This window comes from Triticum aestivum, chromosome 1A (assembly GCF_018294505.1).
Source record: "Triticum aestivum cultivar Chinese Spring chromosome 1A, IWGSC CS RefSeq v2.1, whole genome shotgun sequence".
In the NCBI taxonomy this organism is placed as follows: Eukaryota; Viridiplantae; Streptophyta; class Magnoliopsida; order Poales; family Poaceae; genus Triticum; species Triticum aestivum.
The window spans coordinates 567,554,640-567,626,728 of record NC_057794.1 but is presented as its reverse complement, the minus strand read 5'-3'; the positions used below and the strand labels follow the sequence as shown (position 1 = coordinate 567,626,728).

General features: G+C 46.4%; 3 protein-coding genes across 3 annotated transcripts; all 3 read left to right on the top strand.

The window, feature by feature from the left end:
- Nucleotides 1–13,578: 13,578 nt before the first annotated feature.
- Nucleotides 13,579–15,904, top strand: LOC123068528 (putative receptor-like protein kinase At1g80870). The gene has a single exon (XM_044491118.1). The coding sequence runs from the start codon at nt 13,821–13,823 to the stop codon at nt 15,621–15,623; it is 1,803 nt and encodes a 600-aa protein (XP_044347053.1). The 5' UTR covers nt 13,579–13,820; the 3' UTR covers nt 15,624–15,904.
- A 17,593-nt stretch (nt 15,905–33,497) lies between these two features.
- LOC123181650 (uncharacterized) lies at nt 33,498–34,969 on the top strand. The gene has a single exon (XM_044593972.1). It carries the CDS (start codon nt 33,533–33,535, stop codon nt 34,916–34,918), a length of 1,386 nt encoding a protein of 461 aa, XP_044449907.1. The 5' UTR covers nt 33,498–33,532; the 3' UTR covers nt 34,919–34,969.
- A 4,527-nt stretch (nt 34,970–39,496) lies between these two features.
- Nucleotides 39,497–41,126, top strand: LOC123181641 (uncharacterized). The gene has a single exon (XM_044593961.1). The coding sequence runs from the start codon at nt 39,543–39,545 to the stop codon at nt 40,869–40,871; it is 1,329 nt and encodes a 442-aa protein (XP_044449896.1). The 5' UTR covers nt 39,497–39,542; the 3' UTR covers nt 40,872–41,126.
- The last annotated feature ends 30,963 nt before the right edge of the window (nt 41,127–72,089 follow it).

The following is a 72,089-nucleotide window of genomic DNA, read 5'->3' as shown; positions in this document are numbered from 1 at the left end:
TCACCAAACCCTAACCCACCCCACGATCCCCCACTCCCCCACTCCCCCGATCCCCTTCTGGATCGGGGTCGTCCCCGACGCCCCGGCTCGTCCCTGCCGCTCACCGTCACGAGCAGCCGCGGCCACCGGCCTCCATTCGCCGCACCACTATGCCCACCCGCTACTCCGACCTCCTCTTCATCGTCTTCGACCACAAGATCAAGCCCGGGACCCCTACCTCGCCGGATCGCCTCGTCGCCCCGCCCGTGGATATCGCCGGACTGCTTCCTCTCCGTCCCCGTCGTCTCCGGCCTCCTCCCCGCTCCCTCTGCCACCGTCCCTATGAATCCCGGTGAGGCCATGGCCTCGTCCTTCTCCTTCCCTACCACTGCTCGAGGTTGAACGCGCGTACGCGCACCACCGCGTCGGCCACGTCGTCGCCCCCCCCCCCCACCGGCCACCTCTTCCTTCGTGCGGCGTCGTCCACCGCCGGCCTGCGCCCTACCTCGCCCTCCCATGCGCGCCATGGAATGCCCCTGTCGCCGGAGCCATGCTCGCTTGCCGGCCCGACCGCACCGCCGTTCGCTGCCGGTTCCCCCTCGCTCCACCTACCGCGGCCGACGCCACGCTGGTCGTGCCCCGCTGCTTCCGCCACCGACCTTCGCCCCTCCTCGCCTCGTGCGGCCGCTGCTGCTTCCTGCGCATGCCCTTGCGCATGCGCGCGCGTCGCCCTACTCCCCTCGCCGCCTGCGCCGCGCACGCCGTCGCCCGGCATCGCCATTCGCGCCCGGGCCTGGCGACCCGGCGCCCATAGCCCCGCTCAGGTGCCCCAGCCAGGTCCTGGCACCCGAGAACCACGCCCGACCCGCTATGGGCCCCTGGCCCAATGACAGTCGGGGCCGACCCCCCAGAATGATTAATAATAAAAAAGATTTTAAATAAATAAAATAATAAAAATAAAAATAATTAATTAATTAATTAACTACATAATTAACTTAATTAATTCTGTTTAAATCAACTAATTACGACTAATTAACCTAATAACTAGTTAATCTAATTAACTACTATTAGTTAGTCAAACAGTCCATGACGTGTGGGGCCCACACTTCAGTTTGACCCAGTCAACACTGCTGACATCATGATGACACTATTCTGGATAATGTTGATTGTATTAATTAAATAAATCCTAAAAATGATTTAAATCTTTTAAAATTAATATAAAATAAACTGTAGCTCGGATGGAAAAACTTTGTACATGAAAGTTGCTCAGAACGACGAGGGCATATACTATATACTTCACACTGTTACATTACCTGTGGTACTGTTCGGAGTTGGGGGCTAAAGGGGCAGGTGGCTCCATCCCGGTAGAGGTGGGCCTGGGTTCCCAACGGCCCCCGACTGTTACTTTGTGGCGGAGCGACAGGGCAGGCTGAGACCACCTAGGAGAGAGGTGGGCCTGGCCCTGGTCGGCGTTCGCGGTTATTTCAAAATAACACGTTTAACGAGATCTGGGTATTTGATCTGAGTCTGGCTACTGGCCTATACGCACTAACCATCTACACGGGGACAGTTATGGGCACTCGATGTCGTGGCATCAACCGAAGCCTTCGTGACGTCAGCAACTGTGCGGCGCGCGCCGGATTGGACTGGAACGCCTGCTAGGCTAGGTCTGCTTCCGGCCGCCCATGCAACATGCAGGTGTGCTAAGGGCGATGGGCCCAGACCCCTGGGCGCTTAGATTTAGACCGGCGTGCTGACCTCTCTGTTGGTCTAGGTGGGGCTATGACATGTTGATCTTCCGAGGCCGGGCATGACCCAGAAAGTGTGTCCGGCCAAATGGGATCGAGCGTGTTGGGTTATGTGGTGCACCCCTGCAGGGAAGTTAATCTATTCGAATAGCCGTTATCTTCGGTAACAGGACGACTTGGAGTTGTACCTTGACCTTATGACAACTAGAACCGGATACTTAATAAAACACACCCTTCCAAGTGCCAGATACAACCGGTGATCGCTCTCTCACAGGGCAACGAGGGGAGGATCATCGGTTAGGATTATGCTATGCGATGCTACTTGGTGAACTTACCATCTACTCTCTTCTCCTGCTGCAAGATGGAGGTTACCAGAAGCGTAGTCTTCAAAAGGACTAGCTATCCCCCTCTTATTCCGACATTCTGCAGTTCAGTCCACATATGATAGCCTTATTCCAGTCGATACCAATGCATACATATGTAGTGTGGCTCCTTGCTTGCGAGTACTTTGGATGAGTACTCACGGTTGCTTTTCTTCCCCTTTCCCCTTTCCTATATCCGATTGCTGCAACCAGACGATGGAGCCCAGGAGCCAGATGCCACTGTCGATGACGACTACTACTACTCGGGAGGTGCCTATTACTACGTGCAGCCCGCTGACGGCGACCAGGAGTAGTTTAGGAGGATCCCAGGCAGGAGGCCTGCGCCTCTTTCGATCTGTATCCCAGTTTGTGCTAGCCTTCTTAAGGCAAACTTGTTTAACTTATGTCTGTACTCAGATATTGTTGCTTCCGTTGACTCGTCTATGATCGAGCTCTTGTATTCGAGCCCTCGAGGCCCCTGACTTGTAATATGATGCTTGTATGACTTATTTTATTTGTAGAGTTGTGTTGTGATACCTTCCCGTGAGTCCCTGATCTTGATCGTACACGTTTGCGTGTATGATTAGTGTACGATTAAATCGGGGGCGTCACAGAAGGAGTTCGGAGTTCCGGATGAGATCGGGGACATGACGAGGAGTCTCGAAATGGTCGAGACATAAATATCGATATATTGGACGACTATATTCAGACATCGGAAAGGTTCCAAGTGGTTCGGGTATTTTTCGGAGTACCGGGGAGTTACGGGAATACGGGGGAAGAAGTATATGGGCCTTATTGGGCTTTAGGGGAGAGGGAGAGGCAGGCCGCCCCCCCCCCTCCCCATTGACTAGTCCGAATTGGACTAGGGGGAGGGGCGGCGCCCCCTCCTTCCTTCTCTTCCCTCTTCCCCTTCCTTGTCTCCTACTCCTACTACTTGGAAGGACTCCTAGTTGGACTAGGAAAGGGGGAATCCTACTCTCGGTGGGAGTAGGACTCCCCTAGGGCGCGCCATAGAGAGGGTCAGCCCTCCCCTCCTCCACTCCTTTATATACGGGGGCAGGGGGCACCCCATAGACACACAAGTTGATTTTCGTGATCGTTCTCTTAGCCGTGTGCGGTGCCCCCTGTTGGGGAACGTAGCAGAAATTCAAAATTTTCCTACGTGTCACCAAGATCTATCTATGGAGAAACCAGCAACGAGGGGAAGGAGAGTGCATCTACATACCCTTGTAGATCGCTAAGCGGAAGCGTTCAAGTGAACGGGGTTGATGAAGTCGTACTCGTCGTGATTCAAATCACCGATGATCAAGTGCCGAACGCACGGCACCTCCGCGTTCAACACATGTACAGCCCGGTGACGTATCTCACGCCTTGATCCAGCAAGGAGAGAGGGAGAGGTTGAGGAAGACTCCATCCAGCAGCAGCACAACGGCGTGGTGGTGGTGGAGGAGCGTGGCAATCCTGCAGGGCTTCGCCAAGCACCACGGGAGAAGAGGAGTACTTGGGAGAGGGGGAGGGCTGCGCCAGAACTTCGTGTGCAGCTCCCATGCGCCTCCCCACTATATATAGGGGTGGAGGGGCTGGTTTCTTGCCCTCCAAGTCCATTGAGGCGTTGGCCAAGGTGGGAGGAAAGAAATCCCATCATTTCCTTCCCCACTGATTGTTATCCCCCCTTTTTAGGGATCTTGATCTTATCCCTTCGGGATATGATCTTATTCCTTCTAAGGGGGGATCTTGGTGCGCCTTGACCAGGGATGTGGGGCCTTGCCCCCACTACCCACGTCCATGTGGGTCCCCCCATGCAGGTGGGCCACACTCCGGAACCTTCTAGAACCTTCCCGGTACAATACCGAAAAATCCCGAACATTTTTCGGTGGCCAAAATAGGACTTCCCATATATAAATCTTTACCTCCGGACCATTCCGGAACTCCTGTGACGTCCGGGATCTCATCCGGGACTCCGAACAACATTCGGTAACCACATACAAACTTCCTTTATAACCCTAGCGTCATCGAACCTTAAGTGTGTAGACCCTACGGGTTCGGGAGACATGTAGACATGACCGAGACGTTCTTCGGTCAATAACCAACAGCGGGATCTGGATACCCATGATGGCTCCCACATGTTCCACGATGATCTCATCGGATGAACCACGATGTCAAGGACTTAATCAATCCCGTATTCAATTCCCTTTGTCTATCGGTATGTTACTTGCCCGAGATTCGATCGTCGGTATCCAATACCTTGTTCAATCTCGTTACCGGCAAGTCACTTTACTTGTTCCGTAACACATCATCCCGTGATCAACTCCTTGGTCACATTGCGCATATGATGATGTCCTACCGAGTGGGCCCAGAGATACCTCTCCGTTTACACGGAGTGATAAATCCCAGTCTCGATCCGCATAAAACAATAGATACTTTCGGAGATACCTGTAGTGCACCTTTATAGTCACCCAGTTACGTTGTGACGTTTGATACACCCAAAGAACTCCTACGGTATCCAGGAGTTACACGCTCTCATGGTCAAAGGAAGAGATACTTGACATTGGCAAAGCTCTAGCAAACGAACTACACGATCTTTGTGCTAGGCTTAGGATTGGGTCTTGTCCATCACATCATTCTCCTAATGATGTGATCCCGTTATCAACGACATCCAATGTTCATAGCCAGGAAACCATGACTATCTGTTGATCACAACGAGCTAGTCAACTAGAGGCTCACTAGGGACATATTGTGGTCTATGTATTCACACGTGTATTACGATTTCCGGATAATACAATTATAGCATGAATAAAAGACTATTATCATGAACAAAGAAATATAATAATAACACTTTTATTATTGCCTCTAGGGCATATTTCCAACAGTCTCCCACTTGCACTAGAGTCAATAATCCAGTTCACATCACCATGTGATTAACACTCACAGGTCACATCGCCATGTGACTAATACCCAAGAGTTTACTAGAGTCTGTAGTCTAGTTCACATCACTATGTGATTAACACTCAATGAGTTTTATGTTTGATCATGTTGCTTGTGAGAGAGGTTTTAGTCAACGGGTCTGAACCTTTCAGATCCGTGTGTGCTTTACAAATCTCTATGTCATCTCCTAGATGCAGCTACCACGCTCTATTTGGAGCTATTCCAAATAACTGTTCTACTTGGAGCTATTCTAAATTATTGCTCCATTATATGTATCCGGTCTCTCTACTCAGAGCTATCCGGATAGGTGTCAAGCATGCATCGACATAACCCTTTACGACGAACTCTTTTACCACCTCCATAATCGAGAAAATTCCTTAGTCCACTAGTTACTAAGGATAACTTTGACCGCTGTCCTGTGAGCCATTCTTGGATCACTCTTGTACCCCTTTTGACTCATGGCAAGGCACACTTCAGGTGCGGTACACAGCATAGCATACTATAGAGCCTATGTCTTAAGCATAGGGGACGACCTTCGTCCTTTCTCTCTTTTCTGCCGAGGTCGAGATTTAAGTCTTAACTTCGTACCTTACAACTCAGGCAAGAACTTCTTCTTTGACTGATCCATCTTGAACACCTTCAAGATCATGTCAAGGTATGTGCTCATTTGAAAGTATTATTAAGCATTTTGATCTATCCTTATAGATCTTGATGCTCAATGTTCAAGTAGCTTAATCCAGGTTTTCTATTGAAAAACACCTTTCAAATAACCCTATATGCTTTCTAGAAATTCTACATCATCTCTGATCATCAATATGTCAACAACATATACTCATCAGAAATTCTATAGTGCTCCCACTCACTTCTTTGGAAATACAAGTTTCTCATAAACTTTGTACAAACCCAAAATCTTTGATCATCATCAAAGCATACATTCCAACTCTGAGATGCTCACTCCAGTCCTTAGAAGGATTGCTGGAGCTTTGCATACTTATTAGCATCTTTCGGGATTGACAAAACCTTCCGGTTGTATCACATACAACCTTTCCTCAAGAAAATCGTCGAGGAAACAATGTTTTGACATCCTATCTGCAAGATTTCATAAATAATGCAGTAATCGCTAATATAATTCCAACAGACTCTTAGCATCGCTACGAGTGAGAAAATCTCATCATAGTCAACTCCTTGAACTTGTCGGAAAACATCTTAACGACAAGTCGAGCATTCTTAATGGTGACATTTACCATCATTGTCCGTCTTCCTTTTGAAATCCATCTGTACTCATTAGCCTTACGACCATCGAGCCATTCTGCCAAAGTCTATACTTTGTTTTCATACATGGATCCTCTCTCGGATTTTATGGCCTCAAGCCATTTATCGGAATCCGGGCCCACCATCGCTTCTCCATAGCTCGTAGGTTCATTGTTGTCTAGCAACATGACTTCCAAGACAGGATTACCGTACCACTGTGAAGTAGTACGTATCCTTGTCACCCTACGAGGTACGGCAGTGATTTGATCCGAAACTTCATCAATATCATAAGCTTCCACTTCAATTGGTGTAGGTGCCACGGGAACAACTTCATGTGCCCTGCTACACACTGGTTGAAGTGATGGTTCAATAACCTTATCAAGTCTCCACCATCCTCCCACTCAACTCTTTCGAGAGAAACCTTTCCTCGAGAAAGGACCCGATTCTAGGAACAATTCATATTGCTTTCGGATCTGAATTAGGAGGTATACCCAACTGTTTTGGGTGTCCTATGAAGATGTATTTTATCCGCTTTGGGTTCGAGCTTATCAATCCTGAAACTTTTTCACATAAGCGTCGCAGCCCCAAACCTTTAAGAAACGACAACTTAGGTTTCTCTAAACCATAATTCATACGGTGTCATCTCAATGGAATTACGTGGTGCCCTATTTAAAGTGAATGTGGTTGTCTTTAATGCCTAACCCATAAACTATCGTGGCAGTTCGATAAGAGACATCATGGTATGCATCATATCCAATAGGGTGCAACTATGATGTTCGGACACACCATCACACTATGGTGTTCCAGGCGGTATTAATTGCGAAACAATTTCCACAATGTCTTAATTGTGTGCCAAAACTCGTGACTCAGATATTCATCTCTATGATCATATCATAGACATTTTATCCTCTTGTCACAATGATTTTCAACTTCACTCTGAAATTACTTGAACCATTCAATAATTCAGACTTGTGTTTCATCAAGTAAATATACTCAACATTTACTCGAATCATCTGTGAAGTAAGAACATAACCATATTCACTGCATGCCTCAGCACTCATTGGACTGCACACATCAAAATGTGTTGCTTCCAACAAGTTGCTATCTTGTTCCATTTTACTGAAAACGAGGCTTTTCAGTCATCTTGCCCATGTGGTATTATTTGCATATCTCAAGTGATTCAAAATCAAGTGAGTCCAAACGATCCATCTGCATGGAGTTTCTTCATGCGTATACACCAATAGACATGGTTCGCATGTCTCAAACTTTTCAAAAACGAGTGAGTCCAAAGATCCATCAACATGGAGCTTCTTCATGCGTTTTATACCATTATGACTTACATGGCAGTGCCACAAGTAAGTGGTACTATTATTACTATCTTATATCTTTTGGCATGAAAATGTGTATCACTACGATCGAGATTCAATAAACCATTTATTTAGGTGCAAGACCATTGAAGGTATTATTCAAATAAATAGAGTAACCATTATTCTCCTTAAATGAATAACCGTATTGCGATAGACATAATCCAATCATGTCTAAGCTCAACGCAAACACCAATCTCGGTGGTAGAGGGAGCGTGCAATGCTTGATCACATCAACCTTGGAAACACTTCCAACACATATCGTCAGCTCACCTTTAGCTAGTCTCCTTTTATTTCGTAGCTTTTATTTCGAGTTACTAACACTTAGCAACCGAACCGGTATCCTGTACCCTGGTGCTACTAGGAGTACTAGTAAAGTACACATTAACATAATGTATATCCAATATACTTCTATCGACCTTGCCAGCCTTCTCATCTACCAAGTATCTAGGGTAATTCCGCTCTAGTGACTGTTCCCCTTATTACAGAAGCACTTAGTCTCGGGTTTGGGTTCAACCTTGGGTTTCTTCACTAGAGCAGCAGCTGATTTGCCGTTTCATGAAGTATCCCTTCTTGCCCTTGCCCTTCTTGAAACTAGTGGTTTCACCAACCATCAACAATTGATGCTCCTTCTTGATTTCTACTTTCGCGGTGTCAAACATCGCGAATACCTCAAAGGATCATCATATCTATCCCTGATATGTTATAGTTCATCACGAAGCTCTAGTAGCTTGGTGGCAATGTCTTTGGAGAAACATCACTATCTCATCTGGAAGATCAACTCCCACTCGATTCAAGTGATTGTTGTGCTCAGACAATCTGAGCACAAGCTCAACGATTGAGCTTTTCTACCTTAGTTTGCAGGCTAAGAAAATAGTCGGAGGTCTTATACCTCTTGACATGGGCACGAGCCTGAAATCCCAATTTCAGCCCTCGAAGCATCTCATATGTTTCGCGATGTTTCAAAAACGTCTTTCGTGCCTCAACTATAAACCGTTTAACTGAACTATCACGTAGTTATCAAGACGTGTATGTCCGATGTTCACAACATCCACAAACGACGTTTGGGGTTCAGCATACTGAGCGGTGCATTAAGGACATAAGCTTTCTACTGATCGCATAATCGCTACTATCAACTTTCAACTATAATTTTCTCTAGGAACATATCTAAACAGTAGAACTATAGCGCGAGCTACGACATAATTTGCAAAAGGTCTTTTGACTATGTTCAGGATAATTAAGTTCATCTTATGAACTCCCACTCAGATAGACATCCCTCTGGTCATCTAAGTGATTACATGATCCGAGTCAACTAGGCCGTGTCCGATCATCACGTGAGACGGACTAGTCATCATCGGTGAACATCTTCATGTTGATCGTATCTACTATACGACTCATGCTCGACCTTTCGATCTCCGTGTTCCGAGGCCATGTCTGCACATGCTAGGCTCCTCAAGTTAACCCTAAGTGTTTTCGCTGTGTAAAACTGTCTTACACCCGTTGTATGTGAACGTAAGAATCCATCACACCCGATCATCACGTGGTGCTTAGAAGCGACGAACTGTAGCAACGGTGCACAGTTAGGGGAGAACACTTCTTGAAATTTTGTAAGGGATCATCTTATTTACTACCGTCGTCCTAAGTAAACAAGATGCATAATCATAATAAACATCACATGCAATTATATAGTTGTGACATGATATGGCCAATATCATATAGCTCCATTGATCACCATCTTCGGGGCTCCATGATCATCTTGTCACCGGCTTGACACCATGATCTTCATCATCATGATCTCCATCATCGTGTCTTCATGAAGTTGTCACGCCAACGACTACTTCTACTTTTATGGCTAACGCGTTTAGCAATAAAGTAAAGTAAGTTACATGGCGTTCTTCAATGACACGCAGGTCATACAATAAATAAAGACAACTCCTATGGCTCCTGCCGGTTGTCATACTCATCGACATGCAAGTCGTGATTCCTATTACAAGAACATGATCAATCTCATACATCACATATATCATTCATCACATCCTTTTGGCCATATCACATCACATAGCATACCCTGCAAAAACAAGTTAGACGTCCTCTAATTGTTGTTTGCATGTTTTACGTGGCTGCTATGGGTTTCTAGCAAGAACGTTTCTTACCTACGCAAAACCACAACGTGGTATGCCAATTGCTATTTACCCTTCATAAGGACCCTTTTCATCGAATCCGTTCCGACTAAAGTGGGAGAGACTCGCACCCGCTAGCCACCTTATGCACCAAGTGCATGTCAATCGGTGGAACCTGTCTCACATAAGAGTACGTGTAAGGTCGGTCCGGGCCGCTTCATCCCACAATACCGTCGAAACAAGATTGGACTAGTAACGGTAAGCATATTGAACAACATCAACGCCCACAACTACTTTGCGTTCTACTCGTGCAAAGAATCTACGCAATAGACCTAGCTCATGATGCCACTATTGGGGAACGTAGCAGAAATTCAAAATTTTCCTACGTGTCACCAAGATCTATCTATGGAGAAACCAGCAACGAGGGGAAGGAGAGTGCATCTACATACCCTTGTAGATCGCTAAGCGGAAGCATTCAAGTGAACGGGGTTGATGTAGTCGTACTCGTCGTGATTCAAATCACCGATGATCAAGTGCCGAACGCACGGCACCTCCGCGTTCAACACACGTACAGCCCGGTGACGTATCCCACGCCTTGATCCAGCAAGGAGAGAGGGAGAGGTTGAGGAAGACTCCATCCAGCAGCAGCACAACGGCGTGGTGGTGGTGGAGGAGCGTGGCAATCCTGCAGGGCTTCGCCAAGCACCATGGGAGAAGAGGAGTACTTGGGAGAGGGGGAGGGCTGCGCCAGAACTTCGTGTGCAGCTCCCATGCGCCTCCCCACTATATATAGGGGTGGAGGGGCTGGTTTCTTGCCCTCCAAGTCCATTGGGGCGTTGGCCAAGGTGGGAGGAAAGAAATCCCATCATTTCCTTCCCCACCGATTGTTATCCCCCCTTTTTAGGGATCTTGATCTTATCCCTTCGGGATATGATCTTATTTCTTCTAAGGGGGGATCTTGGTGCGCCTTGACCAGGGGTGTGGGGCCTTGCCCCCACTACCCACGTCCATGTGGGTCCCCCATGCAGGTGGGCCACACTCCGGAACCTTCTAGAACCTTCCCGGTACAATACCGAAAAATCCCGAACATTTTCCGGTGGCCAAAATAGGACTTCCCATATATAAATCTTTACCTCCGGACCATTCCGGAACTCCTCGTGACGTCCGGGATCTCATCCGGGACTCCGAACAACATTCGGTAACCACATACAAACTTCCTTTATAACCCTAGCGTCATCGAACCTTAAGTGTGTAGACCCTACGGGTTCGGGAGACATGTAGACATGACCGAGACGTTCTCCGGTCAATAACCAACAGCGGGATCTGGATACCCATGATGGCTCCCACATGTTCCACGATGATCTCATCGGATGAACCACGATGTCAAGGACTTAATCAATCCCGTATTCAATTCCCTTTGTCTATCGGTATGTTACTTGCCCGAGATTCGATCGTCGGTATCCAATACCTTGTTCAATCTCGTTACCGGCAAGTCACTTTACTCGTTCCGTAACACATCATCCCGTGATCAACTCCTTGGTCACATTGCGCATATGATGATGTCCTACCGAGTGGGCCCAGAGATACCTCTCCGTTTACACGGAGTGACAAATCTCAGTCTCGATCCGCATAAAACAATAGATACTTTCGGAGATACCTGTAGTGCACCTTTATAGTCACCCAGTTACGTTGTGACGTTTGATACACCCAAAGCACTCCTACGGTATCCAGGAGTTACACGCTCTCATGGTCAAAGGAAGAGATACTTGACATTGGCAAAGCTCTAGCAAACGAACTACACGATCTTTGTGCTAGGCTTAGGATTAGGAGAATGATGTGATCCCGTTATCAACGACATCCAATGTTCATAGCCAGGAAACCATGACTATCTGTTGATCACAACGAGCTAGTCAACTAGAGGCTCACTAGGGACATATTGTGGTCTATGTATTCACACGTGTATTACGATTTCCGGATAATACAGTTATAGCATGAATAAAAGACTATTATCATGAACAAAGAAATATAATAATAACACTTTTATTATTGCCTCTAGGGCATATTTCCAACACCCCCCTCCCCCCCTCCACCATACTCCTCGATAATATTGTAGCGGTGCTTAGGCGAAGCCCTGCGATGGTAGAACATCAAGCTCGTCACCACGCCGTCGTGCTGACGGAACTCTTCCCCACACTTTGCTGGATTGGAGTCCGAGGATCGTCATCGAGCTGAATATGTGCCAGAACTCAGAGATGCCGTAGTTTCGGTGCTTGATCGGTCGGGTCGCGAAGACATACGATTACATCAACCGCGTTGTCATAACGCTTCCGCTTTCGGTCTACGAGGGTATGTGGACAACACTCTCCCCTTTCGTTGCTATGCATCACCATGATCTTATGTGTGCATAAGAATTTTTTGAAATTACTACGTTCTCTAACAGTTTAGTGGTTTAACGCTGTTGATCCATGTGAAAGGCAGGTGGCGTGGTACGCTGAAGCTTAGCGTGGTGGCCTGTAAAGCTGGAAGAACTGACCATTTGTCTGCTTTCGGTGCCGAATCGCATGCACGATGTGGATCTCGCAGAGATGGGCTGGGGGCCATAAGAATATGCATCGACACAGCCAGGCTCCCAGCTTTTGCAGACGGCATCTACAGGAGGGAACCAGACCACTCGAGATATGCCATGGCACTCAAGGTTGATTTGGAAGTGCAGGCGAGACTCTGGTCTTTTACCCGTCAGCGGTGCAGCTCACGCTCTTGCGAAACTCGGGTACAATTTTACCGCATTGAGGACCTTCCATGGGAGTAGAGTGTGCAGCAGCATATGCAAAATACTTCCTCTGTATGACTGTATCAATGTATATATATATATATTTGCATGCTAATACAAGTCACGTAAAGACATGATAAAAATAAAAAGATAGCAGAATATCTCTGAGCTTGACACCCACGCACGTCACCTGCCTCCGGCACCACCTCAATAGCCATCGAAGAAAAGAATGACGGATCACCTTGTCACCCAAGCTCGACGCGGCTCCATCGCTGATAAGCAGCTTTGTGGACCTCCAAGTTGACTCACCAAAAATGAAGTCCTTATCGTTGAATGAATCAAACCGGAGCACATACATCGGACACGCCATCGAACTCCAGATTTGGACCCCACCATGACTAAGACGCCGAAGGAGGAAACCATACCTGTCATTTCACGAACCACAAACCTAGCACACGTTCCGTCTTTCAGATGTGGTCGATGCACACCATAATCTGCATCCGCTCCTGGACTTCCTCCCAAGTTCCACGCCGACACTGGAACAAACGCCGTCGCAACGGCGGAGCCCGAGGACACAGGTCCACCATGAGGATGCCACCGCCGCCATGCCATCCTTACTTAAACAGACTGATTTTCCAAATCCATCTCCGATCATAGTACCGATGGCCTCGTCAGGCAAGGAGGATCCGAAAAATCTTTATTCAGTGTCGTCATCGTCGCAGCCGATGCCAAGACGATGAACAACCAAAAAACCTAGACTACGAGGAAGTAAAAACGATCCACACGCGTAGATCCGGCGGCCCCTCACCACCGACGACCGAGATTGTCGGCGGAGGACGGCTCCGAAAGATTGGCCTCTTTCGGCTGGGTTCCAGCTGCTAGGGACGAGAGGAAAACGATATACTGACTGTATTAAATATATTAGTGTCGAAAAACATCATATATTTTGATAGAGAGGTTGTACATCGTAGAATACGAGTATCAAAACTGGGGTTGACTGGAATGGTATACAACACCGGTCTCAAAAGCAGAGCAAAAGCAAAAGCAATGGGGAATGTTGGATTGTGTGCCGCCTCGTGCCCACCGTGCATGGTGGAAAACTCTCCCTCCATCCATCCATCCATCCATCCAAGAGGAAGAGGAAGAAGGAGAGAGGAAGGAGCAGAGCAAATAGAAAAATGGCGGACAACTCAAGCCAGCAACCACGGGCCCTCGCTGGCTGCCTGTCTGCCTACTAGACGTCCACCCGTGACCCGCCCCGCCCCGACACAAGTCGCCGCTTGCGCCGGCACAGCGCAGCCATGCCCTCCCGCCACCTCCAGGCCCAGCCACCAACCATCCCCCCTCCCCCTCCTGCCACCCTCCACGCCGCCAGCAACCACCGCCACCTCCTCCTCGCGGCCACCGCCGCGGCCGCCACAGCAGTAGTACTCCTCCTCCTCCTCTTATTCACCGTCCTCCTCGCGCTCCACCTCCGCCGCCGCCGCCGCCGCCCCACGCTGCCCTTCTCCCCGCCCGCGCGCCCGCTGCGCCGCTACTCCCGCCGCGCGCTGCGCCGCGCCACCGGCGGCTTCCACCCGTCCCGCCTCCTCGGCCGCGGCGCCGCCTCGCCGGTCTACCTCGCCACCTTCCCCGACGCCTCCCTCGCCGCCGTCAAGACCTGCTCCTCGCCGCACGAGCTCCACGTGCTCGCCTCCCTCCCGCCCGACTCCCCGCGCCTCGTCTCCCTCCTCGGGTACGCCGGCTCCGGCGCCGACGGCCGGCCCCTGCTCCTCGTCTTCGAGTACCTGCCGCAGGGGTCCCTCCAGGCCGCGCTCTTCGGGGACGACCGCTGCCTCGACTGGGCGCAGCGGCGAGGAGTCGTCCGCGACGTGGCGCGCGCACTGGCCTTCCTCCACGCCGAGTGCCAGCCGCCGGTCGTGCACGGGGACCTCAAGCCCAGCAACGTCCTCCTCGACGCCGACTTCCGCGCCAAGGTCGCCGACTTTGGCCTCGCGCGCTTCAAGACTCCCGATGCCGTCGTCGACACTGGACCCGTCGCCGGCGGGGACGACTTCATGAGCCAAGAACTCGGCGAGGCCTGCGACCTCGACCTCTCCACCGCTGCCTCCGCCAAGGATGACCCTGGTCCGCCGGCTAGAGCGCCGGGAAATGAGTGGTGGATGAAGGTGAAGCAGGACGACAGCGACGAGCTCGACCCACGGGACTACGTGGCCGAGTGGATCGGCAGCCAAATCTGCCCGGAGAGGAACCCAGATTGGGCCGACGACGGCGACCTCAAGAACTCACCCTCCGTCGCCGACGAGGACAATAAGAACGCGGGCAATGCCGACAGCAGCGCCAGCAAAGGAGCCGCGGGCGACAAGAAGGAGGCGACCCAGATGCGGGAGTGGTGGAAGGAAGAGTTCTTCGAGGAGATGAGCAAGAAAGCCGGCGGCACCGTCGACAAGCCGCGCCGGGGCGGCGCCGGCAAGCCGTGGCTGCGGTCGAGCAGCGTGAACACCGGCAATGCCAACGGGGACGGCAACGCCAAACGGAGCGCTCTGGAGGACATGAGCTTCCGGAGGAGCCGGAAGAGGAGCCGGCGGCACGGCCAGTCCGCCGGCAGCGGCGACGTGCACCACAGCGGCGACCTGTTCAGCCGGGAGCTGAGCACGACGACGAGCATGCGCGGCACGGTGTGCTACGTGGCGCCGGAGGGCGACCCGCTGGAGAAGGCCGACGTGTACAGCTTCGGCGTGCTGGTGCTGGTGATCCTGTCGGGCCGGCGGCCGCTCCACATCCTCTCGTCGCCGATGAAGCTGGAGAAGGCCAACCTGGTGAGCTGGTGCCGGCAGCTCGCGCGCGCGGGCAACGTGCTCGAGCTCATGGACGAGCGGCTGGAGGGCGCCTACGACAGGGGCCAGGCCACGCTCTGCGCGCAGCTCGCGCTCATGTGCCTGCAGCGCCAGCCGGAGCACCGCCCGGACAGCACGGACATTGTCAAGATCCTCACCGGGGAGATGGAGCTGCCGCCGGCGCCCGTGGAGTTCTCGCCGTCGCCCCAACTCCGGCGGCCGTTCCCGCGGTCGTCGCACCGGGCGCAGCAGGACGCCACCGGGTGATGGTAACTTCACTCCCTACGAGATCATTGTGCAAGTTCCCCATACTTGAGCTCTTGCAAGAGATTTTACAAATTTTGGGGTGTTTCCATTGTTCTTGCACATAGTTTAGGGGTAATTCATTCCTGGCTTAATTTTGTAACAAGGAAATTCTTTGTAGCAATTTGATCTTGCTTCTAGCAAGATGCAAGAGCACATTTGACAATAGGTCTAAAAGATTGGTAGTAGGAGTACATTGGATTGGACGTCTTCTCTTGATTTAGCATGGACCTCTTTGCCTTCAATTATTTTTCCAATGCACTGTATCTGACTTGGTTAGAGTTATCCCTAATCTCTGTCAAGGAGTTGTTTTCTGTCAAAAACAATCAATAATAACAATGCTATATTATTTGAATTGAAGTCTGGTCTCTATCAATCGCTTAGGAGAAAGGGAAATAAACCAGCCGAGCAATCAAGTTGATTGGATATTTTATCCAGGTGTTTAGCCAATAAAACATGGGCATCATCATCAGTGCTGCTGCATCATATCCAGACCCACCAGATGGCATAGAAAAAGTAGTGCATTTCGTCCTCTCTTGCGCTAAAAATACCAAGCAAATGTCCAACTATGATTCGTCTCTATCTCTCTTGAGCAGAAAATGACTTCTATCCAGGCAGACAACTACTCTCTCGGTCCCAAAATAAGTGTCTCAACTTTATACTAACTTTAATACAAAATTACGTTAAGGCTAAGACACTTATTTCGAGACGGAGAGAGTATAAACTTTGGATTAAAGAAGAAGAAGGTATGATTGGTTTCTCTTGATGTGGACCGAGTAAAAAAAAATTGCAGTTCAGACCTGGTGCTGTCAATTTAATTAGAATTGAGAAACAGAGTGGAGTTCATACTTGGAAGTTTCAGTTTCAAAACTCTGTTCTCATGCGTGCGAGAAGTTTCAGCATGCTCATATTGACGATTCTAAAAAAAAAGCTCATTCTGACCGGCACGCATTGTTTTTTTTTTCTATTTGACGGGAGTGACCGGCACATATCGTTGCTATCTTGGTGACATAGTTGGTTGTGTTTCCCTCTTCGATCTTTCCTTTTGGTAAATTTTATGCTTAATTTTCTCAGAACCTCGAAAAATCATCACAACTAGGTTGTGTTAAGTCAAAAGAATCTTCTTCTCAGTACCAACTTTGACCCCTTCAACCCTTCTTACACTGAAAATTAAAACCAAAAATTCCTTTTTCTTCCACAAAATGAAATCAAAACTAATTATTTCCTTCTTCTATCCATATTCATACACATTTGGTCATGAACGAACACCCGGTTCTTTCCGTTTATTAACCAAATTCCTCTAACAAGTGGCAAGCATTATATTCCAAGATCAAGATATTATTGAAAAAAGGAAAACAAATCATATTATAAAGGGCGAGGTTAACTCAGAACCGCCTTTTCTTATTCTAGCATACTGAATTCATCTTTATATGTCCAGATGTATCTGATAAGGGCTATAGCTCATTTAAATAGATCAACTCGTGTTAGTATAACACGTGCGCCAATGCTTTTGAAAGGAGGTTATTGCACAACAGACATAATTGACTTTGCTGCAAAATTAATGTCTTATGTCATAGATAATTTTTACTACTTCATAGATGCGAGAGAATAGGAGAACAGTAGCCTCACAAGCAGTTGATTTTGTCTGATTCAGGTCCCCAATCAGATAGAACCCTCTCTTTTTGAATACGAATTTGTTTTGGCAGATGTTCGGTGGAAAGATCACACGTCATATTCTTTGATTTTTTTTTCAAATGGTTTCTTTCATATTATGAAATGAACACTTACATCATAGATTATTTTTTAAAGGCTGCAAAATTAATGTCGTACGTCATAGATTATTTTTTTCACTTCATAGACGCGAGAGAATAGGAGAACAGCGCCTCACTAGCAGTTGATTTGGTCTTATTCAGATCGCTAATCAGATAGAAATAGAACCCTCTCTTGCTGAATAAAAAAATGTGTTTTTTCCACATGTTTAGTGGAAAGAAAAAACGTCATAATCCTTTCATATTATTTTTTGAACGGATTCTTTCATATTATGAACTAAATGGTGTTGGTATTGACATAATTCATTAATATGCATAGCAGCACACAGAGTTTAGACGGCCTTTTTGCAGTTGACACGGCAGGCTTCAACTCATAGACTCCAAAAGTGCAAAACTTGGCCTCCAAAACCTTTAACATAGCCTTTTAATCTCCAACATCGGTAGTTTATTGTTGGCAGATGGTGTCGGCGATTAGTATGATGACTTGTGAACTCAAAGTGCTTCCATGTGTACATCACAAAAAAAAAAGTGCATCCATGTGTAGTGTGGTGCGGCGGGGCACCACTCAACAACATCAGCCTTGCTCCGGCAAGACCGCATGAGAGTGATGACTGCGCACGTCGGCGGGTCGATTTGGCGACGGCAGTAGTTGTTCAGTGGTGCATGGATTTTGGTGTAATTTTTATTGTGATTTGGTGCTATCATATTTCTGATGAACTTTTAGAGTAGATCTTAGTGTTTTTTTTTTGCAAAAAAGAAGAAGAATAAAGCTCTCTTTCGACAGGAAGTTATTACGCAAGGCCCGCGGGGGGGGGGGGGGGGTGTTGAATCTTTATGCTACGAAGGATGAGATAAATTCATAACCACCTTTTCTTATTCTAGGAGACGAAATTCATCTATATGTTGTTCAATAGAGTAGCTCGTGTAACATTGCGCCAATGCATTTTAAATGAGTTGATTACTTTACTCTGTTATCATAATGGGCCTTATTGCAAACCAATGTCCTACTTCATAAATTCGAGAGAACAGAAAAACAGTAACCGATTCAGGTGCTTAATCAAATAGGACACTCTCTTGATGAATAAGAGAAAAAAAACATTTCCCCTCACATGTTTAGCAGCAAGATCACACGTAACATTCCTTACATATTCTGAACTGAACGTCGTTGGTGTGAACAAAATCCAACAATAATGTCCTATTTTGCAGGGGAAAAAGCAAAACCTGGCCACAAAAACCTTTAACCCGCAACATGGTAGATTATTGTTGGCAAACGGTGTTGGTGATTTTTTTATTTACACAGTACAGACGCAAGCGCTCATATAAACGCGCATACACTCACCTCTATGAACGCACACACGCACGCCCTACCCCTATGAGCATCTCCGAGAGATTGAGCCGGCATATCATCTTGAGATTTTACGAAGTCACCGTAGGCGCGCCTCGTAGTCGACGAGAACGTCTCCTTCCACTGAAAGCGTATCACCGGAATTCCTGAAATAAATCCACGATAAATGTGAACACCAGGATTTAAACCCTGGTAGGTTAGGGATACGGGATACCATTGTCCACCTAACCATCTCAACCAGAGGTTGGTTCACACGGTGTTGGTGATTAGTATGGGTGACTTGTGCACTCAAAGTGCTTCCATCCATGTGTAGTGTGGTGCGGGGGTGTGACACTGCCCTACCATTTCCCTGCCAGCGCCAGCCCACATGACTTTTCCAGCTCGTAGTGCTTGTCCATCTCCATTATTTTATGGCCTCCGTTTGGTCGGATTAGGCTGTGAAACGTCCCTGCACTGCACTAGACAAATCTCCCGGTTTAGGCCTCCTTTAGTTTGGAGTAATTTTTGTAGGATTTTCATAGGATAGAATTTTTATAGGAAAAATTCCTTCAGAGCTCTTTGGTTTGTAGGAATGAAATCCTATTTTTATGGAGGAATTTTTCATATCCTCCACATTTCATAGGAAAATAAACATTAGCCTAGACTCAATGAAAAAAATCCTATGATGTGAATTAAAGGTCATCTCATTTTCTATTCCTATGCATAGGATTTGAGATGCATGTCATCTCATTTTGTATGACTTTCTTATTCCTATGATTTTTCAATCCTACGAACCAACAATCCTTTGTTATTGTTATTCTTGGCCAATTATTCTAGCGGTTGCTCTGTCTGCAAGATATCAATATATCATCAGCTCGTCGAGATGAGATGATGTCCATCTCCCGTATTTGACCAGCTCCTCTGTTACTCGGCGCTGCTCGGACCGTGGTCAGCGGGGTGTACTGTACACGACGGGGGGCAAAAATGCTGCAGCGAGAGAGGGAACATCGTAGAGATTCAGGGTGCGCCCACGCTACCTCTCCCCTTCAATACACTTGAGATCTCCACCCACAACAGGCCATTTGCAATGAGAAATCACCGCAATCATCTTCCAGCTGCAGGACAAATGCACTGTGCTTGCGGGACCCACCAGCGGTCACGTGCACAAAGTTGTTCCTCCACTATATTTTGTTTCATCTTGACCCAAAACTTTAGAGCATCTTTGTCAGACCCCTTATATTGCGGACGCGGACCCTTATATCGCTTTTAAAGTTCACAAAAAACCGGTTTTATGGGCTGGCGCGGGCGGTGGCCGAACAGGCCCCATATAATCAATTCGTAAAAATTATTCTCTGAATATATCTCTTTCTCTTCCTCATGCCAATTTGAAATCGACCGCCGACCGACATGCGGATGTGGAAGACACGACCAGAGCAGAGGCCGCGGACGGACGGGCGAGGGAGACGCGGGACGGCCACAACGCGCGGGCGGCGGCCGGGCGCACGCGACCGGACTCCTCAGTTCGGTTCGTCGTAGCTAGCTAGCTTGCTCGCATCGATTCTACTAGCTAGCGCGGCCGGGGCGGACGGGCCGCAGGCGCGGCGGCCGGGCGGCAGCGGTCGGGCGAACGGCGATGGCGATGCGGTCGCTGTAGGCGGCGAGCTGAGTCTCGGGTTTGTGTTCACAGGGCCTTGTAAAAAACTTTTAAGGGTTGGATGCTTTTAAGGGGCCTGTTCGGGTCCGTATTTTCGGCTGAAACTGTAAAAAGAGATTATTTTATGTGTTTGACAACTTATACGGGGTCTGCTAGAGATGCTCTTAGAACGTCCTCACACTGAGATGTCATGATCTAGTTTGTCATCCAACGTGGATCTCTACTTATCAACAGACGCGTTCGAATGTTCGTATGCATCTGACACCTGGGTCCCACCCAAAAACACCTCCCTTGCCAACGCCCGCGCCCGCGTGACCGCACTTCTGCTCCACACGCCTCATTCAAGCTAGTTTAGAGAGCACACGACCGGTCACTGGAGCCAGCATCGAACGATGCATCATCTGCATCGCTTACTAGTCATGTCTGTTTAATGCCGGAGAGACGAGGAAGCTAGGTCATGCATTTGTATCCTCTTTTTTAACCATAGGACCCATGTGGTATTATCTATAAATTAGACTGAAATTAACATTTTTTTAGTGGAGATTGAAATTAACATTGGAATCAAGTAGTAGACTAATTAATAGTCTACCTTATATATTTAAGATAACAGAGTAGCCGACATTACTATTTGAAGAAGCAAAGACTATTATAGAGCAACACCATTTTTTTTATTTACACATGGCAATCCCAAATAGAGAGGAAAACAAGTACTTCCTTCTATCCATATTAATTGACGCTACTTTAGTACTTCATTAATACATATATTTCATGGATCATCATCAGATCATCCATCCAAAAGCATCATTTAGATAATACATGTTGATAAATGACTCTTCAAAGAGCTCCTCGGCTGACTCTTCATGGTTAGGAAGAAGGTCATCTTTGCATGGAGTGTAAATGAATGATTCTTGTATGGTTGCCACTTGAGAACTACGACATCTTGTTGGAGACACTATTGATCCCAAGTACCGCAGCTCACAAGTACCCAAATAGTAAGCGAATCCATCACAACTGTTGATACCCAAAAAGGCAATATCTTTCAATGGATGGTACCCCAACAAGTCTATGTGTGTGTAGGCACAATAATATCTTTGCTCTTCTGAATCATGGACGCTGCCACCAATAAATTCTCATTCGCAATCTCCTCTGATGCATGGCTTGTTGGCCTTTTCTCCTTCATAGTACTTGTTGAGTAAATAGGCAATTTCTCGATTAAATTAATCCACGAGTAAATTACTAGCTTGACATTGACACAAATAAACACATACTGATATTTAGTCAAGCTAGCACATACTACACTAATTGCAGAAAGATCTACGTATAACGCTAGCATGGCTAAAACAGAAAACAGTAGGAGCGGGATAAACGAGTTATACCCTCCAGTAGGCCATGCAGAGGCCGCGGCTTTGGTGGCAGCAGAGGCGTCCTCGGCGGCCTTCTTGTCGGCTTCAGCTTTCTCAGCGGCGGCACGTTCGGCGTCGGTGGACATGGTGATGATGAAGGCGACGCAGACGTAGAGGAAGTAGACGATCGGAAGCGAGCAGTCGCGTAATCGCTGCCCAAAAACCTATTCACCCCTCGCCCCGTACAGGAACCAGAAGGGCGTGGTTTCGGAGACCTGCTCTCCCGTCGACCGTGTACGCGGCGGACGAGATGGAGTCACCGGCGGCAGCATCAGCAAAGGAACGACGGTGGGCGTGTGCGTCGAGCAGATGTGATCTGTTAGGCGCAGCCGCGTGGAGAGACGTGGGCTCGACCCACGTCCAAGTCCGTGACAGCCCACGATCTGACGTCTAGTGACTGACAAAAATAAGCGCGTAGGTGTGAGCTCGGCTTGGCTCAATCCCGTAACCCGCGACACAGCGGGCGGCAGAGGAGGAGGGCGCGAGGGCCTCTTCTTTTCTTAAGCTCCAATAGCATGTAGTAGAGAAACCCTTATAAGGAGATCCAACTCTTCTTCCACTTCCGGGGTGGGACTAAACTTTCCACAACACCTAATGCCATATAACTCACATGAGCCCTTAGAGATTTTTCAGAAATTGCTATATGGAGCTGGAGCCATCTCAAATTTCAGCAGTACTTTCTATGGTAGTGTCGTTGAATACAAGGCACAAGGTTGGAGTGATGCTTTAACACCCACTCGGGCATTGGACATGATGCTTCGAGCAGTACCCATATTCGGAGTTGACACTGATAAATAGTGGTGTAGTAGACTCCCTCTTCGGATTTCCCCAGATATACTCTAGGCTTGCTGCTATCCATATAGTACCCATGACTAGTAGGCATCATCGTTATTTCTGGGGTTTTGATGATTAGATAAGTCTTCTTGTCCAATGAAAGCCTAAGCATATTATGATTTTTTTTATGAACAATGTGTATGGAGGGATAAAAATAGTCATGAACTAATTGTGCTACTGATCGACTTACCTTATGAGAAGACTGATGCAACAATGAAGGTAGAGTGCTCCACACCAATACACGGCACCACGGCGCTTTGGATCTCCTAGTTGATCCGGCACCATGGTGATCGCAGTAGCATCTCCTTCCCGGATAAAAGACCACTCCTCCCATTGGTCAGTTTTCGACGAGTACACTGGTATCATGTATGTAGATGGTGGGTTGTTACCCTTTCCCGTATTTCGGAAGATGAACACGATCGTAGTGCAGAGACACGACGGGATCAAAGTCGAGGTACGCCGCGCTCCACCAACGAAAGGGCATTGGCGGAAGCTCCGCCCACCGGCATGTCGCGGGGTTGCACACGTATATCTTGAGACCGTTCGTGAAGAGTAGGAGGCCGTTGCGGTGGTTGAGGATGGTCTCCCTTGGGTAGCCGCGGCACACGTGGCGCATGAAGTCGAGCGCGCAGGCGTCGAGGGCGATGTTGGGGTTCACCGTCGGCCCGCGAGAGAAGTGTTGGGGATCGTAGCAGGAAATTAAAATTTTCTACGCATCACCAAGATCAATCTATGGAGTAATCTAGCAACGAAGGGAAGGGGAGTGCATCTACATACCCTTGTAGATCGCTAAGCGGAAGCGTTGCAAGAACGCGGATGAAGGAGTCGTACTCGCAGCGATTCAGATCGCGATTGATTTCGATCTAAGCGCCGAACAACGGCGCCTCCGCGTTCAACACACGTGCAGCCTGGTGACGTCTCCCACACCTTGATCCAGCAAGGGGAGAAGGAGAGGTTGGGGAAGACTCCGTCCAGCAGCAGCACGACGGCGTGGTGGTGGTGGAGGAGCACGAAACTCCAGCAGGGCTTCGCCAAGCACTACGAGAGACGAGGAGGGAGAGAAGTAGGGCTGCGCCAAGAGGGAGATGATCTCGTGTGCCTTGCAGCCACCAATACCTCAAGTATATATAGGGGAAGGGGAGGGGCTGCGCCCCCATCTAGGGTTCCCTCCCTAGGGGTGGCGGCAGCCCCAAAACCCATCTAGAGTGGCGGCCAAGGGGGGAGAGAGGGGGGCGCACCTAGGGTGGGCCTTAAGGCCCATCTGGACCTAGGGTTTGCCCCCTCCCACTCTCCCTTGCGCCTTGGGCCTTGGTGACCGGGGGGGGGGGGGGCGGCGCACCAGCCCACCTGGGGCTAGTCCCCTCCCACACTTGGCCTACGCAGCCTTCTAGGGCTGGTGGCCCCACCTGGTGGACCCCCAGGACCCTCCCGGTGGTCCTGGTACGTTACGGATAGCACCTGAAACTTTTCCGGTGACCAAAACGGGACTTCCCATATATAAATCTTTACCTCCGGACCATTCCGGAACTCCTCGTGATGTCCGGGATCTCATCCGGAACTCCGAACAACATTCGGTAACCGCGTACATACTTTCCTTATAACCCTAGCGTCATCGAACCTTAAGTGTGTAGACCCTACGGGCTCGGGAGTCATGCAGACATGGCCGAGACAACTCTCCGGTCAATAACCAACAACGGGATCTGGATACCCATGTTGGTTCCCACATGTTCCACGATGATCTCATCGGATGAACCACGATGTCAAGGATTCAATCAATCCCGTATACAATTCCCTTTGTCTATCGGTACGATACTTGTCTGAGATTCGATCGTCGGTATCCCGATACCTTGTTCAATCTCATTACCGGCAAGTCTCTTTACTCGTTCCATAACACATCATCCCGTGATCAACTCCTTGGCCACATTGTGCACATTATGATGATGTCCTACCGAGTGGGCCCAGAGATACCTCTCCATTACACGGAGTGACAAATCCCAGTCTCGATTCGTGCCAACCCAACAGACACTTTCGGAGATACCCGTAGTGCATCTTTATAGCCATCCAGATACGTTGTGACGTTTGGCACACCCAAAGCACTCCTACGGTATCCGGGAGTTGCACAATCTCATGGTCTAAGGAAATAATACTTGACATTAGAAAAGCTTTAGCATACGAACTACACGATCTTGTGCTAGGCTTAGGATTGGGTCTTGTCCATCACATCATTCTTTTAATGATGTGATCCCGTTATCAACGACATCCAATGTCCATGGTCAGGAAACCGTAACCATCTATTGATCAACGAGCTAGTCAACTAGAGGCTTACTAGGGACATGGTGTTGTCTATGTATCCACACATGTATCTGAGTTTCCTATCAATAGAATTCTAGCATGGATAATAAACGATTATCATGAACAATAAAATATAATAATAACTAATTTATTATTGCCTCTAGGGCATATTTCCAACAAGAAGAGGTAGGGGCGGTTGTGGCGGATGCCGCAGAAGTTAACGAAGATGCCACGCATGGGACGCGGCACGTGATTTCGTGAGAGGCACGGGCGTGCGTCTTTCAGAAAGGGAAAAAGCCCGTGCTCCTGATTCGGTTTTTTTGTCCAATTTTTTTGTGAAAAAAAGTTCGTCAAAACCTATCAATATGGGATCTAGTTTTGAATATCACGACGCGAAGAATCCAACGATGAAAGCGGTTTGAGATTTGGACGCACGGTTTGAGAGATAAAATGTTTTGAATAAACTGATCTACGAAAGAAGAGAAAACTCACATGTTGCGACAAATGGCGCGCTGCATAGGCGTCACTTGTCGCAACTTGGAGAGTTGGAGTGATCTTTGCAACGAATACTCCTTAACTAGTGATTTCAGAAAAACAACGCTCTCATTAGCATCATAAAAAGAAAATGCAACACTTCCAAGCAACGTCCAAAATAAAATCTTTGTTGTATTACATCTCGGGAGATATAACCATGTACATAATAACATTTATTATTCAGGAAACAAGATGAACACCGGCTTCTTGTGCTGTGTTCAACAACTCTATAAATAGCTGGGCAGCTACATTGACCATTTTTTTTTCTCACGGGAGGCAGTCAAAAGAATCGAACCTTAGGTTCCCCAGGCCCCAGTTGAAAAGTTTAAACTATCAGGAGGGTCCTAGATAGGTGATGCTATACTCATCCTGAACCGTCTCGAGGCTTAGCTATCGTGACACCACGCCGATCGACTCCTTGGTCACGGTCGTATTCTTCCCTGAATAGCAGAAGAAAATGCCGTGAGGAATAATACATGAAGCAGCGTGCAGCCAACTCGTTCGTTTCTAAGGGCAAGTTCTAAGAGCAACTCTATCAGACCTTGCAAAATGCCCGGCCCGCAAATTTTTTTGTGAGTATATGGACTTGGTCTAATTTTCTGGCCAGAACAGATGCCGCATACTCGCCCGGCCCGCAAATTTTTTTACGGCAACCCGCAAACCGCACACCCTGAGCAGTATAACTGCGGTTCCGTGACCGTTTTGCGGGTCCAAACCCTATCCCTCCGCTGCCGCGAGCCACCCGATTCCGCTTTCCTCTCTCCCAATTTCTCGCCGCCGGCGACCACTCGCCCCGCCTCCAGCCGCCATGTGGGGGCGCATGTGGAGCTCCGGACGCGGCTCCGGCAGAAGATCCGGCCGTGAGCGCGACCCGGAGCGCGGGCGGCACGTCCGGTCAGACGGCGCGAGGAAGCGCGGCGCTCGAAGGTGGACTAACCACGGGATGTCGTCGCCGGCGAGCTTCAACCGCCGCGAGACGGAGGAGTACGACCGGCGCGCGTCCTTCTTCTCCGCGAGGTCCTACGCCGGATCCTCCTCGTCCTCCAGCGCGGGCTTCCTCCCCGCGAAGAGGGAGTGGTCGGACGAGGAGGAGGAGCCGGAGCCGCCGGCGCCGTTCGCCTTCATCCCGGTGAAGGAGGAGCCCGCTCCGCTCGGCTGCCGTGGAGTCGTCGGCCCGGAGGACTACGTCGCGGACTTCGACGCCGTCGCCGCCGCCATCACCGAGCGGAGCGTGCGCGAGGAGGAGGAGTGTCGGCGCCACGCCGAGGAGATCGAGGCCCTCGAGTGGCGGCTGGCGGTCGTTGACAACTGCGCCGCCAACGAGAAGGCTGAGGAGTGGCGCCGCATCTGCACGGAGCAGGCGGCGAAGTACATCGACCTGTGCAGCTCCGGCGAGGAGGATTGAGCGTCCGGCTCCTCCACGGCGTCGTCCAGTTGCCGCGACCTCGCCGCCGTCAGATCCAACCCCTATACTAGTAGTTTAACGTAGTTTGTAGTATAAATTATGCTTGTAGTTTGTTGATCATGTGATGAACTATGTAGTATGTGATGAATTATTAGTGCAATTTCTCTCGCGAAAGTGGTTTTTCAAATTATGCAGGTTTTAATACGGGTTCTGTTCTGCCGTGCATGTTTTCGACCCGCAAACGCGATCTTCGTGAAATCACAAACGTGTTTTGCGGGTCGAATTTGACGGGGTCTGCTAGAGTTGCTCCAAGGAAGGAAGGAGCTCCTTAACCCTGACGATCAGGTGACAAAGGCTTGGCACGTAGATTCAGTTCAAGTGATGACAATGCTAATGGTAGTGTAAGCAGCGGTAGTCTGGTAGCTGAGTAGGTAATCACCAGTTAGCCCAAATACTTGGAGCAGATGGTGCCGTGGTGGAGGGCAGATTCCACCACAGCCAGGACTTGTGATGCTTGTCCAAGCTATTTTACATACTCTACTATAGAAATCCTATCTGGAGAGGGCATGTCCTGAACACGGCGACCTCTGGTCTTGACAATCTTACCATCCAGATTCTTGTGGAGGTCTGAGCCGTTACTATTTCTCCCGAGTTAGAAACGGGCAAATATATTGGAAGACATTGCCTAGGGTATCAGATCGCGGACCATGTCATTTAGTGCACTGTAGCTAGCTGACTTTTTTTGCAGCATTAACCATGGCGTGTGGCTGGTGATACTTGGTAGCTGTGACGTACTGAACATTTTTGTAATATATATTGACCATCTTTTAGTATGTATAGTCAACGTTTTTTCAAATATGCGATGAAATTTTCTTAATATGCGGTGAACAAATTTTTAGTATGCACCAAACTTTTAAAAACTTACATTGAACATTTAAAAATTTATATATTTTAACAGGGTTTTAAATATTTTAGCTCCATAAAAGCCTGGTTTTTAGAGGAAAAAACAACACAAAGAAGCGGAAGAAAACAAAAGACAAGTCGCGCTAGCGTGGCCGTCCATTTACCTTTTTTGCTTTCAGGCGTTGCTTCGCTGGTTGACCACGAGGACTATTTTTCGCCTACTGCGAGAGCAATGGTAGCATCACCTCCGGTGTGAAGCTAGTGAGCTGGCCTAGTACTGTAGCTGCCTCTGGCCTGAGTTTATTTCTATGTGTATTTCTTTATCGACTTTCATTGTTTTCTTCACTCTTTCTTTTTTTCCTTTTTCTTCTGTTTTCTATGGTTTTCTTTGATTTTTCTTTTTATTACTATTTTTCTTAAGTTTTCTTTGTTTCTTTATTTGGTTTTCACAAGTTTTCTTCGGGTTTTTTTGACACATTTCTACCTTTTTCAATACATGTACATTGTTTTTATACACGTGTAACATTTCTTTGATACACATTGAACAATTTTCAAATGCATGACGTACATTATTTCAATTACATGTTTTTGAATATAGTTTTCAAATACATGTTCAATATCTTTTTCAAATACACGTTAAACATTTTTTAAAACTACACCATCATTTTTACATTGTATAAACATTTTTAATGTATAAACAGACTTTTGAAATTTGTTCACATGCTTAAATGTTACGCTTATTTTTTGAATTGTCAGGATTTTTTTTGAATTATGTGTTTTTTAGATTGTATAAATAATTTTTAAAATGCCACGTTCATTTTTTTGGAAGGCGTGAACTGTTTTAAAATGTCACATGCATGAATCAAAATATCATACTTTTTGCGTTGGATTATCGGATGAAGTGGAAGCATACATGTACGTCAAGGTGGCATTTTTCCTTGTGGTGTAATGTGTTCCTATATGGTATATGTAGGTTATATAACCTTTTCTAAATGCAATCTTCATTTTTTTTAGTTGCACGAACAATTTTTGACATTGTATAAACATTTTTCTGTATATTATTGCATCACTATAAGAAAAGCCACCATGGTAGCGACTTATTACTACGCGCGGCAACAATGATGACATCCACAAAGGAGGACAATGATGACCTTTACGCGACACAACGCATGCGACCTGTGGATCCTGGCAATGTATATAAACTAGATGTACAGCTAAACGGGATGCATGGATGAAATGTATGTATACATTTTGGTGTACCGATGTACCGTATAAAATATGGTGTATTTTTCAAACAAAAAATCACAAATTTTTATTAGTGGTGTGCTACGTTGGATGGCATGCGGAAATTGCAAATGGTGCACCCGTTTCAAAAAATACATTTTCTACAGCATGAAAAAAATTGATTTTTTTTTGCAAACACTCATACACATGTACAGTATGTATGTGCAAAATTTCATAACAGTATATGTTCACACATAGCGTACACAAAAAAGACAAATACATATTTCCAAAATGGGCTGACTTTTTTTGTTGTTGGGCACAATTTTTTTGTACAGCCTGCAAATCACAATTTTTTCAAATGAATTTTCACCCATTCGTACTAAGCATTTATAAATTTCCATGAATTTTCTTTTGATTTTTGTAAAACTTTTAAATATGCTTTTTGATATTTTTAATACCGAGTGCCAATATTATCGACTAGTGTTTTTTAACACAATACAGACGCAAGCGCTCATACATACACACATACACTCACCCACTTTAATACAAAGTTAGTACATAGCTGAGTCACTTATTTTGGAACGGAGGGAGTAGTTACTAGTGAGGGGCCAAATTGGAGGCCACACCCCTAGCATCAACTTGTGATTTTTTTTTTGAAAAAAATCACCAAATTTCTACTAGTGGCTATAAATTCACTCACATACCACTAATGTTCTTGTGCTCTTTTATGGTACCCTATGATGAACCTGAGCCATCCATTCTCCCTAATCTAACGGTGTAGATCCACTTGTACTGTTAGACTAACGAGCAATGCACAAACGAGGCGTCAAAATCGTGAGCAGTATACCACAAAAAGGGAAAATCGTCACGAGGAAAATTTCCACGCCGAACCTCTAGACCGAGTCGCTAAGGCCCTGTTCGTTTAATCCTCTTGCCACAGGGATTGGAGGGGATTGGGGGGTTTGAGGTGAATTTTAACTTGCAAGGGATTTAATCCCCTTCAATCCCTTTCAAACCTCTTCAAACCCTGTCTAACCGAACAAGGCCTAAAAGTGTTTGGCATCACCGCCATCTCTATGCCCACAGTAACGATCGAGGAGACGGATACAACCGGCGACAAGAAGATGCCAGCCACCGGCAACTAACCCTAGATTGGCCAAGTTTTGCTTTGTTAACCTAGCGAGATGTTCGCACTGGCAAAAGATGGCTCCATAGCTGCAGGCGAGACAAGAGGAGCCCTGCAGAAGCAGAGCAAGGCGCTGGACGAACTCACTGACATGTGAAGGATTGCTAACCCCTTGCACCATCATCACGTCGGTCTCAGCTCATCTCCAATCCCCGCCGCCCTTATCGATTCCTAAATCCAGATGAAACAGAGAGCTTCACTGAATAAAAACTTATGATCTTCTTTTGATCATTACACTGAGATGTGTGTTTAGACAATAGATCTTGTCAGCCTTTAATTATTCTACTGAGTTTGTTCCGGCGATCTCTCCCCCCTCCCCCCCGCGCCGCCTCCTCTGAGGCGACTCGGGGCGAACCCTAGCTCCCCGTCTCGTTTCGCCTTCGTTTCCCCCCCTCTCTGCCGCCGCCACAGGTGCTCACCGGCGCGGCCGCGTGGCACCGGTGAAGGTGGCGGCGGGGATCCGGGCGGCTCCATCGCGGGTGGAGCGCCTTGGTCTCCAGGGCGGCGGCCCTGGGTGGTGGCGCGCGGCGCGGCCTGTGCGGCGGGCAGTGCCGGCGGGTGCTAGTGGGCCTCCTCCCCGGCCGTGCGGGCGGCGTGGAGGCGGTGGGCGTCGGCTGTCGCGGTAGCCCCCCCGCGGGCTGCTGGTCCGCCATGGTGAAGCTCGTCTCTGACCCCGATCTACTCCGATCTACTCTGGATCCGGTCCCTGGTGGCTCCGGCCGCCGCCCTCGGGTGCCAGTGCTGCGGATCTGGTGGCTGGAGGCGGATCCGGGGGAATCCCTTGGCCGGCGCGGCGGCCACACCGAAGGCTGCGCCTTTGGGTGCTGTTCCCTTGCTGAAGGCTTCGGAGAGGATCCCCTCCTCACATCCCTCCCTGGAGCTCAGGTGAAAGCCTCAGAACCCCCTGTTCCATGCGACGACGGCACCGTGGTGGCGTGCTCCTTCTTGAAGGCGTCGCTTGGGGGCTGCTCGAGCGGTGGTGGTGTTGGCGGCGGTTCGGGGGCGGCGTGTGGTGGCCATGCTTCATCGTCGGCAGCCAGTTTGTGCTGCCATTCTCGGCCTTCTCCGTGGTTCGGCGCCTTCGTTCAACATCTCTCGTCCGGCGTTCTGCCTCGCCTCTGCCGTCGACGGTGCTTGGGTGGTACGGTCCTCGTTGCGTGTGGGTCTGCTCCTGATGTCTCCCCTTGGGCAGCTTGGGCGCCTTGATTTGGGTTCTTGGGGAACCACTCTGCTGGTCGCCGGTGCGGCACCCATCGAGCCTGGGTGAAAGGGTAGTGGCCCTTTGCGATGGCAGAGACAAATTTTTGTTGCCCATGTTTGGTCCTTCGGTGGCATTCTGCGATCACAATACTCGCACGGTGGTACCCTCCTCCCGTGGCCTTAGTTGGTTGTTTGTGTAGGTGTAGCGACGGGTGTTGGCAACGGCGGGTTGGTCTTGCCCGCTGGTTGTTGCCTTAGAGTTGTTCTTCTTTGCACCTTTGTATCCCATGTTTCCGCTTTTTTTCCTTTTTGTTTGTTTGTTCCCTGTATCCTGGCCGGTTGATGGCTTTGTTAATTCAAAGCCGGGTTAGGTTCGAGCTCCCCTCGGGCTCGGCCGGCGCCTTTTCTCTAAAAAAAAAGTTTGTTCCGGCGGCGATTTTGTTCTTCATTGCAAGAACGAGATCACGTCCTTTATGGTTGCGAGGGAAGTTAGAATTATTGACCTAATTGCTCTCTAAGCAAGTCCATAATACTTTAGAAATCAACGGTAGATGAGGCTTATACTGCTCCTCTCCAATAGGCAGTATAAGATACCGTAAAAAAGCTCAATATTCTTATAACTGGCGGCGTGCGTAAAATGAGGCACATCACTAGTAAAACCAGCTCACTAGTGGTATGTGAATGTCCCAAAACTAGTAGACTTTTTATACGTGATGTGTCACCCACATATCACTAGTAAGCTTTTTGACACGCCACTAAGGGCATGTACCCATATGCCTCATGATAAAAAGTAATTTAAGATATCTACATTAATTTTTTCTCTTCAATGCAAGCTATCACTAGTGGATCTCATTAAGAAATGGAAAATAGAGACTATAGTACACATGCATCTCTACTTTTCACTCCAACCTTTTCAGCTTCTGTCACCGAAACACACCTTTTCTTTTCAAGCACCCGCCTCCTGGAGAGGATCCCGTTTTCCTATCCGAACCTACTTTACGTTATATCCAATCCTACATGACATGCGAGGCATCACTTTAAGGCTATGCATTGTACATGCCTTAATAAGGGACGATCTCTGCCCCAGTGAGTGGATTGGAATTTGGAACTCTCTGCCCTGTTTGATCTCCAGCGACACATGCAGGCCTATGTAGCTTCTCGGTGACTGCTTCCATTTCCATAGCAACGTGGTGTGTTTATGTGCCCTTTGGGATAAGCAAAGAGGATTGCATTTAGCTCGCACAACCCAAGTTCCTTGGGTGGCAAGTCCCTTGTTTTTTTTAGGGTAAAACACTTGCTTTATTACTACTTAACTGTTCTTAGACAAATTGCCCAAGATACAAACGCCCACATGGGCGGGAACATCAGGCTCCCAAATGGTTTGGTTTCAAAGCGCGGCCAATATTGGCGAGTTCATGAGTAACAGAATTTGCACTACGCCTACACACGGAAATAGTAACCTCAGAGGACCAAAGCTTCAGGTGGTATTTGATATCCTCAATGACAGCTGCATATGTCGAGGAGTTGGCCTTCTGCATATCGAGGGCTTCAGCCACAAGTTGCGAGGGCCTGTTTGGTTCCAAATAAGTCACCAATTTATAAGTCAAAAAGTGAAAAAAGTGACTTGCCAAACAGACCCAACTTATAAGCTAGTCCAACTTATAAGTCATAAGTTGTTCCACCCCAATTTAAAAGTTATAAGTCATCTCTTTTTACATGGGTCCCACCACCTTTACATAAAAAAGCAAGATGGAAATATGTGGTCAGACGACTTATAAGTTAAGTGACAACCAAACATACGTGACTTATAAGTCAGGTGACTTTTTGAAACCAAACAGGCCCTGAGTCTGTCTCTAGTTCAACCCGGACGATTCCTATGTCCGCAACGGTATGAACAGCGTGGGACATGGCAGAGATCTCGGCTGCTGCGAAGGGGTCAGAGATGTCCCTTGTTGAACCGAAGAAAAAGCAGTTGAAAAGTTAAATGGGAGGGGGCACGTCGATCGTTGCCTTCCCTCGAAAGCAATGGAAAAAAGCTCCGTGGGAGGCACGCAACCGCATTATATATGCTCCAAAGTCCAAACCGCGTCACTCACTCAACTCACCTTATTGAACTATAAAGATCGTCCACTCAACCAGCAGCTTATGAGACCGCGGTCGATGGCGAAGACCAAGGGATCGCCACGTCGCTCTCGCTGCAAGCGCAACCGTCGGCGCAACAAGAGAGCGCGGCGGCCGTCGAGGGAAGCAGAGCCTACCCCGACGGGTCCAACAGGCGTGCACCACATCCCCGACCACCTCCTCGAGCTCGTGCTCCTGCGCGTGGCCACGCCCCTCGCCCTCCTCCGCGCCGCGTCCACGTGCAAGCGCTGGTGCCGCCTCATCTTCACGGACGACGCCACGTCCCCGGACCACCGGTTCCGCCGCTCCCTCCGCGCGGCCCGCGTCCCCGGCCACTACCACGTCGACGGGAACAACCACGTCTTCGTACCGGACCCCTTGGCGGCCGACGGCTTCGACAGACGCCAATTCTCCCTCGACTTTCTCCCGGCCGTCCCTCACGGCTCGCTGCCCTGGGAGCTCGCCGACAGCCGCGGTGGCCTCCTCCTCTTCTATAGGAGGGACCTTGTCTACTACCGGATGGGTCGAGTGTGGGGAGGGGACACCGAGTACCTCCACTTCCCTGACATGCTCGTCTGCGACCCGCTCAACCGGAGGTGCCAGGGGATCCTCTACTGGGAGGAGATGTGGCCCTACCAGTGCCTTGGTCTGTTCCTGCTCGACGGCGCCGCCGCCGACGAGCCTGCTGCAGGTGGTAGCTCCATCGCCATGTCCAACTTTCGGGTGGTCGCCGTGACCTACGAAAGCGATGTCTTCGAGGATGACCGTGGCGCACCTCGCGCCTGCGTGTTCTCCTCCGGCTCCGACGGCGGCTGGAGTATGGTGGAGAGCGCGTCCGGCGGAGACGTCCCCATCCCGGAGTACCGTTCGATCAGCTTCGCAGGGCGCGCGCGTTCGTCCTTCTTTTGGCGGATGGAGCACGAGGGCGCGGTGCTGGCTCTCGACGATGCCACCATCCAGTTCTCGCTCGTCACGTTCCCGTGTACCGTCGTGGGGATGCCGGAGGAATCTTCGGCCTTCCGGGTCATCGGCGGCGACGACGACGCGGTGCGTGTTGTACGCGTGATGGCCAACAATGACCTCACGGTGTTTCGGCAGCTCGACAGCAGTGGCGAGTGGGTGGTGGAGAAGCTCGTGAGGCTGCCCGAGGCGACTAGTGGGCTACCGGAGCGCGAGGAGACGTATTTCCACGGACCAGCAAAGATTGTTGCGACGACTACGAGGCACGTCCTCGTGACGCCGCAGGAGGAGACCTGGATTTTCTCCATCGACCTCGAGACGCTCGAGGTGGACCAGGCGCATGAGAGGAACCGGTACGCCGGTGCCGCGTACCCATTCGAGCTGCCATGGCCACCGGCCTTGCGAGCAGACAATCGCCGTCGTTGTAGCAGGATGGATTTAACGGTTTAATTGGTTAATTGTTTGCCCCAAATAAATCAGAAACAGTTTTGATGATTCTCATCTACATGAAAAATAGTTAACTCTAATCTAAGTCCCCTACCCTTATCTTATCCAAGTCCCTCATCTTTTTTTCATGCAAGCATTTTTTTAACGCAGTACAAACGTAAGCGCTCATACATACGTGTATATTGTCACCCCTATGAACACACATGCACACCCTATTCCTATGAGCACCTCCGAGAAACTGAGCCGGCATATCATTTTGAGATTTACGAAGTCATCGTAGGTGCCTCGTCATCGACGGGAACGTCTCCTCCCACTGAAAGCACATCGCCGAAAATTTTGAAATTAATTCAGGAATAATGCGAGCAACAAGGCTTGAACCCTGTTGGGCTGGAGGTACCATTGTCCTTCTAACCATTCAACCACAGATTGGTTCGCATGCAAGCATTTGATTTCACGTCGCTGGTTGTCGCTTCAGTTAGTTATGTTTTCGGCCGTGTTTTTCTTTTGTTTGCCCGCTGTCGTTCAGTACGTTATGTTTTTTGCCCGTGTTTTTTTTGTTTGCCCGTTATCAGCTTGGGCCCATTTCTCTTTTTTTATGTGTGTTTTTTTCTTGGGCTGCTTTGTATGGGAGTAGGGCTGGGCGTTCGGTTCCACCGAACCGAATGGTTCGGTGCTTCGGGTTTTAAACAATTTCGGTTTCTAGATTTTCCTGACCGTTCGGTTACCTATAAAAGCACTAACCAAGAGATCGGGGCACCGATGCTTCGGTTCGGGTCTCGGTTGAGACCGAACAAATGAAGAAAATAAATCTGAGGCAAGGAAGATCCAGGATATATGACAACGACGAAGATCAATTGTGGCAAAATACAAGTTAATTACGAGCGGTAATTCATTAGCCACGCCCACCACCTCATCTCTTTCTACCCCTGAACTCAAATCAGATCTCAGATCCCTGAAACTTCCAACTCCCCTTTCTCTCCCGTCACATACCAAGATTTGCAGCTTGGATCTGCGCTCGGACGGTCCACGAGCAGCAGCAGTACCGTCGTCACCGCGAGATGGATAGGAGAAGAGGACCAGGGCTGAGAGTTGGAAGTGGAGCGCCGCCACTGCCGGCCGTGGGGATGGATAGAAGTCAAAGGCAGGGGGCGGAGGTTGAGAGACTGGGTGGCGGCTGGGTGCGGTCGTGGGTCAAAGACTCCAGGTGCTGCGAGTGCGGTAGAGATTAGGAGAACAATTTCATTGTGCTATCCAGGTTATGTAGTTGGGCTGTGGGCCGTCGGTCGTGGGCTACGTAGATTTTTCTGGAGTTGACCATTTCTTCGGTACTTCGGTGTGTTCGGTTACTCGATACATACACCCGGATTGATAGACGAAATTTCGGTTTCCTAGATTGGCTGACCGAACTTACAACCGAAGGATTCGGTTCCGGTGCGTTCGGGTTCAGTCTCGGTTAATTCGGGTCGGTACTTCGGTCATCGGTTTATATGCCCACCCCTATATGGGACGACCCATAGTCTCTACTCATAAAAGGGGAGTCCTTACGTCGTTTAGTTCACCCCCTCCTCCCACCTCTCGCCCATCGATTTTTCTCTCCCTCTTAAATCCACGCAACACAAAAAACCAACAGCAGAGGAAAAAGAAAAAAAACTAGCCGACAAAAACAGAAACACACGCACACCTCCCCCTCCCCCCCCCCCCACGAGAATCGCCAGGCTAGAGGTGCTAGAGTTCCTCCATGGCCGCTGCGGCGTGCCTCCACTGGGAACCACCATGCACCGCCATGCCCCCTTTCGCTGCTTTTTTATCCCATCCTTCTACTCGTTCTTTTGTCCTGGAGTTTTTTTATCGGTGTATGTAGCGCCCCACCACGCCACCCCGGATTCCCAGCCTCCCGGGCATGCCACATTGTCATCGTCCCTCTACCTCACCACCTCATCGGTCCGCACCGCCACCTCTTCGTCACCTCGACTGATGCAACCAATGCTTCTCTTTCCCTGACGGACACCACCCATGCCTTCCTCATCCTATCGCCGGAGGTATCCCCTCACCCCAGGACCGCACATGCCTTCCCTCACCGCATTTCGGGTGGGATCCCCTCACCCCGACGCCACCTCCTTCCACCACAGTGAGATGCCGCACTTGGGACTACGAGATGGTGGGGAAGGCCACGTAGATGCCTGGGCTTGGTCAAGTTCCCTTGATTGGGTGTTGTTGGTCACTGGGTTGTGTTCCCAAGGATGGGTAAGAGTCATCCATACATTCTCCTCCTAACTAACACGTGTGGTGGTGGGTCATTGCGGAGGCGAGCGTTGTGGCTAGGGCTCGAGGGTGCGCACGAGAGGATGAGGTCGGGCGCCCGAGGGAACGAGCGGCGGCGAGTCTTTGCATATCGTGACCGCGGCGGTCGAGCGTTGAGGGTGGCGTGTACTAGAGCCCGGTCAGCAGAGCCGCATTCATGTTTGTGCTTGAGGGTACCTGCGAACGGGAAGGTATCTGGTGATACCAAGGCTTAGGTGATACCATGATATGGGCCCCCGAGAGCCGCAGGATCTCAGATCCGAGGGCTACCGAAAGCTCTTGAACATTTTGCTAAAACTGTCCGAGAGCCTTAAAATTACATGCAGGTACAATAGCTTTTTAGATGCCGTCAAATCTAAGATCCAACGGCCGAGAAGTCCGTATCACAATATAACCTGAAATTTTCCCACCTGCGAGCCGGCGACTAAAGGCAGAGGGCGCGCCATGTGTTGTGGCTGATGTGTGCGTGTGTGCCTTGTTCTGCTTGTGCATACGTGCTGTGTTCTCCTCTCCTCCAGCATGTGTGCAATGTCTGTTCCGGCCAGCCGTGCATGGTATTCATGTTTGTGACATGGTTATAGATGCATCTAACGTGTTGTGGTTTTTAAATAATGCACTTTTGGGATTTTCATAATCTTATATGCATATCGACTGTCACTCATGTGAGGCTGCCCAATGGAAAGATTTGTGGGTTGCTTCTGCTGTGCTTATTTCTCTACAGTTTTTTCTGGGTCTCCTTAGATATATATTTTCAGAGAAAATGTTTTGGTCACAGTAGCAAACGAGTTGAGCTAATTGTATGGGTTGTGGCTGATAATAAAGAAGAATGACCTTCAGGTGAAGCATGTCGTCCCTAGGAATATGTTGGCCTGGAGGATTGTTCCAGGAAGCTCTTCTGGTGATAACATGATGTTGGGCCTCGGGGACATGGTAAGCTACTTATGTTAGAGAAACAGCGTTTGCATCCGTAATATACTGTGGGAGTGGGTTATTGGCAAAATTTGGCCTTCAATTGTTGTGGAACTTGCCCACATGAGATCTAGAACATATGTTTGGAAGCGGTTTAAGCTTAAAAGTAGAAGCTTACATATTTTCTCCAAATGGAGGTTTTCACCAGATACGCTGCCTTATCGATTAGCGGTTTGTTTTGGTTAGCCCTTTTTTATTTAATCATTTGCTTTTTAGGTTGGCCTCATTTCAAAAGAGATTGTATCAATGAGCTTTTTATTTGTTGCACTTGCACACAACTTGAATTGGCTTAAAGCATGTTTGATTGTCCTCCCCACTTTTTCACAAGTGTGTCATGCCACAGTTTTTATCGGATGTCCCTGAAGGGACTGCCACGTTTTTTGTGATGGCTAAATTGATCGCTATACTTGTGGCATAAATTGGCTAGCAAACGAGGCCATGACAAATGCGTACGTGACTAAGTAAATGTGGTGTGCCACAACGTGGATGTCAATCAAACATGCCCTTAAGCTTTTGCGGGACTATTCCTTTTTTAGGGGAGACTTTTGTGGGACTATCTTCTACAGCAGTGGTGTTTTTTTATATGTACTCCCTCCGGTCCTTTTTACTCTACACATTGGATTTGCCGAAAGTCAAACTTTGCTAAATTTGACCAAATTTATATTAGAAATTATTAGCATCTATAACATCTAATAAATATAATATGAAAATATATTCCAAGATGAATCTAATGATATTGGTGTTGTTATGTGAATGTTTATAATTTTTTATATAAATTTGGTCAAAGTTGAATGAGATTGACTTCAGACAAACCTAATATGCAGGATAAAAAGGACCGGAGGGAGTATAAACAAAGAGATAGGATTTTCAGCACCCGGGTGTGTATGAACAATAAATTCAAAATACATTAAAAGAATCAAAAAAATCTGAAACGCAGGATTAGCTGTTCATGAATATACTGTTTAAAAAAAATTCAAAACGAATTTGTGGGACTATTGTTTTTTTGAATTTTTTTTCAATCTTATATGAATTTACTGTTTATGAAGGTGTAGGGGCGCCCGGGAGCTGTTAGATATTTCTCTTTTAAACAAAGAACACATGATTAGCTGGCACAAGCCAAGTTCCGTGGGAGCCAAGCTGCCTTTCCCTAAAATTGAAAAAAGAGAAGATGTGAAAAAGGTTTCCATGGGAGGGATGCACGTTCGTTCGTTCTCAAAAGCAATGGAAAAAAGCTCCGTGGGGAACACGCAGCCGCATATGCTCCAAACCGCGTCACTCACTCAATCAGCTCACATAAGAGACCCACTCCACTCCACTGGTGTTTTAACGAGGCAACAACAAGTTCACGCTCGTGTCTATGGCGACCAAGGGATCACCACGTCGCTGCTGTAACCGCCGGCGCAAGAAGAGAGCGCCGCCGTCGAGGGACGAGCCGGCCCCGTCCGGTCCAACCAGCGTGCACCACATCCCCGACCACCTCCTCGAGCTCGTGCTCCTGCGCGTGGGCACGCCCCTCGCCCTCCTCCGCGCCGCGTCCACGTGCAAGCGCTGGCGCCGCGTCGTCTTCACGGACGGCGCCGCGTTCCTGGCCCGGTTCGGCCGCTCCCTCCGCGCGGCCCACGTCCCCGGCCACTACCACGTCGACGGCGGGAACAGCGGCCCGGTCTTCGTGCCGGACCCCTCAGCGGCCGACGGCCTCAACAGGCGCCACTTCTCCCTCGACTTCCTCCCGGCCGTCCCCGACGGCTCGCTGCCCTGGGAGCTCGCCGACAGCCGCGGTGGCCTCCTTCTGCTCTACAGGATGGGTAGAATGTGGGACGGGGACGCCGGGTATCTCCAGTTCCCCGACATGGTCGTCTGCGACCCGCTCACGCGGAGGCGCCAGGGGATCCTCTACTGGGAGGAGATGTGGTCGGACCCGTGTCTCGGTCTGTTCCTGCTCGACGGCGATGCCGCCGGCGAGACTGCAGGTGGTAGCTTCATCGGCATGTCCAACTTTCGGGTGGTCGCCGTGGTCTACGAAAGCCATGTTTTCGGGAATAACCGTGGCGCTCCCCGTGCATGCGTGTCCTCCTCTGGCCGCGACGGCGGCTGGCGGCAGGAGACCGCGGCCGGCGGCGACGTCTCCATCCCAGAGTACAATTTGATCAGCTTCGCAGGGCGAGCGCGTTCGTCACTCTTCTGGCGGATGGAGCGCGAGGGCTCCGTGCTGGCTCTCGATGATGCCACCATCCAGTTCTCGCTCATCACGTTCCCGTGTACCGTCGTGGGGACACCGGAGGAATCTTCAGCCTTCCGGGTCATCGGCGGCGACGACGGCGCGGTGCGCGTTGTACGCGTGATGGCCAACAATGACCTCACGGTGTTTCGGCAGCTCGACAGCAGTAGCGAGTGGGTGGTGGAGAAACTCGTGAGGCTGCCGGAGGCGACCCGCGGGCTGCCGGGGCGCGAGGAGACGTATTTCCAGCGATCAGCAAAGATTGCTGCGATGACTACAAAGCATGTCCTCGTGACGCCGCAGGAGGAGACCTGGATTTTCTCCGTCGACCTCGAGACGCTGGAGGTGGATCGGGCGCATGAGAGGAACCGGTATGCCGGTGCAGCGTACCCATTCGAGCTGCCATGGCCACCGGCCCTGCGAGTTGACCATCGCCGGCATCGTAGCAGGATGGATTTAACGGTTTAATTGCCAGCGTCAAATTGTTGGCCCAGTCCCGACACCGAGTACTTCCAGCGACAGGCAACGACGACGACAGACAAAGCTCACTGACGAGCTCGACGAGTTGCTTTTACGCTGAGGCGCACCGTAGCAAAGCTAGCCTTCAGCTAGTAATCAATCCTTTGTCTTATCTACTAGTACTAGTACGTATGAGCACTTCTAGCCGGAAGCGTTCCAATCGATCTAGCTATCTCACGTAACCAGCACAATACAAAGAATCGATCTGATGGCCAGACGCACGTATCGTGCGTTTCTTTATTGCTTCAACTCACGGTGGTTCAAAGAGTACAGGGGTACATGAGTATTTATATTAGCTAGCTAACCTGCCAACTAATCTAATCCTACTCGGTGAAGGATAGGAAAACTAACACGAACACGTACATGCACGTATTGCCGGACACGGACACGTCTTGTCGTGATTAATTCCAACACAAATAAATTAGAAACAATTTTGCTAATTCTCATCTTGATGGAAAATAGTTAAGTCTCAGCCAAGCCCCCATCTTAGAAGATACTCCGTATGTTCCTAAATATAAGTTTTTTAGACATTTCAAATAAACTATAATATACGAATATATGTAGACATATTTTAAAGTGTAGATTCACTCATTTTGCTCTGTATGTAGTCATCAGTTGTTGAAATCTCTAAAAAGACTTATATTTAAGAACGGAAGGAGTATAAAAAAATAAATAAAAACACAACAAAAACTAGGAACGGTACAGGTGAAAAAGTGTGTCAAATCAATGGTTTGCTTCATCAGTGTCTTCCATAACCTGATCAACAGTGGAAGAAAAGCCATCCATGTCTTCACTTTTTTTTGAACACAGTACAGACGCAAGTGCTTATATACACGCGCATACACTCACCTCTATGAACACACACGCACACCCTACCTCTACGAGCACCTCCGAAAGATTGAGCCGGCATATCATCTTGAAATTTACGAAGTCACCGTAGGCACTTCGTCATCGACGGGGACGTCTCCTTCCACTGCATGTGCATCGCCGGAAATCCTGAAATAAATGCAGCAATAAATACAAGCAACATAATTTGAAACTTGGTGGGCTGAGAATACCACCATCCCTATAACCATCCAACTACAGATTGTTCTATTCACCACCATTGCATGGTGAAAGAAGAGCCATCCATGTCTCCACTTCTGTTCACCACCATTGCGGACGGTGATCAAGTTTTTTTCATCTATGCATAAAGAACGTGATCAATCACATGGCAATGAGCTTGTTATCATACTTTAGCACTCCGTTTGTCGAGCCCAACCCTGTATTGAGTACTGACTTATTATTCCGTGGGACTCGCAATGATGGTGAACGCCACCCCTGTCTTATGTCTTATCTACACTTGGTGCATGCACAATCCCAACACCCTTGCCGCCTAATCCAAGACCTACCCGTGTCACAGTTCCTCCTCGCTGGTGATGGTCCCTCCCCACACATACTCGTAATCACTTCTAATTTCTTTTTGGAAAAGAAGATTAAGACCTCAACCTCTGCATCAATTGATGCATATGACCATCTTTATTTATCATTCAACATAGGTCTAACAAGAACATGCCTTTTGCAGATGCCCGTTGGCAGTGGCACTTTGGCAGGCTATGGCCGAGCACTGGAGTCTCCCGGATGTGTCGGCTATCCGGCGGACAGGCAGGGAATGGCTCATGCAACATCTTTGTGACTTGCCGGAGTTTGATCGCATGAAGCTCATGATGACCCTATGGCGTTGCTGGTACGTGAGGAACGAGCTGACGCATGCGAAGCCGGCGCCTTCCATTGACGCGTCGAGACGTTTTCTTCTGTCGTACGCAGAGTCCCTGATAAGCTTACACTGCAACCCACAAGCTGATCCGGTTAAGGGCAAGCAAGTAATGCACCCTGTACCGCTACCGAGTCCACTATCACATGCCCTTGTTGATGCCAAGTCGCCAGGGAAGTGGACGCCTCCACCAGATGGATGGCTAAAGCTAAACGTGGACGGCTCTTTTTGCGAGAAGACAGGTATGGCGGGCGCTGGGATGATAGTTCGGGATGCAAAAGGAAAGATAATCCTATCATCATGTCGGGTCCTATACACTTGCGTGGAACCCCTTGAAGCTGAGTTGTACGCGTGCATGGAGGGCTTATCCCTAGCATGCCAATGGACCCAACGTCCAATTGAAGTGGAGACTGATTTCTTAGTGGGTTTTAACATGCTTATGGCATCAGGTATTGACAGGTCAAGATATTCTATGCTGGTTGCTGAAGCTAGAAGGCTTATGAAAGAGAGGGAGTTCAAGCTACGCCTTGTAGCTCGCGAACGAAATGTAGTGAGCCATTACCTGGCAAACTTTGGTAGAGTAGAGGAGCGCACTGTGGTGTGGCTTGCCTCCGGGCCGGGAGATGTTCCCATCCTATGTACAGAAGACTGCCCAAATGACTAATAAATAAACTCCTTTTCCCCGCAAAAAAAAAAAACAAGAACATACATCAAGCCACCCAAAGCCACCAATCACACCTACAAAACTCAATAATGTGGAGTGCTCTCACTCTTCATATCTAAAATCGGTGTCATCGCTGATCCATCCACATAACATATCGAAAAACACATCCGGTGCAGCAGACCTAAACCATACACCGCATACACACGTTTTAGACGCCTTCATCATCATCAAACCGCTAACCCATCTTCAGGAGAGAGATCTGCATCATCCTTGCCAGTCCGTCCATCGTCCCACGCTCGTCCGTCCAGACGCGAAGATTCTGGAAGATCTGTCATGTGTAGCACCTGCCGACCAGGCATGACACAATGTAGCACCTGTCGGCCAGGCATGACTTGACATCTCCATTGAAAGCGCTGTGCAAGACGAAGCTATCGGGGAACGTAGTAATAATTCAAAATTTTCCTACGTGTCACCAAGATCAATCTAGGAGATGCTAGCAACGAGAGAGAGAGAGAGAGAGAGAGAGAGAGAGAGAGAGAGAGAGAGAGAGAGAGAGAGAGAGGGAGGGAGTGCATCTTCATACCCTTGAAGATCACTAAGCGGAAGCGTTACAAGAACGCGATTGATGGAGTCGTACTCGCAGCGATTCAAATCGCGGAAGATCCGATCAAGCGCCGAACAGACGGCGCCTCTGTGTTCAACAGATGTACAGCCCGAGGACGTCTCCTCCTTCTTGATCCAGCAAGGGGAGAGGATACGTTGAGGGAGAACTCCGGTAGCACGACGACGTGGTGGTGGTGGAGCTCGTGGTTCTCCTGCATAGCTTCGCTAAGCACTACGAAGGAGGAGGAGGTGTTGGAGGAGGGAGGGGCTGCGCCAGGGAAGGGGTGCGGCAGCCATCCCAACCCCCTCTATTTATAGGGTGAAGGGGAGAGGCAGCCGACCCCCGTAGATGCATCTAGAGGGGAGGGGGCGGCGGCCAAGGGGGGAGGCTTGCCCCCCAAGCAAGGTAGGAGGCGCCCCATCCCCCTAGGGATTCCAACCCTAGGCGCCTAGGGCCCTTGGGGGCGTGAAGGAAATATGCCCTAGAGGCAATAATAAAGTTGTTATTTATATTTCCTTATATCATGATAAATGTTTATTATTCATGCCAGAATTGTATTAACTGCAAACTTAGTACATGTGTGAATACATAGACAAAATGAGTGTCACTAGTATGCCTCTACTTGACTAGCTCGTTAATCAAAGATGGTTAAGTTTCCTAGCCATGGACAAGAGTTGTCATTTGATGAACGAGATCACATCATTAGAGAATGATGTGATTGACTTGACCCATCTGTTAGCTTAGCACTATGATCGTTTAGTTTATTGCTATTGCTTTCTCCATAACTTATACATGTTCCTATGATTATGAGATTATGCAACTCCCGAATACCGGAGGAACACTTAGTGTGCTATCAAACATCACAACGTAACTGGGTGAGTATAAAGATGCTCTACAGGTGTCTCCGATGGTGTTTGTTGAGTTGGCATAGATCGAGATTAGGATTTGTCACTCCGTGTATCAGAGAGGTATCTTTGGGCCCTCTCGGTAATGCACATCACTATAAGCCTTGTAAGAAATGTTACTAACGAGTTAGTTGCGGGATGATGCATTACGAAACGAGTAAAGAGACTTGCCGGCAACCAGATTGAACTAGGTATTGAGATACCGATGAGATTGAAATTATTGGGCTGAATATGGGAGGGAACCGATAACCCCCGAAACTATTCCGGCGACTGAAACTGGACTTCCCATATATAAATCTTCACCTTCGGACCATTCCGGAACTCCTCGTGACATCCGGGATCTCATACGGGACTCCTAACAACCTTCGGTAACCACATACAATTTCCCATAACAACTCTAGTGTCATCGAACCTTAAGTGTGTAGACCCTACGGGTTTGGGAACCATGTAGACATGACCGAGACATCTCTCCGGCCAATAACCAACAGTGGGATCTGGATACCCATGTTGGTTCCCACATGTTCCATGATGATCGCAGCGGATGAACCACGATGTCGGGGACTCAATCAATCCCGTATATAATTCCCTTTGTCCATCGGTATGTTACTTGCCCAAGATTTGATCGTCGGTATCCACATACCTCGTTCAATCTTGTTACCGGCAAGTCTCTTTACTCGTTCCGTAACACATGATCCTGTGACCAACTCTTTAGTCACATTGAGCTCGTTATGATGATGCATTACTGAGTGGGCCCAGAGATACCTCTCCGTCATATGGAGTGACAAATCCCAGTCTCGATTCGTGCCAACCTAACAGACACTTTCGGAGATACCTGTAGTGCACCTTTATAGTCACCCAATTACGTTGTAACGTTTGATACACCCAAAGCACTCCTACGGTATCCGGGAGTTGCACAATCTCATGGTCTAAGGAAACGATACTTGACATTGGAAAAGCTCTAGCAAACGAACTACACGATCTTGTGCTATGCTTAGGATTGGATCTTGTCCATCACATCATTCTCCTAATGATGTGATCCCGTTATAAACGACATCCAATGTCCATGGTTAGGAAACCACAACCATCTATTGATCAACGAGCTAGTCAACTAGAGGCTCACCAGGGACATGTTGTGATCTATGTATTCACACATGTATTACGGTTTCTGGTTAATATAATTATAGCATGAACAATAGACAATTATCATGAACAAGGAAATATAATAATAACCATTTTATTATTGCCTTTAGGGCATATTTCCAACAAAGCCGCTCCACCTCCTGCCTCTACCTTCCAACTCTGCTGCACAAACGATGCTCCCAAGAGAGAAAACGACACCGCAGTACCGCCATGGTCCGATCTGTAAGACCAGATCCTAGGGTTTCCCCCTGAGCAGCACAAGTGGGTCGAGTGTATTTACACGACGATGCCTTCATCAAGGTAACGACGCAACGCTATCGCCTGCCATCGGCTCGGTTTTCATCGGCAACTATGTCTTCCCGACTCGCAGCCGAAACTAGATGGCGGATCTCGAGATCTGACCATCCATCCTCAGGCCAACCAACCCCGACGGAGGAGATGTCCACCACCGCCAGCGGCACCGGCCAGATAAGATCTGACCGGAGGCGCCGCCGACCACACAACCATGACCACATCACCTCCTGATACGACGTTCCCACGAAGCCGCCAGAGCAGTGTCGTACCGCCGGGAAAGACGAAGACTGAAGGGCAATCTCGCGCCACCGGCCCCTCTAGACCGTGGGGCTGCAGCCTAGATCCCTGCCGTCCCCATCACCGGCGGCGCCCGGGCTTAGCCGGAGCACATCTCTGTGGACGACGAGGTGGGGGAGAGGGGAAAGGGAGCGGCGGCCGGGGCACTGGGGTTGGCCACCTGATCGCCCTGGAGGAGCGATACGAGGGAGCCTCGGTAGCGATACGAGGAAGCCTTGATATAATATGGGGTACATGCAAATATATGTCTAATCACTTCTAATGATGGCAGGCATCAACACCATCTCACATAGACGACAATGGCGCACTTGGCCATGATGGCATGAACTCCTCAAAGCTGATGGATGCATCACCATCGGTGCTGACCTTGTATGTCACTTGGCCATCCTACAATACACAGCATCACCACACAATCTGCAAGCATTTTGTTCTATTGGGACAGCTCAATAATCGACAAAAGGAAATAATGTCAACGAGTATGGTGCGAGAATTGAGGAAGACCTCAAGTATGGTGCGTGAAACTAAGCAAACGATAGTCATTATATACCAAGATGCAAGGGGACGGGGATAGGCTCGCCAACTATAGAACATCATTCTTTATCATGGACGCAACAACAACCTCTAGGCCTCAAGTATGGTCCAAACATGGGTGCCTTCAATGGGAATGCTTAGGCGAATGTTTCTCGACCAACATAAAATAGTCCAGTTGAAAAATATGTGCTTTTCGATCATCTAAATAAATTACATGAGATCAGAGAAATAATTTAGAAGGAAATGAATTGACGCAAAAATTTGCATCTGAAGCTATATCTCATTGCAACTTCATTTTAGCATCATCTAGCACATGACAAGACAAAGCACCCTATCAACAATGATGGTCATCCTAAATTGGGATGCAACAGCTCCCACCACCAGGGTGGGTAGGAAGTCGATAGATTTGGCGGGGATGGGGATGAAGAGGGTACTTTTGCTTGATGGTCCTTCTCCTCCTATATATCTGAAGAACAAATATGAGAAATAGTGTTATTTATTGTTAAGCTTGATACGAATGTCATTTGTCCCCATGTCTGTCTTCCCCATCAAATAAGTAAGATTCAAAAATATGCATCTTTGTTTTTGGCATTTTATTTAATTCCAGACTTTAATATGAAGTTTTTGAAATTCAATCGCTACTAATTTGTATGCAATGAACATCATATTTTCTGTAAACCTAATTATTGTCGCCTTGCCACAAGCTTTGATTCATGAGTTTGTGCTCATGTAATCTAATAAGTAGTGCAACAGGTCACCATATTGTAAGTATCATGGAATATATCCTCGATTTCCAGCATATCAAATCAGTGATGTCATTTTACTGTACGAACAAGTCGAGTTGCAAGAGGACTCTCTCATCGCCTATTTCAGTTACAAACTTGCATCAAGATGTACTATATAATATTTTTCATAATTATATAATATTTTTTCAATTTTTATTAGACAATGTTTAATCTATATTAAAAAAGTGTACATTATTTTGCAAAAAAGAAACATTGTTATATTTAGATTGCACATAATTTTTTATTGTTTTCTTCTGCATAATTGTAGATTTGGTCATGATTGTTGTACCACACAAATGGTTTCTAATAATGCAAATCAGATAGAAAACTCTTTTTATAAAAAACAAATGCAAATATATTTTATATGAAATTTTTATACTTCCTGCAAAATTTATGTTCACCATCCTGTAATGTTTTGTTAGTTATGGCCGGAATTCCTACATATCTGTTTCAATGTTCTTTGTCACATAGTTGTAATGGATCACATCATTACAAATACACTTGTATCGTACTATAATGAAATTGTATCTGTAATAAAATTGCCTTCTTGTTTTTTTAAACTTGCATAAACTATATAGTTATATGCATTTGCGGCAGATATATCTATAGTATATGGTCTAACAAATATCTGAATATAATTTTTTGTGTATAATTAGATAAACTCATTTGTAGAATCTTCCAGACAACTGACATGATTATTTATCTATTGTTCATTGTCAATTGTGTTTGCAAGTTCGTACAAACACAATTATGTGTCTGGCATGATTATTTATCTATTTTCAACAATTAAGTAATAAGTTAACAATGTGTGCATACTTTGTGTTCGATATTGAAGTATCATCGCCAATAGTAATCATCAGTAATGTGATGGTTGCCTTTATGCCAGAATAAAAATAAAATTTGATGCTCCAAGAACTCACACATAAAAATTGACGCTCCAAGAACTCACATATACAAAATTAGGTGAGTGTGAAACAAACGGCCTTGCCTAGCCGATGCAGTGCTTGACCGGAGTGTGTGTATGTGCATGGCCCTATCATTGTTAATGCATATTGGCTCGGTAGATCAAACGGTGGAGGTTGTAGAGATCGAATGTAGTAGGGTAGAGCATGCAGTTGATGCATGGAAGCGAGAAAGACAACACTGAAAAGAGTTTTTGATTTGAATGCATGGTTCAAGAAGCAAGAGATAAAAATGTTTCGGAAAAATGAATTTACAAAACAAAACACAAACAAACCTACCCATGCTTCCGGTACGTGGGAAGAAATCCCGCCAAAACTCCTCAGCTACGGCAAGTATCGCACATGCAGTGCGCCATTTTTCCCCATCGAAGGAGGTGTGAGTAACCTTTGCAAAAGGTACCCCTTAACTAGTGATTTCACACTCATTTAGGCTATCGGAGATTTCCATTAAAAGAACACATTGGGAAATTAGAGACTGGTTTTGGACTCCAGATAAGGCATGCGTTCTGTCCTGGACATTTCAATGGCCAATCAAACAAACACCTACACATCGTTATGTTACCGCCATGCTAGTTGTGGTGTGCTACGCCGATAGGGCTATATCTCGCATGTAGTAAGATGAGTTAAGGCAAGCAGGTCAGCCCAATACTTTCCTTTACCGAGTGGCTTTGTGAACCTTCTATGGACTGGTTTAGATAGGTTTAAAAGCTTTTGTGTGTTTTTCTTTCTTTATTACTTCTATATTTATTTTTATTGTTCATCGATTTATTTCCATTTTTTTCCTTTTTCCTATCTTTTTCCTCCTTTTTTCCAAGTGCATGTCGATATTTTTTAATACATGTTGTACATTTTTTAATACACGTCAAACAATTTGCATGCTGAATTGTTTTAATACCCGATGAACATTTTTTAAATATATGTTTAAATATTTCACTGATACAAGCAATTATTATTTTCCAATATATGTTGAACCTTTTTTATTCAAGCAATTGATTTTACCAATATAAATTGACCTTTATGTATGGTACAAAACAATTTTTAAACGATGTGAACATTTTTTATATTGTATAATCATGATTTCACGAACATATGAAAGACATGAATAATTTTTTTAAATGTCATAATTTTTTAATGATAAAACAGTTTTTGAATTAGGCAAAAAAATAATTGCATATTATTATTTTTTCTAAAAATCTAATGAACATATTTTTGAATGTGTGAACGTTTTTTTAATGGCACAAAAACTTTCTAAAGATCATTTTATTATTGTCTAACCGTTTTTTTGAAATGTCACAAACATTTTTTGAAACACGTGAAGTTTTCATGACCCGAATATTACTTTAGCACTATCAACATTTTTAAAAACTTGCGCAATTTACACTGCATGACCATTTTTTTAAATGTGCACCAAAAAATTTCGGAAATTTGATGAAATTGTTGCTGTATATTTGTAGTTTTAGTATTTTGAAAATATAATAAAAAAAGAAAAAGGAAAAAAAAAACACCAAGAAACCAAGCGACAGGTTCTTACTGAACCGGCCACTAGAGGCTGCCATGAGAGTTGTGAATGTTCTGTCTCGCTGTAGGGCAGACAAAGCACAGCCCGTGCTTCCCTGCAAGTGCCATGGATGATGATATCTCATGACTGTGAACCTGCAGGGAGCTCTACTCATTTTACGTTGTATAGCAACGTGGCGTACACAGAATCAGCCAACTGGCCAGCCCATTTGTACTGTAAACAATAAATGCACAGTAGCTACTAGACTGTACAAATATTATATATATATATATATATATATATATATATATATATATATATATATATAATATTTGTGGCTGCAGAATAAGTTATTCTTCATCCGAGGTAATCTTACGATCGCTTCATAAACAAATTACGTTTGGAATACAAATAGTTACATTCATATTGATTCACTACATAAAATTTGGTATAAGAAAAAAAATAGGTTATAAGACCAAAAGTATCGCATTTTTATATATGTTTTTATGTTCGTAACTTTACATAACATAAAATATTTTTTACGGTGAATATATATTTTCTTACGTTCTCTTTTTATGTATGGAATAGGACAAAATTTACGAAACCTAAAAATACGGTGCATTGACGTCAAAATAGAGAGGGGGTGAAGAATAACTATTCCTCACCCAGGGTGACGAATAGCGCGACCCTATATATATTTCAGTCGGTTTTTATTTTAAAACATGAACATGTTTTCAAAACAATGCGAACGTATTTTGAAATTTTTGATATCTTTGAAAGTTTTTAAACAATTTAAAATTCCAAACAAAATTTAAATTCCAACATTTTACGAAATTTACGAATAAATTTTGGAATGTCCAAAACTTTTCTAAATCCCAAATAATTTTATGATCTCCAAATAAATTTGAAATTTCTGAATTTTTTTTGCAAATCCTTAACATGTTTTGAAGTTCCAAACAAATATAAAAAATCTGTATATTTTTTAATATTCTATTTTTCGAAAACATTCTGAACAAATTTTATAAATCGCAAAAAAATCAATTTATGAAAAAAAATTGAATAGCCCAAAAAATTTCTGAATCCGAATAACTTCTACTTTTTTTAATAAGTAGAAAGAAACAAAAATACAAAAGCCTAAAAAACTAGACCCTCCCCGGAAATAACTGTGTAAGGGTTGGGCCGGCCCATAAGTGTGCTGTCCTTTGTGTTTCGGTGCCTATTTGACGCATAGTTTTTTTTTTTTTTTTTTACTTTTTAGCCGTCAGCACGCACGTACTTAAAAAATGTTGACAATCAGAGCACGTAAATCTACAGATGGGCCACTAGCCAACTAACCTTTTGCAGCCTGTGACAAAGATGTGCCACTAGGAAGTACCCCCTCCGTTCGGAATTACTTGTCTGGGAAATGGATGTATCTAGAACTAAAATACATCTAGATACATCTATTTCTGCGACAAGTAATTTCGAACGAAGCGAGTACTCACTTTGTAAAGAAACAGAGAAAGTACTATTGTAGGCCCTTGCCAGAGAGCAATGAGCCACATTCTTCCAGAAAACAATAGCCACATTGCTCGGGAAGTGCTGTGTGCTGACGAAAGTATTCTTGATCCCGAGCTCACATGCTTCTAGATCAATAGTAAAAATCCTCAAATACTGTATTTTTTTGAAAAAAATATGTTTTTTTTTGTGTTAAACATTGATGAAAGTTTTAACTTTCTGCAACTTTTCGTGATGAAATAATATTCGTGGAGGTCTGGAAAATGGTTCCAACAATAGTCTTTTGGAGCATCGATTTTGTTTTTGCCAAGACCTACACGAATTTCATTTCATCACAAAAAATTACAGGCAATTAAAACATTCATCAATGTTTATTAGAAAGAAATTCAGAATTTCTTTAATTATTTATATATTTTTCAGATTTACTGTTCATCCAGGAGCATGTGAGCTCAGGTTCAAATACTCCGCATACGTTCGCGCTCGACCCCATTTCTTCGGTTTTACTGTACTTGCTCATTTTTTTTCTTCTCAAAATTTTTACTGTGGTGCTAACCTTTGCTTCTGCGGGTAGCAAACACTCGTACCTAAGATTAAGAAAAGAACACTCGTTGCCCAGCATGGATACTCCAAATTTGACATGCTCGTCTGACTATTCCAACCACGAATGGTGAAATCAAAAAGCAACGCGAGATCGATGGATCAGTGGGAAGCAGCACCGTAGCTAGTACGACTTGCTCTTGGTTCCTCTCCGTCCAACCCAATCAGTCAATCCCATTTGCACGTGCCCCTCTACTTAGTCTGATTTCTTCCTTATTAGCTACTCGGTACTAGTAACCGTGGTATCCTTACCATGCCCCCATCGTCGCGTCCCAAAACACGTCAGTAGTAACGATATGCCCCCATGGTGGCGACAGTACGGTCAAATTCGCCTGTTCTTTGACTCTTGGGATATGGGTCAACAAGACAAGATGCATGTTCAGACGTTCTTGTCCATTGAAAATTCAGAGCTAAATTAACGAAGTAGTGCCGAAGCAGTTGGCGAGTAGCAGGGACGGACAGGCATCTCCTGTCATTGATCTCATGCCATGCATGCCATGCCCCTACCCATCAATATTTTACGTACTCGATCCTGCAATGACTGTTGACTAAGTACTGGCCAATATACTTATTCTTGTATGTGATCCACGATCGAGGTATGTTAATCCTCCTGTGAGGCTGTGACTCGCCGTGTACTCACTTGACAAAAAAGTTTGCAGCCTAGAGTTAACATCATGCGATGCACGGTTGGCTCCGACGATCGAGGAAGACTGGGGAGGAATCTATTCTGGGCGGAGAGCAATGCTGACTGACGAGCTGCATGCGCATGCCGCAACGCGTTTCTGCTGTGTACCCATCTGTAAAAAAATCGCTGGAGCCTGTTGGTGTGTTCTTGTCTCATGTCTGAATGGTCCTGTTACCAAGCCAGAAACTAAAGATGGATGGATCATGGAGCTGGTTACACGCGAGTGTGAACCAAACGGCCTTCGTGTAGCCGATGCAGTGCAGGGCTTGACCAGAGCTAGAGTGTGCCTGTGCATTGCCCTGTCACCCTCAGTGCAACTTGGCTTGGTAGATCAAACAGTGGAGGCTTTAGAGATCGAGTGCAGCACGTGTGCATGTGAGACAGTAATGTTCAGAGGTGATATATAGAAACGCCACTCTCTCCGCTCACTGAATTTCCTAGCCTCTATATTATTTTCGTTGCCTCAAGCCATGCTAAATCATTTGGATGCTCCCAGCTAGCAAGATGCAGTGTGAAGTGTGAACCTACACTTGTAACAATTTCCCTGCATCAGGAAGGCTGCGGTGTGCTGACCCAGAAAAGGAGGCGCGTGGTTTTTTTTTTTTTTTTGCAGGGTAAAGAAGGCGCGTGGTTGGTGCCTACTAAAAAGGTAAAGAACAAGCGGCGGTGTTTGGTGTGCAAGTCAAAAGGGTCCCAGGCGTGGAATGATTATTTGTGAAAAAACACCATCCATGCAATGCACAAACTGCTACATATACATACATTTAGAACTCTTGTCTTTTCTTTGTCTTTGCTTAAACAATCTTAGTCCAAACGGGTAGCTCCCCGGTCAAGGGTAGGAGATGATCAGCTTAGCTGAAAGATCTCATTGTGTCACTGGTCCAAACGGCATCTCCTCATAATTGCCACATCCTTTGCACCAGGGTAATCCCTTGACTTTGCACACCAAAGTTAAGCATGCTAGGTACTGATGTACTCCCTCCGTTCACAAATATAAGATGTTCTAACTTTTTTTTTCTGAATCAAATGTATTGATCATTTACAGTAAGAGAGAAATAAGTTCTAAGCATTTGAATGCCACAGTAGATAACATGAGCAACTCTATATGTATTAATTTGTCCACGGAAATGCAGCAATTAGGTTCTTAAAATGCCACTACTATTTTAGTAAGTGACATATATCCATACATTAGTTACTACTCACAAGTGACAGTAGCCACTCACTTTACAATCGTCACAATCTTCTCGGAGGAAAAGCATGAGCGATAACCTGGTCTGTGATCCCCAAGATCAAGTCCAAGATAACACCAAATGCAATCCCAATTCACATAGAACGATAATTCCTCTGACCAGAAAGGAGATCCTTAGACCTTGTCTGTATGACCTTGAGCACCAACACTTGCTACTTAAATCATTCTCAGCATCTCTCAATTTCTCTTCTTGCTATCATTGAAATACATCTCTCACCGCTTCAGTTAGCTATATTCTCACTACCATTAGCCTTAGGTCCAATCTATAATTTGCTTCCCTTCATGAATCAGAGAGTGAGATTGTTTCCTTTAAGGTTAATATGATTATTCATTTTAGTTTGGACCACTAGCCTAACGTTGCATATTGCAGGGCAGGTTTTTTTTATATATATTGTTCAAACAATGTGCATCCAAAGCAAAGCCCATTGAAGTATTCGACAATAGATTTTGGTGCAACAAGATAGCTGGGCCATGAATTCAGTACAACAATGCTAATTTGCAAAAACATGGGAAGCTGGATTCCAGACTTTGAATAGAATCAATGTTGAATGATTAGGCCTGATTATGCAAGTAATCGAGCTGATAGTATAAACAAACACCTGAAGTGAGTTTATGTGTATCTTCTTTTGCTCCACAACTTCAGATTAAAAGATTTTAATGTTCACTATACATTTTTTCTAATAACATTTGACTTAACTTTGCTTTCCTAAATGTCTGCATATTGATGGGAAAATTTAGATAATAATTCACAATGGTGTCCATGTTAAATTTTGATTCATCATCGATACTCTTTAGGTCACAAAGGATTTTATTCGAATAGTACAGCTCTGGTTTCATGAGTACAAATAATTCATAAATTAGGTTTAGACTTCCTTATTATCCAAGTTCATCACATACTATGCATGGCACTATGGGTATATGCAGATGAATGGGACTAATTTACTTAGCACTCGTAACTTTGGAAGCACGAGTTTAGGGAAACTCATATCGTCAAGGATCGTTATGCTCCTATTGACATGCTATCCATAAGGACATGTGGAGCTTAATCGGGAGCAACAACAATTGCAACACTAAGCTGGCACCGATCCTTGAACAGAAACACTCCATAGTTGAGCATGTGCTCTTAACTTATTGGTTTGCCTAAACAATGATATATATGATATACTTCTGTAGGATTTTGGTTTGATGCAGAAATATAGATACATGGGAAAATTGAATAAATAATCCATATGTTGTAACTTTTGCATGTTATTGCCTCCTTATTAAGAAGTTGTTCGAAGAATAGAGCAAATTAAGCTCTAACTTATATAATATAATAGTTTTGTATTTGCAGAATAAATCTGTTATTTCCTTAGCTTTGTTATGATAACATTGCATTATCCTAAGGTCAAGCAATGGAAGTCAACTCACAACATTTCCATGTTCATGAACATTATAAACAATTGTCTACTAGAGGAGAAACTTACTGCTAAAAACCCGTTCACTGATGATAAAGCTTACATGTTTAGTTACATGTGATTTGATTGTTAGATCATCTTATTTAGACTTTAGGCTACAACAATACATATGCATGACTATTCATTGAAATAATTTCCTGGCATGTCTATTGCCCTATCCGGTATGCAGGTTAGCAAGTTTATAACTTCTCTATCAGTCCAGATGTTGCTTCACCTATAGTTTATTACTTCATGTTCAAGTATAATGCAATTTTATTAACCACACATTATTAAAAGGTATAATTATATTCGGCAAAAACTAAGTTCTTAACATGATGCACCAAAGTTTATATTCCAACAAGTTTAAAGAGGTCTGCAGACTAAATGATCAATCATGTCCTAGCTTATTTTTTGACACATTAAATCATCAGGATTACCTTTCTAGATTTTGATAGTACATATTTAAAATACAATGTCAGTCTTAAAAATATGATTCATGTTGTATGCACCAATGAGCTAATTTCCATGTCATCTAGGTCATAATCTGTCAGAGATAAGAATATTTCTTTGGACTACACATGTTTAATTTTTCTGTATGATTTATATAGCCTAATTAAATATAGTGTAATAGATGCATGTTTATGCAAATATATTTTATACGAAACTTGTATACTTCTTAGAAACTTATGTTCATCGTAGTGTAATGTTAATGAGTATACTTTTTTGTAACCCAAGTGTCGAGAATTGCTACATCTTTTATAATGTTTTTATCACATAGTTGTATTTTATACTTGCATAAACTAAATAGTTGTACGCATTTATAGTAGAGATCTTTATAGTATATGGCCTAACAAATATCGTAGTAGCATTTTTTGTGTATGATTAGGTAAGCAGATTTATAGAAACTTCCACATAATTGATATGATTCTTTATCTCTTTTTTGTGGTCAATTGTGTTTGCAAGTTTCAACAATCACTGTTATGTGCCTGACATGATTATTTACCTGTTTTCCATGTTTACATAATAATTTAACAATGTGTGCAAGCATTGGGTTCAATATTTAAGTGTCATCGCCAATAGTATTCACCTGCAGTGTGATGACTGACTTTATTCTAGAATGAAAATAAAAATTAACTCCAAGAACTCACATATATAAAAATTGACACTCCAGGAACTCACATATAAAAATTATGTGTCTGAAACAAAAGGTCTCGGTGTAGCCGATGTTGAGCTTGACCGAAGTGTGTGTCTGTGCATGGCCCTGTCGCTGTTAGTGCAACTTGGCTCGGTAGACCAAACAATGGAGGTTGTAGAGATCAAGTGTAGTAGAGCAGAGCAGGTAGTTCATGATGCACGCGAGAAACACAACCGAGAAAACAGTTCTTGGTTTGGACGCACGGTTCGAGAGAGAAGAGATAAAATGTTTTGAAAAAGATGAATTTAGGAAGAAAAAACACAGACATAACTCACCTGGCTTCCGGTATGTGGGAAGAAATCACATCAAAACTCCTAGACCGCGACACGTGTCGCACATGCAGTGCACCATGTGTCACCACCTAGAGGAAGTGTCACTAACATTTCCAAACGGTACCCTTTAAATAGTGATTTTACACTCATTAAGGCTAGAAGAGATTACCTTTAAAAGAACATATTGGGCTATCGGAGACTGGATTTGGAGTCCAGATCAGGCATGTGTTCATCCATGAACATTTGCATGCCCAATCAAACAAATACCCGCACACCATTCTAGTTGGTGCAGTGAGACGGATTATGAAGTCGTCACATCAGACCTGGTGTTCTACGCCGAGATGGGTATATCTCGCCCGCACTGAGATGAACTGCCGTCTCGCCTCTGACATGAGGCTAACAGGCCAGCGCAATGATGTAGCTTCATTGAGCGGGTTTGGGAAGCTTCTATGGACATGTTTGGACCAGGTTTAAAAGCATTTGTGTGCCTTTTACTTTCTTTATTATTTCTATATGTTTTTATCATGTTTCATAGATTTTTTTCTTTTTTGACATACATGTCGATTATTTTTTAATACACACTGTGCATCTTCATAGAAATGCGAAACAATTTTTTGATACATGTTGAACATTTTTTCAAATATATGTTCAACTTTTTTTGTAGAATAAATTGTTTTTTAAAATATACGTTCATTTTTTTGAATGGAAAGAAACATTTTCTAAAATGGTGAGAACATGTGTTTACACTGCATAAATACTTCTTAATGATACCATGAATATATTTTTGAAATGCAAGAACATTTTTTTGAAATGTCTCAAACTGGTCTTTTAATGGTAAAAAACATTTTTTGTGATCTTTCAAGCATATTCCAGAATGCGTGAATATTTTTTTGAATGGTGCAAAACCTTTTCAAAAATTATACAATTTTTAACATATTTTAAATCTTACAAACTTCTTTCATACCACGTGTCTTTTTAATATTGTACAAACATTACTTTAATACTATCAACATTTTTAGAAAATAGTGTGAGCATTATTTTTACATTGCATGACTATTTTAAATTATTTCTATACAAATAAAACTAAAAAAATAAAAACAAACGAAAACCAATGAACAAACAAAGTGATGGGTTCCTATTGGACCGGCCCAATAGAGGCTGCCATGAGACGAGCGCATGCCCTGTTTAATTGGAATGCGCAGTAAAATCAAACAAAAATGAAAAATATTTTAAAAATCTGAATTTTTATCAAACCTTGAAAACTGTTATGTATGCTTGAAATATTTCAACAAGAAATAAAATTCGTGGAAGTCATGGCAAAAAGAAATCAGCACCCCAAAATGCTTTCGGAAATATCATTTTTGAGCATCAAATTTTTTTTGGCCACGACTTCCACGAATGTTATTTTATGGTAATTTTTTGCAAGCACATAAAACAGTTGTGAAAGTTTACCAAAAAATTCAAGATGTTTTAATTTTTTTACTATTCATCAGAAAGCATTTGAATTCGCGAGCAGATACTCCACGACCCGCAACATCAATGGATTTGGAAGCAACACAGTAGCTAGTGCTTGATTTTGGGACGCGGAGTAATTGGTCCCGAGCTCAAATGAGCTCGTTATCCTGGACGTTCCATAGCGATCTGGATCTGAGCCATTTGTTTATATGGGTCGCTAGGAAAATGCACACTGTAGATAAATACGTACGTAGCAGGGTTGGGTGGTGGGCTAGAGTTAATGTGCAGGTTGGCGTCCGTTTGACCTAGTGGAGCTGGGACGTGGATCAGAATCGCGCGCCCCCGTCTGATCCCTGGCCCTGGAAGTTTGCTTTTCCGTCCAGTGGGAACAGGCAGACAAATTAAAATTGAATGCAGGATCCAGAGTGTTCTCTGCCTAGAGCGGTGCTCGTTTAGAAACAGGGGTCTCCGACGGAGAGAGAAGGAGCGGCGGCGGTGATCCGGCATGGAGTTTCCGATGCAGCCAATGGGCAGGTACGTTGATCTCTGCTTGCCTGGCGGGTTCGTTGCAAATCTTACCCGCATGGCTTTGGTGTCTTAAAGGAATTGGTTTTGACTTGAATCAGATCCAGTGTCCTTGAGGAAGTAGGAGAGAGCTTGGTGCCGGCCCCTGTGCCAATGGCGCCGACGGGAGCCGGTATGCTGACTCTCCTTCAGGTCGTAGGAGATTGCATCCTCCAAGATTCCGTACGGCTCCATTCTCTTTCTCAGCGTGCTCATGCCCAACCAGATTCCCCCTGCTGGAGGTGGGAGAGAGTCAACGGATCCGCCACCGAAGGCCGCGACGAGCAAAGTCTTCGCGGCGGAGGAGGGACGGTCAAATCCCAATTGATTTGTCAGCCTGCCATGAGCATGGACGGTGAAATATGTGCAGAAGATTTACGTCTTGAGCAGAGACGTGAGAGCTTGCCACAAGCATCAATGGTCAAAAAGGTTTGTTCGTCGATTGAATGAGTGTAACACCCCGGATGTAACTTTCCCAATATGTACTCCAACTCTTGCCGTTTCCGGCCTTTTGTTATTTTATTTTCTCGGGTTTGGGTTTTTGTCTCCGTGTGTTATTATCGTTGACATGCATCTCATATCATGTCATCATGTACATTGCATTCGCATACGTGTTCGTCTCATGCATTCGAGCATTTTCCCCGTTGTCTGTTTTGCATTCCGGCGCTTCGTTCTCCTCCGGTGGTCATTTCTACCTTTTTTTCGTGTGTGGGGATTAAACATTTCCGGATTGGACCAAGACTTGCCAAGCGGCCTTGGTTTACTACCGGTAGACCGCCTATCAAGTTTCGTATCATTTGGACTTCGTTTGATACTCCAACGGTTAACCGAGGGACCGAAAAGGCCTCGTGTGTGTTGCAGCCCAACACCCTTCCAATTTGGCACAAAACCCACCAAAACCTTCTCCATTATCTAGATCGTTCGATCACGATCGCGTGGCCGAAAACCGCACCTCATTTGGACTCTCCTAGCTCCCTCTATGCCTATATATACCCCCCTTTCCAAATCTCGGATCCCCTCTCTCTAAACCCTAAAAAAAATCGCCCGCCGCCGCCGGACATGTCCGCCACCTAAACGGACACGCCGTCGCCGCCGCCCGCAGCCAACCGGGGGCCGCCACCCGCAGCCACGCCGGCCCGCGCGGCCCGCTAAGAGCCCCCGCGGCCCGGGTCTTCGCGCGCCGCCGCCCGGGTCGTCTTCTTCGCCGCGCCGCCCGGCCTCCCTCGTCGCCGGCCGCCTTCCTCCGCCTCCATCGCGCCGGCGCCGCCCCGCCGCCTTGTCGCCGGAGACGACCCCGCCACCTCGGCACCGCCCCGCACCTCCTCAACTCCGGCAGCTGCTCCCGTCGACGCCGGTGAGAGCCCCGGCCGGTCCGCCAAGCCCGGCCGCCTTCCTCCTCCTCCGGCGCCCTCCAAGTCCTTCTCCGGTGAAGCTCTGGTGCACTGTTTCGGTGAACTCGGGAAGCGTGCAGATCTGAGATCCGAAATCTCGGTTGACTTTCTTCCGAAACCCTAGTTCATATGCTCATGTTCATCGTGCTATAACTTTGCATCCGTAGCTCCGTTTTGCGCATATAGCATATCAAAATGTTCGCCTCAGAGAGTACAGCATTTCATTCCATTGCATCATTTTCATTTGAGTTTATCTTGATGCCTGAAATGCTGTTAGAAGAGTGATACTTGAGATAATTGTCAGATCTGCTGCTCCATTTAGATATTTGTCATTTTTGCCATGATTATTGTGTGCATAATATGCCCATGAGCTCTAGATATGTTTTGTTAAGAGTTTTTCCATCTTTCCAGAGGTGCAACCCATGTATTTTTGTGATGTGTGTGGTGACTAGCACAAGCTTGCAAAGTGAGGCATTTGCTAATGCTGATTTCAGGGACTTAGCATTTCCAATAAGTCCTTGAACTGTTTATCTCATATGGCCACATGTTCATGTTGTTTCCTAGTGATCCGTGCCTCTTTTGAGGATGATCAGTAACGATGTTTTGTTAATATTATAGCGCTCTATCCATCCATGTCTTTGTTTGCAATTATGGAGCACCCTAGCTTGAGTCAATCGAGCTCTACTTTTGCTATTTCGTGAATCTGGGCAGATTGTCTACTTGTTAGTGATTTTGCCGAGGATGTTGTAGTTGATCCGTGCATGCTATGCTATTATTCTTGCCATGTCTAGCTTGCATTTTGTGTATTCTTGATGGGTGAATGCTTATATTATCATGACTTTCTCTATAGTGAGTGCATCGAGCTCGTAAACATGCCTACTTGATATCTGTTTCAGCATGCTCCAGTTTTCACCAAGTCTGAGAACTGATTATGTTTTTGACATGTTCACATGCTTGCAATTCTATTTTCTGATCCCTTTTGGCTCAAGGTAACTAAGGGACTTTTGTTAAGCTCTTTGAGTAGCTCCATGCCATTCTTTACTTAGCCATGTTCAGATCCTGTAGCATATAGTTTTCATGCTCCGAAGAGTGCTATCTGATCTGAAATTCCAGACAAGTGTTAATTTCACTAAGTCTGAGATCTGTTTACCATATGCATTTTTGCCATGCTTGTTTGAACCTGTTAATGGATGAATTGGCCGTAGCTCAGTGCTAGACTTTTGTTAAGCATCTTGAATGGATTCCTGCCATGTATTTTTATGCCATGTTTGGGTGCTGTAGTATGTTCATCTTATTGCATCTAGATGGCTACTTGCTGTAAATCGCAGAACGTGCTCATATTTGAATCGCTTGCCATTTCCAAACCGTAACTCCGATTCCGACGTTCTTTATATCGTTTTCAAGCGATTTCATCTCATCTTTCCAGTGGCACACTTGGATTTCCATGTTGAGGCCAGGTTCATGCATTCCTTGGCACATCTTGCATATGCATCCTGCATCGCATCCCGCATAGCATATCATCCTTGCATCATATTGTTTGAGCTTTGCACGTGGTTGATTGTGTTTCGTTTGCTTGTTTGTCTTGTTTGGGTAGAACCGGGAGACGAGTTCGCTAACGAGGAGCCCATTGAGTTTGCTTTCGAGGATCCAGGCAACTCTGACAACTTTGCAGGCAAGATGATCATACCCTCGAAATCACTACTATCTTTGCTTTGCTAGATGCTCGCTCTTTTGCTATGCCATGCTACGATGCCTACCACTTGCTTTCAAGCCTCCCAAATTGCCATGTCAAACCTCTAACCCACCATGTCCTAGCAAACCGTTGTTTGGCTATGTTACCGCTTTGCTCAGCCCCTCTTATAGCGTTGCTAGTTGCAGGTGAAGATTGGAGACCGTTCCTTGTTGGAACATTATTTACTTGTTGGGATATCATTATATTGCCATGTTATCTTAATGCATCTATATACTTGGTAAAGGGTGGAAGGCTCGGCCTCTCGCCTAGTGTTTTGTTCCACTCTTGCTGCCCTAGTTTCCGTCATATCGGTATTATGTTTCCGGATTTTGTGTTCCTTATGCGATTGGGTTATAATGGGAACCCCTTGATAGTTCGCCTTGATTAAAGCTTTTCCAGCAATGCCCAACCTTGGTTTTACCATTTGCCACCTAGCCACTTTTTCCCTTGGGTTTCCGAAGCCCGAGAGTCATCTTATTTTAAACCCCCCGGGCCAGTGCTCCTCTGAGTGTTGGTCCAAATAGAGCCACTTGCAGCGCCACCTCGAGGCAACTCGAGGGTTGGTTTTAGTTGTACGCAGTGTTCATCTGAGTGTGCCCTGAGAACGAGATATGTGCAGCTCCTATCGGGATTTGTCGGCACATTCGGGCGGTGTTGCTGGATTTGTTTTAACCCGTCGAAGTTTCTTGAAGAACCGAGATACCGAGTCTGATCGGAACGTCTCGGGAGGAGGTCTATTCCTTCGTTGACCGTGAGAGCTTGTCATGGGCTAAGTTGGGACTCCCCTGCAGGGATTTGAACTTTCGAAAGTCGTGCCCGTGGTTATGGGCAGATGGGAGTTTGTTAATGTCTAGTTGTAGATAACTTGAACCTTAACTTAATTAAAATGAATCAACAGTATGAGTTACCGTGATGGCCTCTTCTCGGCGGAGTCTGGGAAGTGGACACGGTGTTGGAGTAATGCTTGCCACAGGATTGCCCTTTAGTTATTCGACCGCGCTTTGCCTTCTCTTCTCGCTCTCTTTTGCGAACAGGTTAGCCACCATATATGCTAGTCGCTTGCTGCAGCTCCACATGTTTACCTTGCCTTTCCTATTAAGCTTAAATAGTCTTGATCGCGAGGGTGCGAGATTGCTGAGTCCCTGTGGCTCACAGATTACTTCCAAACCAGATGTAGGGCCTGATGATTCCGCTCCAGGTGACGCGCTTGAGCTCAAGTGGGAGTTCGACGAGGACTCTCAATGATACTACGTGTCTTTCCCTGATGATCAGTAGTGGTGCCCAGTTGGGGGTGATCGGGACCGTGTCGCATGTTGGGTTATCTTTTATTTTGGCGCCGTAGTCGGGCCATGAGTGTTTGGATGATGCAATGTTATTTATGTACTTGATTGACGTGGCGAGTGTAAGCCAACTATGTTATCTCCCCTTTATTATTTATATTACATGGGATGTTGTGAAGATTACCTAACTTGCGACATATGCCTTCAATGCGATTATGCCTCTAAGTCGTGCCTCGACACGTGGGAGATATAGTCGCATCGAGGGTGTTACAAGTTGGTAATCAGAGCCTTCCCCGACCTTAGGAGCCCCATTGCTTGATCGTTTCTAGCGGCCGAGTTGTGTCTAGAAAAATGTTTTGAGTCATTTAGGAATTATATATCGGAGAGTTTAGGAATTCTTTTTACTTCCCAGTCTTCTCATCGCTCTGGTAAGGCATCCTGACGTAGAGTTTTGACTCTTCTCTTCTCAAATTTCACTAAAAAATTTTTAGGATCACGCGGGTATCTTGGAATCGTTCCGATGGTTTTATGACGAGAAAATTGTCTTGGTGCCTCCTGTCAGGGTTTTTTTGGAAGTGTCCCGGGGAGTTGAGCTCTGAGGTGTTGTCGTCATAATTTTATCGTTGCAGTTCTGGAATACCTGTGTTTAGTACGCCGACATCGAAATCTCTTTTATGCAGTTCGTTGGTGAGATAACCTCGACGCCACCCAGTACTGGGGCGGGAGTTCGGGAGTATCGCCATAACTTGTATAACGGATGCTTTTCGAAGGTTGAGGTAGATGGTTTCCGAAGTTTTTCTCGGTTATGTGTTGAAGGATGGATACATCTGGATGTAGGAATTGCTAGATTTGGGTGAGATATTATGCTTTCCCTGTATCCCCAACACCTGATTGCATAACCGGAAAGGTTCGGGAGTTTCATAGGTGGGAATTCTTGTAGCTCTAGTTCTTCTTCCACGGATATTTGGTTTGAGATTGGGATTTCTTACCGAGTATTCGTTCTTGATCCATACCTTGTTGATTTATTTCTCTACCTAAATTCTATGTGGCTTCTCAATTTATGGATATGTGACCATTTCAAGAGGAATGCATTCGTTCATTTTGTTCGGATGTGAAGACTTTATGTTGCAATTTTCATTCCGTTGGATGCATCTTCATTTTATCTGTCTATGTGCTAACGGTGGTCAACCTCTTCAGGATGGCTCCCGCTAAGAGCACCAATTAGAATCAGAATCAAGATCCGCCACCACCTCCACCTCATCCGGAGGCATGGCAAGCTGTGATGGCAGCAACCAATGCAAACACACAGTTGATCATGCAAATTCTCCAAGAGCGCAATCAAGGCAACCAAGGGAACCAAGGCAACAATCAGAATCACTTTGCTACACTCAACCAGTTCCTTGCTAACGGGCCAAAGACTTTCAGCAATTGTGTTGAGGCTACTGATGCTGACGATTGACTCATGGATCTGTGCAAGCATTTCGAGTGCAGTAACGTCAGGCCTGAGGACTTCGTCAAGTTCGCTTCCTTCCAACTCAAAGATCAAGATGCAGAATGGTTTCAGCAGTACAAGGATTCTAGAGGTGGACGTGCTATTACTTGGGATGAATTCCGTCAAGATTTCAAAGCTCATCATATTCCCCAGAGCGTGGTTGAAAGTAAGCATGAGGAATTCCGCAACCTGAAGCAAGGCTCTTTGTCTGTCTATGACTACAACAAGTTGTTCCAGAAGCTCGCCCGCTTTGCCAAGCAGGACATTCCTGATGAGAAGAGCATGATATACCAGTTCAGGGGTGGTCTCAGAGAAGAAATTCAGCTAGCTCTTGTTCTCTTTGAGCCCTTGAGATACGATGAGTTCTACAACATGGCATTGAAGCAAGAGGCCGCTCAATTGAGGTGTGATGCTTCCAAGAAGCGAGCCAGAGATGCTACTCCTTCTTCCTCTACTCAAGTGGCCAAGCAGCAGAAGTATTGGCTTCCTCCTCCTCCGTTCCATCAGCCGTATCAGCAGAAGAGCAAAGGTGGCAGTGGATCTTCCCACCCACCCGACCCTGGCTTTCAGAACAAGACTTCGTCTCAAGCTCCAAGATCGAGTGCTCCGTATCACCGTCCGCTTTCAGAGGTCACGTGCAACAAGTGCCAACAGAAGGGTCACTATGCCAACAAGTGCTTCAATCAGAGGCGTCTTCCTCCTCCTCCTCCTGTGAGATCGGCAAGTACAGCTGTGGTCAAGCATAACCCCAAGCACGCCAAGGTCAATTTGCTGAACGTAGCTCAGGCAGAGGACTCGCCAGATGTGATTATGGGTAACCTTCCTGTTAACGATGTTCCTGCAAAAGTTCTTTTTGACACTGGTGCATCGCTTTCTTTTATTTCAACACCATTTGTGGCCAAGCATGATTTTGTGAACGAAAGGATTCCTGTTCCGTTGAAGATTGTGTCTCCAGGCAAGCAAATGGCTTCTAACAATTGCGTCCCGGATGTCTCTATCACGTTGGGCGATTACAAGTTTCTCTCTTCTCCGGTGGTTCTTGGTAACTCGGATATTGATCTTATTCTCGGAATGGATTGGCTTTCTAAGCACAAGGCGCATCTTGATTGTGCAGCCAGGCAGATTCAATTGACTCATTCGTCTGAGGATGTAATTGTCTTTGCCGCTCGAGATAATACCATCCGTCTGTTTTGTCTCAATGAGAAGGGTGAACTGGATGCCATCTCGCAAATTCCAGTCGTTTGCGAATATCAAGACATCTTTCCAGAAGAGCTCCCAGGAATGCCTCCGCACCGGCCAGTTGAATTCGTCATCGATCTTGAGCCTGGCACGGAACCTGTGTGCAAGCGTCCTTACAAGCTCGGACCTGAAGAGTTGAAGGAGCTGAAGAAGCAACTCGATATTCAAGAGAGAATGGGTCTCATCCGGCCTAGTTCTTCTCCGTGGGGTTGTGGTGTTCTTTTTGTGAAGAAGAAGGATGGAACGGACCAACTTTGTGTTGATTACCGTCCATTGAACAAGAAGACCATCAAGAACAAATACCCACTTCCCAACATCAATGAGCTGTTCGAACAACTCAAAGGTGCTCAAGTATTCTCCAAGCTTGATCTCCGTATGGGTTATCATCAGATTCGAATCCGTCAGTAAGATATTCCCAAGACGGCTTTCAGGACAAGCTATGGTTCATATGAATACACTGTCATGTCTTTTGGCCTCGTCAACGCTCCTCCGACTTTCTCTCGCATGATGAACTTCATCTTCAACGCCTACACCAATGACTTCGTTTTGGTCTATCTCGACGACATTCTGGTTTTCTCGAAGAACAAGGAAGATCATGCCAAGCACTTGCGTTTGGTACTCGACAAGCTCAGAGAACACCAGTTCTACACCAAGTTCTCCAAGTGCGAATTTTGGCTCGATGAAGTTCTTTATCTTGGTCATATCATCTCTGCCAAGGGCATCGCGGTGAATCCTGAGAAGGTGTCTGCAATTGTGAATTGGGAACCTCCTCAGAACGTGAAGCAACTCCGTAGCTTCCTCGGTCTCGCAAGCTACTGTCGAAGATTCGTTGAAAACTTTTCTAAGATCGCGAAGCCTCTCTCAAATCTTCTCCAGAAGCACGTCAAGTACGTTTGGTCTCCGGAGTGTGACATTGCTTTCAACACTTTGAAAGAGAAATTGATCACTGCTCCAGTTCTGACTCCGCCAGATGAATCCAAGCCACACGAGGTCTTTTGTGATGCCTCTCTCCAAGGTCTTGGCGCAGTGTTGATGCAAGAGAAGAAAGTTGTTGCTTATACCTCTCGCCAGTTGAAGCCCAACGAGAAGAACTACCCCACTCATGACCTCGAGTTGGCGGCAGTTGTGCATGCTCTTTTGACTTGGAGACATCTCTTATTGGGAAGAAAAGTGGACATTTTCACTGATCACAAGAGTCTCAAGTACATCTTCACTCAGCCTAATCTCAACCTCAGGCAAACTCGATGGGTCGAAATGATTCAAGAGTATAATCCGAGTATCGAGTATACTCCAGGCAAGGCCAATGTGATTGCTGACGCATTGAGCAGGAAAGCTTATTGCAACAGTCTGATTCTCAAGCCTTATCAACCCGAGCTTTGTGAAGCTTTCCGCAAACTTAATCTGCAAGTTGTTCCTCAATGTTTCCTCGCCAACCTTCAAGTCTCTCCTACCTTGGAAGACCAGATTCGCCAAGCTCAGCTTCTTGATGCTATGGTGAAAAAGGTGAAGATTGGGATTGCCAAGAGTCAACCCAAGTACAAGTGCTACCGCCTTGATGACAAGGATACTCTCTTCTTCGAGGATCGTATTGTTGTACCCAAAGGTGAACTTCGTAAAGTGATCATGAACGAGGCTCACAATTCTCTCCTCTCCATCCACCCTGGGAGCACGAAGATGTATCAGGACCTCAAGCAGGCTTATTGGTGGACTCGAATGAAGCGCGAGATTGCTCAATTCGTGAATGAGTGTGATGTCTGTAGAAGAGTGAAGGCAGAACACCAAAGGCCAGCTGGTCTCCTCCAACCTCTTGCCATTCCAGAATGGAAGTTTGACCACATTGAAATGGACTTCGTGACTGGGTTTCCAAAGTCCAAGCGTGGCAATGATGCTATATTCGTTGTCATCGACAAACTCACCAAAGTGGCTCACTTTCTGCCTATCAAAGAGTCAATCACTGCAGCTCAATTGGCGGAACTCTATACCTCTCGAATTGTCTCTCTGCACGGTATTCCACAAGTGATCTCTTCAGACCGTGGCAGCATCTTTACCTCCAAGTTTTGGGATTCTTTTCAGAAGGCCATGGGCACCAACATCCGCTTCAGCACAGCTTTCCATCCTCAAACTAGCGGTCAAGTCGAGCGTGTCAATCAGATTCTTGAAGATATGCTCAGGGCTTGTGTGATCTCCTTCGGCATGAAGTGGGAGGATTGTCTTCCTTATGCTGAATTCTCCTACAACAACAGTTTTCAAGCAAGTTCGGGCAAGGCCCCATTTGAAATTCTGTATGGCAGGAAGTGCCGTACCCCTCTCAATTGGTCTGAAACCGGTGAACGTCAGCTTCTCGGAAATGACTTAATCACAGAGGCAGAGGAAATGTGCAAAGTCATTCGAGATAACCTCAAAGCAGCCCAATCCCGCCAGAAGAGCTACTATGATAGTAAGCACCGTGATTTGGCTTTCGAGATCGGAGATCATGTTTACCTTCGCATCTCTCCTATGAAAGGTACCCGTCGCTTCGGTATCAAAGGGAAGCTTGCCCCCAGATACATGGGACCTTTCAAGATTGTCAGCAAGAGAGGCGATCTCGCCTATCAACTCGAGCTTCCTTCAAACTTTGCAAATGTTCACGACGTGTTCCATGTCTCTCAGCTCCGAAAGTGCTTCAAGACTCCTGACCGCACCATCAACTTCGAGGACATTGAGCTCCAAGAAGATCTCTCTTACCGTGAGCACCCAGTTGCTATCCTTGAAGAGACTGAACGCAAGACTCACAACAAGTCAATCAAATTCCTCAAAGTCAAGTGGTCACACCATTCCGACCGTGAAGCTACCTGGGAACGTGAGGATCACCTCCGTTCTGAGTACCCGGCGTTCTTTCAGTCCTAGATCTCGAGACGAGATCCTTTCGTAGTGGTGGAGTGTTGTAACACCTCGGATGTAACTTTCCCAATATGTACTCCAACTCTTGCTGTTTCCGGCCTTAAGTTATTTTATTTTCTCGGGTTCGGGTTTTTGTCTCCGTGTGTTATTATCGTTGTCATGCATCTCATATCATGTCATCATGTGCATTGCATTCGCATATGTGTTCGTCTCATGCATTCAAGCATTTTCCCCGTTGTCCGTTTTGCATTCCGGCGCTTCGTTCTCCTCCGGTGGTCATTTCTACCTTTCTTTCGAGTGTGGGGATTAAACATTTCCGGATTGGACCGAGACTTGCCAAGTGGCCTTGTTTTACTACGATAGACCGCCTGTCAAGTTTCGTATCATTTGGACTTCGTTTGATACTCCAACGGTTAACCGAGGGACCGAAAAGGCCTCGTGTGTGTTGCAGCCCAACACCCTTCCAATTTGGCCCAAAACCCACCAAAACCTTCTCCATCATCTAGATCGTTCGATCACGATCGCGTGGCCAAAAACTGCACCTCATTTGGACTCTCCTAGCTCCCTCTATGCCTATATATACCCCCTTCTTTCCAAATCTCGAATCCCCTCTCTCTAAACCCTAAAAAAATCGCCCGCCGCCGCCGGGACATGTCCGCCACCTGAACGGACACGTGCGCGCCGCCAACTCGCAGCCACTGCCGGCCCGCGCGGCCCGCTGAGATCCCCGCGGCCCGGGTCTTCGGTGCGCCGCCGCCCGGGTCCGTCTTCTTCGTGCGCGCCGCCCCGGCCTCACCTCATACGCCGGCCGCCTTCCTCCTCCTCCACCGCGTCGGCGCCGCCCCGCCGCATCGTCGCCGGAGACAGGACCCGCCGCTCGGCTCCGCCCCGCCCTCCTCAACTCTGACAGCTGCTTCCCGGTCGACGCCGGCAGAAGCCCCGTCCGGTCCGCCAAAGCCCTGGCCGCCTCCTCCTCCTCGGCGCCCTCCAAGTCCCTCTCCGGCCAATGCTCGGTGCCCTGTTCCGGCGACCTCGGGAACGTGCAGATCTGAGATCCGAAATCTCGGTTGACTTCTCCTGAACCCTAGGTTCATTGCTCCTGTTCATCGTGCTATAACTTTGCATCCGTTGCTCCGTTTTGCGCATATAGCATATCAAAATGTTCGTCTCAGAGAGTGCATCATTTCCTTCCATTGCATCATTTTCATTTGAGTTCATCTTGATGCCCGAAATGCTGTTAGAAGAGTGCTACTTGAGATAATTGTCAGATCTGCTGCTCCATTTAGATATTTGTCATTTTTGCCATGGTTATTGTGTGCATGATATGCCCATGAGCTCTAAATATGTTTTGTTAAGGGTTTTTACATCTTTCCAGAGGTGCACCCATGTATTTTTGTGATATGTGTGGTGACTAGCACAATCTTGCAAAGTGAGGCATTTGCTAATGCTGATTTCAGGGACTTAGCATTTCCAATAAGTCCTTGAGCTGTTTATCTCATATGGCCACATGTTCATATTGTTTCCTAGTGATCTGTGCCTCTTTTGAGGATGATCAGTAAGGATGTTTTGTTAATCTTATAGTGCTCTATCCATCCATGTCTTTGTTTGCAATTATGGAGCACCCTAGCTTGAGTCAATTGAGCTCTACTTTTGCTATTTCGTGAATCTGGGCAGATTGTCTACTTGTTAGCGATTTTGCCGAGGATGTTGTAGTTGATCCGTGCATGCTATGCTATTGTTCTTGCCATGTCTAGCTTGCATTTTGTGTATTATTGATGGGTGTATACTTATATTGTCATGACTTTCTCTGTAGTGAGTGCATCGAGTTCGTAAACATGCCTACTTGATATCTGTTTCAGCATGCTCCAGTTTTCACTAAGTGTGAGAACTGATTATGTTTTTGCCATGTTCACATGCTTGCAATTGTATTTTCTGATCCCTTTTGGCTCAAGGTCATTAAGGGACTTTTGTTAAGCTCTTTGAGTAGCTCCATGCCATGCTTTACTTTGCCATGTTCAGGTCCTGTAGCATATAGTTTTCATGCTCCGAAGAGTGCTATCTGATCTAAAATTCCAGACAAGTGTTAATTTCACTAAGTCTGAGATCTGTTTACCATATGCATTTTTGCCATGCTTGTTTGAACCTGTTAATGGATGAATTGGCCATAGCTCAGTGCTAGACTTTTGTTAAGCATCTTGAATGTATTCCTGCCATGTATTTTTATGCCATGTTTGGGTGCCGTAGCATGTTCATCTTGTTGCATTTAGATGGCTACTTGCTGTAAATCGTAGAACGTGGTCATATTTGAATTGCTTGCCATTTCCAAACCGTAACTCCGATTCCGGCGTTCTTTATATCGTTTTCAAGCGATTTCATCTCATCTTTCCAGTGGCACACTTGGATTTCCAAGTTGAGGCCAGGTTCATGGATTCCTTGGAACATCTTACATATGCATCCTCCATCGCATCCCGCATAGCATATCATCCTTGCATCATATTGTTTGAGGTTTGCACATGGTTGATTGTGTTCCATTTGCTTGTTTGTCTTGTTTGGGTAGAACCGGGAGACGAGTTCGCTAACGAGGAGCCCGTTGAGTTTGCTTTCGAGGATCCAGTCAACTCTGACAACTTTGCATGCAAGATGATCATACCCTCGAAATCACTACTATCTTTGCTTTGCTAGATGCTCGCTCTTTTGCTATGCCATGCTACGATGCCTACCACTTGCTTTCAAGCCTCCCAAATTGCCATGTCAAACCTCTAACCCACCA

Excerpts from the sequence above, each read along its gene's own strand:
- LOC123068528 (XM_044491118.1), top strand. The coding sequence starts at position 13,821 with ATGCCCTCCCGCCACCTCCAGGCCCAGCCACCAACCATCCCCCCTCCC.
- LOC123181650 (XM_044593972.1), top strand. The coding sequence starts at position 33,533 with ATGAGACCGCGGTCGATGGCGAAGACCAAGGGATCGCCACGTCGCTCT.
- LOC123181641 (XM_044593961.1), top strand. The coding sequence starts at position 39,543 with ATGGCGACCAAGGGATCACCACGTCGCTGCTGTAACCGCCGGCGCAAG.